Source organism: Aegilops tauschii, chromosome 1, assembly GCF_002575655.3.
Source record: "Aegilops tauschii subsp. strangulata cultivar AL8/78 chromosome 1, Aet v6.0, whole genome shotgun sequence".
Classification (NCBI taxonomy): Eukaryota; Viridiplantae; Streptophyta; class Magnoliopsida; order Poales; family Poaceae; genus Aegilops; species Aegilops tauschii.
This window is the reverse complement of record NC_053035.3, coordinates 90,796,027-90,865,662: the sequence shown is the minus strand read 5'-3', so window position 1 is coordinate 90,865,662 and position 69,636 is coordinate 90,796,027. Positions and strand designations below refer to the sequence as shown.

The following is a 69,636-nucleotide window of genomic DNA, read 5'->3' as shown; positions in this document are numbered from 1 at the left end:
TCATTATCATTCAATTTGCATGAAAAGGGAAGGTGTGGAGCCTTCATCCTAGAGCAACAAGTATAATCATATCTCAAGCATACTTGCCGAGCATACCACTTCAATATATAAATTTGATCCCATAATAGTTTCACTTTTTGAGTCAAGCGATAATCCCTAAAGTATTCACATTGGTCCAACGTGTCTCCCATTACATAATTGAATGAGGTTTTCTCAGGATTATCGAAGTGGCACATAATATTTTTCACATATTGATCATCGAGGGTTTTAGGAGGTTCCCCATCTCCATGAGTAGCAAGTACACCTAATTTTTTTGGTATTTCGTGTTCCATATCCATAACTAAAGACAAAGAACAACTAAGAACAGCAAATAAAAATTACTTAGTGATAAAGCAAACAAGCACACACGAGAATATTCACCCCACGCTATAACTCCCCGGCAACGGCGCCAGAAAAAGGTCTTGATAACCCACAAGTATAGGGGATCAATTGTAGCCTCTTTCGATAAGTAAGAGTCTCGAACCCAACGAGGAGCTAAAGGTAGAACAAATATTCCCTCAAGTTCTATCGACCACCGATACAACTCTACGCACGCTTAACGTTCGCTTTACCTAGAACAAGTATCAAACTAGAAGTACTTTGTAGGTGTTTTCGGATAGGCTTGCAAGATAATAAAGAGCGCGTAAATAAAAAGTAGGGGCTGTTTAGATAAAAACACACTAAAGTAAATATAGCGAGTGTGGAAAAGTGGTGGTAGGAGATGCGAAATTGTCCCTAAGCAATTGACTACTTTACTAGACCGATAGCAAGTTTTATGTGGGAGAGGCCACTGCTAGCATGTCATCCCTGACTTGGAATTCTATGCACTTATGATTGGAACTATTAGCAAGCGTCCGCAACTACTAACATTCATTAAGGTAAAACCCAACCATAGCATTAAGATATATTGGTCCCCCTTCAATCCTGTATGCATCAATTTCTATGCTAGGTTGAAGCTTCTGTCACTCTTGCCCTCCAATGCATAGTCCTATCAACATACAATTAACCCTATGGTGTGATCCACGCATGCGCTCATATGATGGGCACCAAAGGACAACAACATAACCACAAGCAAATTAAATCAATCATAGCAATTCATCAACCACCGATAGGACAACGAAAATCTACTCAGACATCATAGGATGGCAACACATCATAGGATAATAATATGAAGCATAAAGCACCATGTTCAAGTAGAGGGTACAGCGGGTTGTGGGAGAGTGGACCACTGTAGATAGAGGGGGGAAGGTGATGGAGATGTTGGTGAAGATGGCGGAGGTGTTGGTGAAGATCGCGGTGATGATGATGGTGGCCACGGCAGCGTTCCGGCGCCACCGGAAGAGAGGGGGAGAGGGGGCCCCTTCTTCTTCTTCCTTGATCTTCTCCCTAGGTGGGAGAAGGGTTTCCCCTATGGTCCTTGGCCTCCATGGCATGGGAGGGGCGAGAGCCCCTCCGAGATTGGATTTGTCTCTCTGTCTCTCTCTGTTTCTGCGTTCTCGTGTTCTGCCCTTTCACCGTTTCGTATATATATAGAGAGAGATCCGTAACTCCGATTGGATTGAAACCTTCGCCGAGATTTTTTCTGAAAATTAGTTTTCTTGCGGCCAAAGAAGAGCAGCAACCGCCTTACGGGGGGCCCACGAGGGGGCAGGCGCGCCCCCTGCCTCGTGGCCCCCTCGGGCACCGTCTCGCGTTGATTCTTCTTCCCATATTCTCCAAATATTTCAAAAATATTCTCCGTCCTTTTTATCCCGTTTGGATTCCGTTCGATATGGGGTTTCTGCGAAACATAAAACATGCAACAAACAGGAACTGGCACTGGGCACTGGATCAATATGTTAGTCCCGAAAATAGTATAAAAAGTTGCCAAAAAGTATATGAAAGTTGTATAATATTGGCATGGAACAATCAAAAATTATAGATACGACAGAGACGTATCACGGACCTGCCAGCGGTCGTACTCCATGGCCGCGAGCTTGGCCGTGTGGAAGCTACCGAGCCACCGGCGGGTGTGGGTCTCTCGATCTGTAATCTCGGCGACCCACGCCCCCCACCGCCGCTGCCGAACCCCGAGGTAGGACTTCGTGAGCTGCCGGGTCCGGGGGACGTAGAGGCGCGGAGGCGGGCGGATCGGGGGACCGGTGACGGCGGATCGGGCCCGCGGAGGACGAGGGGACACCTCGGCGGCCACCTCGCCGGCGTCGGGCGAAAAGGCCGCGATAAACCTCTTTTTGGCCATTGGCTACTCGATCTCCCCGGCACACAGGCAGAGGTTGAGGATGGAGGTGCCGGCGATGGCGGCGACCTACCAATGGTTTCGAGGGTTGTGTGTGTCTGTGTGAGCGGAGGTTGTGTTTGAGGAAATACTGCGGCAACTGAAAATTTTACTAGGCAGGAGTAACAAGGCGGGGCTACTGAAAATTTGGATCAAGGGCGAGCAGATATTTTTGAGATTGCGAGGGATGCAGAGGCGGGAGTAAAATGCCGGGGCTACTGAAAATTTGAATCAAGGGACTGAAGCAGAGAGGGATGCACAGGCGGGTGTTTTGGGGGAGCGAGCTAGTGTGCTTGACACGCCGGCTGTGGACTGTAGCCGACGCACCTTCTCGCGTAAGCCATAGGCGTACTATACACAGACGGTGCTCCAAGATATTTTGTACTACATCTCACACGGTTGGTGAGAATAAACTGTGTGGGATCTACTTGATTTGAATTACAAAATGGTGCATACAAATTGGTTGAAAAATCAAATTTGTGTCCTTCAGTGCATGCTTAGGTCCCATGGAAGAAATGGGAATGAATTTTTCGGAGTTCATTTGGCCTTTTTTATACATTAACTGGGTTTTCTAGGCATTTTATGTGCATAATTCAAATTTGAACTACAAGCACATGCTCCAATGCACTAAAGTTGGTTGAAAAATCACATGTGTGTCCTTGGGTGAATTTCTAGGTCCCATGCAAGAGATGGGAATGAATTTCAAACACTAGGGCACTGTTGATTGCCGGCAAAACGTTGAGATACCTGGTTTTTAAATTCTAGTAAATCCAAAAGTCGTCTGAAATTCATGAAACTTGGCATGCTATCATGGAGAGGCATCAACATGCCGTGGTGAAAATTTTGTCCCATTTGGGCCAGGTTTGGGTATGAGCTTCTCACAAACCAGAGCTTCTCACAACAAGCATGATGGTTTCGATAGGGAACGTACCACCTTTGGGGACGAGACGATATCCGTTGCCTCTTATTGCTTTCAAAAAAATTCTAGTGTCAACATAGAACAACATGAGTTTTCTGTTCAATCTTGGAATTTTTCGGGGTTCGTTTGGCCTTTTTATACATTAACTGGGTTTTCTAGGCATTTTATGTGCATAATTCAAATTTGAACTACAAGCACATGCTCCAATGCACCAAAGTTGGTTGAAAAATCACATGTGTGTCCTTGGGTGAATTTCTAGGTCCCATGCAAGAGATGGGAATGAATTTCAAACACCAGGGCACCGTTGATTGCCGGCAAAACGTTGAGATGCCTGGTTTTTAAATTCTAGTAAATCCAAAACTCGTCTGAAATTCATGAAACTTGGCATGCTATCATGGAGTGGCATCAACATGCCGTGGTGAAAATTTTGTCCCATTTGGGGCAGGTTTGGGTATAAGCTTCTCACAACAAGCATGATGGTTTCGATAGGGAACGTACCACCTCTGGGGACGAGACGATATCCGTTGCCTCTTATTGCTTTCAAAAAAATTCTAGTGTCAGCATAGAACAACAAGAGTGTTGTGTTCAATCTTGGAATTTTCTGGGGTCCGTTTGGCCTTTTTCATACATTAACTGGTTTTTTTAGGCATTTTATGTGCATAATTCAAATTTGAACTACAAGCACATGCTCCAATGCACCCAAGTTGGTTAAAAAATCACATGTGTGTCCTTGGGTGAATTTCTAGGTCCCATGCAAGAGATGGGAATGAAATTCAAACACCATGGCACTGTTGATTGCTGACAAAACGTTGAGATGACTGGTTTTTAAATTCTAGTAAATCCAAAACTCGTCTGAAATTCATGAAACTTGGCATGCTATCATGGAGCGGCATCAACATGCCGTGGTGAAAATTTTGTCCCATTTGAGGCAGGTTCGTTTATAAGCTTCTCACAAACCAGAGCTTCTCACAACAAGCATGATGATTTCGATAGGGAAAGTACCAACTTTGGTGACGGGACGATATCCGTTGCCTCTTATTGCTTTCAAATATTTTCTAGTGTCAACATAGAACAACAGGAGTGTTGTGTCATTTTTTTATTTTCGGGGTTCGTTTGGACATTTTTATGCATTAACTGGTTTTCTAGGCACTTTATGTGCATAATTCAAATTTGAACTACAAGCACATGCTCCAATGCACTAAGGTTGGTTGAAAAATCTAATATGTGTCCTTGGGTGAATTTCTAGGTCCCATGCAAGACTTAGGAATGAAATTCAAACACCAGGGCACTGTTGATTGCCGGCAAAACATTGAGATGCCTGGTTTTTAAATTCTAGTAAATCCAAAACTCGTCTGAAATTCATGAAACTTGGCATGCTATCATGGAGCGGCATCAACATGACGTGTTAAAAAATTTGTCCCATTTGGGGCAGGTTCGGGTATATGCTTCTCACAAACAAGAGCTTCTCACAACAAGCATGATGGTTTCGGTAGGGAACGTCCCACCTTTGGGGACGAAACGATATCCATTGCCTCTTATTGCTTTCAAATATTTTCTAGTGTCAACATAGAACAACAGGAGTGTTGTGTCATTTTTTGTGATTTTTCGGGGTTAGTTTGGACATTTTTATGCATTAACTGGGTTTTCTAGGCATTTTATGTGCATAATTCAAATTTGAACTACAAGCACATGCTCCAATGCACTAAGGTTGGTTGAAAAATCTAATATGTGTCCTTGGGTGAATTTTCTAGGTCCCATGCAAGAGATGGGAATGAAATTCAAACACCGGGGCATTGTTGATTGCCGGCAAAACATTGAGATGCCTGGTTTTTAAATTCTAGTAAATCCAAAACTCGTCTGAAATTCATGAACTTGGCATGCTATCATGGAGCAGCATCAACATGCCGTGTTAAAAAATTCGTCCCATTTGGGGCAGGTTCGGGTATATGCTTCTCACAAACCAGAGCTTCTCACAACAAGCATGATGGTTTCGGTAAGGAACGTCCCACCTTTGGGGACGAAACGATATCCATTCCCTCTTATTGCATTTCAAAAAAATTCCCGTGTCAGCATAGAACAACAGGAGTGTTGTGTCAATTTTTGGGATTTTTCGGGGTTCGTTTGGACATTTTTATGCATTAACTGAGTTTTCAATGCATTTATGTGCATAATTCAAATTTGAACTACATGCACATGCTCCAGTGCATATAAATTGGTTGAAAAATCAAATCTGTGTCCTTGGGTGCATGCTTAGGTCCCATGCAAGAAATGGGAATGAATTTCAAACACCAGGGCACCGTTGATTGCCGGCAAAACATTGAGATGCCTCGTTTTTAAATTCTAGTAAATCCAAAACTCGTCTGAAATTCATGAAACTTGGCATGCTTCCATGGAGCGGCATCAACATGACGTGGTAAATTTTTTGTCCCGTTTGGGGCAGGTTTGGGTATGTGCTTCTCACAAACCAGAGCTTCTCACAACAAGCATCATGGTTTCGGTAGGGAACGTCCCACCTTTGGGGACGAAACGATATCCACTGTTTCTTATTGCTTCCAAAAAAATTCTCGTGTCAACATAGAACAACAGGAGTGTTGTGTCAATTTTTGTGATTTTTTGGGGTTCTTTTGGACATTTTTATGCATTAACTGAGTTTTCAATGCATTTATGTGCATAATTCAAATTTGAACTACATGCACATGCTTCAGTGCATATAAATTGGTTGAAAAATCAAATATGTGTCCTTGGGTCCATGCTTAGGTCCCACGCAATAAATGGGAATGAATTTCAAACACCAGGGCACCGTTGATTGCCGACAAAACATTGAGATGCATGGTTTTTAAATTCTAGTAAATCCAAAACTCGTCTGAAATTCATGAAACTTGGCATTCTATCATGGAATGGCGCCCGACATGATGTGGTATTTTTCGTGTCCATTTTGAGAGAAGGCGCACTCAATAATGACAGCCAACAAAGGCATTTTGAAAAAATAGCTGCCACTTAATATCTCAAACGTTTGTATAATTCAAAACGTGTGCGTTCTGTTAACCATTCATGTGACGCCATGTGTCTGGCTTTTAATGGTTGTAGGAGGTGCCGTGCAGACAGCTGCTTGACCTTGACTGAACGGGAGGCGTGCGAGCGCAGTCCGGTGCGCAGGCTGACCGAAAGGCGTGCAAGCTGTCCTCCATTGCGCAGGCTCACCGGAAAGCGTGCAAGCTTTACGCTGCGCAGGCTCACTACGAAGCGAGCCCTTTGACTTCCATGGCCGCCCTCCTTCCTCTCCATTAATGGCGCCCGAGCCGCTGTTTAATACGGGCGGCCTTACTATTCGCCTCACATTCCCCTCCCCCCCCCCCCCCCCCGCAGACCTCCATCGCCATGGCGCAGAATGATCATCTGCCACTAGTCTTCAAGTTTGGTGAAGTCGACTCCAAGCCGGAGGAGATAGAAAATAAGGAGGAATGGGGCCTCATGGACATGGCCCAAAACGAGCTGGCCGCGGCGGTTGCTGCCCCCACTCCCGTCCCAGCTCCCATCCACGCGCCCGCGCCAGCGACCATCCCCGTAGCATTGACGGGCTGGTCGCCGAGCACTATCGCAAAGCTGGAAGCCGCGGGCGTCAGCGAGGTCTCCGCGGACCCGCGCGATCTCGTGTACATGCCAGCGCCAGCGCCCGTGCCCATGCCCGTGCGTGCCCCTCCACCCACCGTGTCGCCGGCCCCCGTGCGTTTGGCTGCATCTGCCACGCCCATGCGCGCCCCTCCACCCACCGCGGCGCTGGTCCCCGTGCGTTTGGCTGCACCCGCCACGCCCGTGCCCGTGTGTGCCCCCCCCCTCAGCGGCATGGGACGCCGCCGTCGGCCGCTACCTCTCGGCGGTGCCAGTTGCCGTCCTCCCGCGCCCCGCTCGTCGATCGCGCGATGACATGATGTTTGATTTACAAGTGAAGAACATTTTGTGCTGCCTTGAAGACTTCAACAACGGCATCCCGGAGGACGACAACAAAAACGACGGCGCGGCACGCCGCCTCCGCTGCCGCCGGAAATATTTTTTTGGGGTTTAATACTGTATCTCGAATTCTCGATCATATGAATATAAATTCGCAATGTGACTGATGAAAGATATGGTTTGAATGAACTTGCTTTTTCACTCTTAATGTACAGACTTATCAAACGATTTTCTTTTGAAAAAAATGTCAATGGTTTTTAAATATAAAACACTCATCGCAAACGTTTTAGTTAGAACACCCGTATGCAAACCAACAGCTTCCCAGGAAGCCAAGGGAAAATGTGCCGAGCAGGATTTCTGCATCCCTTCAACGCAAACGGTTGTTTTGCATGACCCGTGTGCAACCACGTACAAACAATTGGGTAAGATGTGCATATCTGTCATTTTGGGTATGTTGCCATTTCTCAAACTGGAAAGATTGACATTTGTTTATCTAGTAACATTGCCATTTGTCAACCTTGTAACACTGCGATTTGTCAAAATATGCAGCTACAAATCACTAGCACTATCTAATTTTTGCAACTAAAATCACTAGCAGTGGACACCACTAGCAGGCGTGAGTTCATGGACGCATATGCAAATGACCATTGATTACATACAACAAGTCATCAACCCACAACGACAACGAGGATATACGTTGGATTATAGATCATTTCCAACAAAACATTCTAGTAAAGTTTTTCTCACACAACAAATAACAAAGCGATGAAATGAACTTCAGCTCAACCACTCGTCAGCGTTGCAAACGCTTGCTTTGAACCAGAAGTGATTCTCTAGGAAGGGCCAGCTACTATCAATCTCGAGACCAACGCAGGACTGATCATCCAGGCTGAAGTGGCCTATTTCAATACCCATATTGGGACGCTAGGGAAGCATAGTAATGTCCGAGGTATAGATACAGTTGCTTCTCATAAGTGGTAGTAATGTTGTGTCAACAGCAGCTGGATCGCCTTCCACCATCATTGGATAGTTTTGTCCAAGGAAGAGCGAGTTTCCTCCAAGACTTTCAATACTGAACCAGGAAGAAGGTGTTGGCGCTAGTACACCAGTATCCATCCCGAATACCCTGCAACGGATGTTGGAATAGGTCCGGAGAGTGCGACCATACGAGACAACACCTGCTTCCTTAGTAACATCAGCAGTGCCCCGTATACAGACAAGAAGAGGTGATCCATCGGAATAAGTTGCTAGGCACCACTGAGTATATGGGTCCTGCTCGTCCTCATGCTCGTGAATAAAATTTTCAAGTATAGGTGGTGGAATGTTCACAGGACCTTGGAAACACAAGAAGGTTAATTAGTAAAGGGAAACTAGCTAACCCGCATGCATGTGGATGAAACAATTATAATTACGATGGAAGACAAACGTACCGAAATCATGAGGATTCCATGCAAAAACAGTGCCACGAGTGTTGGCAGCAAACACAAGACCCTCGTATTGAATTGCATCACAGTACTCATCCGTGTATAGAAACTGATTTTTGAGCAATATCCATCGAGTCGAACCATGAAGGACGGCAACAAGCTTGTCGAAGATAGCGACAACATAAGCATTCCTATAACCCCAAGAGCGGCTGGGAACTCGACAAATTGCTATCTTCCATAGATGACAGTCAGCATGATCGTATTTGAACTCACGTAGAATACCGGTGTACTCAACCTCTGGGCAGTCGTCTGAGATTTTTCAAAGTGGAACCCGATGACGAGTGTACACATTCACAAGTTCCCACTCGCAGTTGTACCCAATATAAACAACCCAATCTCCATTTGCGCCTGCCCAAGCCTTTCCCTCAAGCGATGGCATCTTAACATCATACGTATTATTATCAAGCGGCATCAACTTACACAAGGCGATGCTTCCCTCGTCCCCGCGCCAGTCAGCAGGGTCACGACGAAGAAGATAGGGGAGATCAAACCGCTCCTGAACCCTTGGGTTCCTTGTAATGATGTTATTAGTTGAGTCGAGAATGGTCTTGAACGAACCTGCCATGCTAGCCAAGGTGATGACGTCGCACCGATCAATGAGTTCCTCCACCGCGTCATCATTCAGATCGGGGCAAGAATAACGGGGTCGTTTTCGGCTTGTTCCCTCCATGGAGAAGACGATCAAACAATGGCAGAAGGAAGGGTGAAGGCAAATGGAGGAGGGAGGAAGAGCTAGCGTGCGACAGCAGTTCCAAATCGAGAGGGAAAGGCGAAGAGTCGGTGGACTGTTGCCACGGTACACAAAGAGGCGCCTGGGGAGCGAACAGTTGCCACAGAGGTCACACACTGACGAAAAGGGCCGAGTGAACCGCATGCAATCCCATCGCACAACACACACGTCTTGTTAAGTTGAACCGTTTCTGTACTCTTGTGTCAACGCAAACAGTTCATCCGAGTGAACCGCATGCCGTATATCCCACACACCTTGATCTGGCTGACCGTTTCTTTTGTGTTGCCTAATCATAAACAGTTCATCCAAGTGAACAGTATGTTGTATATCGCACACACCTTCATCTGGCTGCCCGTTTCTTTTGTGTTTCCTAATCACACACAGTTCATCCCAGTGAACCGTATGCTGTGTATCGCACACGCCTTCATCTGGCTGCCCGTTTCTTTTGTTCCTCCTCATAGCAAAAGGTTAATTGAACTGAACCGTATGCCCTTCATCGCACACGCAACTAAAACCTGAACCGTGTTTTATGCATCCGTCATTGCAAACGTTTTATACATTTCTGACGGTTTTCATACAGCACTGTTTGCGATTATGGCATCGCATATAGTTTCTCGAAGGGTCTCTAATTGTAGTGTCACGTTAGCAGCATCCTGCAGTAGTGTATGCTGATCAAAAGAGGGTGGAAAGAGAGTTTACTGTTGGAGAATTGGTCTATTTGAAGATGACTCCCTACAGACTAGCAACATTTGGTTTTAGAGGATCTTCGAAATTATAGCACAAATACTATGGACCTTTTCTTATCACTCAAAAGGTAGGAAGAGCAGCTTAAAATTGCAAGTCCCATAACATGTCAAGATCCACCCAGTCTTCCATGTGAGTCAACTCAAGAAACACATTGGGGCAAAATCTATACCTAGTCAAAATCTTCCATGGTCAATGCAGATGGTTCAATTAAGACAGGCCCAGCTTGAGTTCTCCAAGTTAGACAAGTATCTCGCAAAAACTTACCACTGGTACAGTGGCACATTCAATGGGAAAATCTCTCACCTGAAGAAGCTACATGGGAAGATACCGATTTCATTAAACTTTTCCTGGATTCTTCAAGACAACTAAACGGGCTTGGAAAGCAGCAAGTGAATCGCCATGAGGACATGTCGAGGGCACTGTCAAGTTACTAAAGGTATATCTTTAGTTAACACTGTCGACAGGTTCAGTTAACTGTAACTTGAACTACAATACCGCTTCGGGTGATCCAACGGTTCACATTGACTCATGTGTCTTCAACTAGTAGTCACCACTAGATCTTCTTTATCATTTTACTATAGCTCATCTCGTTTTTACTTTCACTGTTGGGTTAAACCCCTCTCCTATATAACAGCCAGGATGTGGTTGGGAAGACCATTTTTATGCATTTCTGGATTCATTCCTATCACCGTCATGGCTCATAGACAATACATACATCCTTACTTGCTCCCCAATTATACTCATATTTGAACCGATTCATACTTTTCCCCAATAATTCTACACTCTCATAGCTAGTAGATCATCTGGGACCTAGCAGAGGGCATCGTCAGGGGAGGCCGCTGCATGGTGTGACGGCTGGAAAAACCTCTTTGCCCCGGAGCTGCTCGACGACGGACGCGTGCTCGCACGGCTGGAGGCCGGCGTCGCCATGGTGGATCGAGAAAGAGAAGCCTTCAACCATCTTGTTTGTCATACATAGTTGATACTAGTCTACTACAACAGCTTGTAAGGTTGTACTGGTGACTTGTGACTAGAAATGTAATGGTAATTGCTATTATCAATTTGACAATGTAGGATGCCAAGCATACACCAAGTTGTTGCATTGTGACGAAATCCGCGGCCCTTCTGTATTATATGGTTCAACCCAGTCTCGTGCAAGGGAAGGGGGGAGCCCGGCAAGGGTCTCCCGACAAGGTCATCTTTGGGAAGGAGTATCCCGGGAAGGAAGCCCGTGCCAGGCCCCACGTGCACCGCACACGTGGGGTAGCCCCGGTTGGGCCCTGTGTTGACTATACATGGGCGGGCCATACCGTGCGCCTATGTCACAATCATGACACATGCGGCATGTAAGGAATAGTGGTCTTCAATCACTATTCCAACCACTCCATGGTGATATTATGGAGTGGTCTTGTCTAGGGTAGATATGTAGTTTTTCTGGTCCCATGTACTCTGTATAAATAGCAATGGAACGCTCTCAGTGGAGAGTAGCGAAAATGGAGAAAGACTCCAAGACCAAATATCTCATACATCGCTCCTCAAATTCCATTACTCGGACACCGAGGTTCTTCCACGAGCTCACTCCGGCAGCCGGCAGAAAGATTGGGTTGGGCTAACAATTTGGTATCAAAGCCCCAGGTTGCCATGCCGAAGCATATGCCGCGTTGACGACGACGTCTCCAAGACCACCAAGCAGAGCTCGATTGAGGAGGCGCGCACGGCGGCCAACGCGCTCACGCTGCGGGCCGGACTGGGAGGCGAGTTGGGTACGCTGCACTCCGTGCGCGACGTGGGCATGTCCAGCTCCTCATTCTGTCTCCTTGGGCGGACCAACTATTCCAGTTGGTCGCTCCTGATGAAGGTCATCATCAAGGTGTGGCATATGTGGAAAGATGTGAAAACCGGCGATGTCGAGTACGAAATGGACCTGCTGTCGATGGAGGCAATCCCGCGCGTCGCCCCACCGGAGATGGTGCCACCCTTGGCACCAAGAAGACGGCCAAGGAAGCGTAGGACACCATCAAGGCTATGCACATTGGCGTAGAGCACGTATAGGAGCCGAAGGCTCAGTCCTTGTGCTTCCAGTACGAGGAGATCTGGTTCAAGGCTGGTGAACAAGTCGACGACTTCGCCGTGCGGTGGCAGGGCCTTGTCAACGAGCTCGCAACGCTCGGAGATCCCATCGATGACAAGAGGATGCTTCTCAAGTTCCTCCGCCTCATCCCCAGGCAGTACAAGCGACTGGCCTGGTGCATCGAGAGCCTGGTGGACCTCTCCACCATGACAATCAAGGAGCTCGTAGGCCGGCTCAAGGTCATCGAGGAACGCGGCGACAAAGCCAACGAACGCACTGACGGCCAACTGCTACTCACTAGGGAGCGGTGGGACGCACGCTTTCGATAGTGCGGCCACGACAACCCTTCCGGTAGTGGGGGAGGCATCACCACGGAAACAGAGCTCACGGCAGAGGCGAAGGTCGTGCCCAGAGCGGCGGTGGCAACCGCGACGGCAAGCCAGCCAGTCCCAGTAGGGTGGGCCTGGGTGAGGTTCCGGCGACAATGGCGACCGGAACAAGTCTCGCTACTGTAGCAACCAGGGTCACTAGATCTGGGATTGCCGTACAAGGATAGCCGACGAGGCAGCCGCGACAGCGGCAAACCTCGTCCAGGATGACGTGGTTTATATGGCGAGGTTTATGGCCGGGTTTATATGGCGAGGCAAGGGCATCCTAGGAACCGGAGATGGATAAAAGACTAGAGACCCAATGCTAGTTGTTGAAGAGATCCATATGTGTTATGTTCTTATTGGCTTTAAGCCTGAAACACCTCCTGAAGATAGCAAATCTTGTTGCTCTCAAGTGCATATTGCTTTGTCCATTGAGCAAACCAAGCATTTTGTAGAACTGTACATTTTTCCTGAGATATCCAAACTCTGCAGATGAAAACATATGATAAATTCATTGTCAAATATTTGCTCAGCCAGAATTTGCTTCTTCTAATTGATGTGGAGTGCATGAAATATGCTTAATCAGGCTTTGCGATCACTGGAATGATGTTCATCCAGTGCAGCAGTTCTATTGACGGGCGCTTGTTAGTGATGCTCCAGAGGGGCATATTGGGTGTGCTAGTGCCACCAAAAAAAGCTTTCGAAAGTTCTGAAAATTCTGAAAAAGAACCTATTTAAGAAATTTTAAAAGGGGTAAATTCAGAACCACTTCCTTGGCACAATAATGCGCAGCCAAGTTGGATACAAAGAGGAGGAATCCAAGTTGGATACAAGTTGTACTACTGAGCTCTTAATTCTGACAAAAAATATAGAAATAAAAAGGTAATTAGTTCACTAGAAAATACTCCCTTCATCCTAAAATAAGTGTCTCAACTTTAGTACTCCCTCCGTTCCATAATATAAGAGCGTTTTTGACACTAGTGTACAACTTTGTATTAAAGTTAGTACAAAGTTAAGACACTTATTTTGGGACAGAGGAAGTATATTACAACCGGAAGTCTTCATAATCATAGACATTGAAGTTGCAATGCAGGCGATCTGATTCTACAGGTCTCAAGATCTTGCAATTCAACAAGTCATAGACATATAAATGTATTCTTGTTACTGCATCTTGCAATTCAACAAGGCGAAAAACTTCGTACAGACATTACTTTTAGGATGGTAGTAAATTCTACTCCCTCAGTCCCATAATTTTAATTTAAGATGTTATGACAATCAATATACCCATAATATAAGATTTTACTACAACCTATATATACATATCTGGGACAGAGGGAGTATAACTCTTAAATTTCATGCATGTACCACAACCAGTTCCAGTAAAACTAGCATACATCAGACAGAAGAGTATAAGGCGCCCCTTTTCGGAAAAAAATCAGACAGAAGAGTCAGAATAGATACAATACTCGCTGGAACATATATTGTTTGAGCATGTACCATGACTGGCTCACATAATAAAGCTGCGTTACATAAAAAGGATCTAGAGAATCTGGCAGACTGCCACGACTAAATAGCTAAGAGTTACATAATCGCCCAAGTGACCTTCAGAAGCATCTTGTAGTCCCCGCAGGTGATACTCCCATCATCGTAACCATTGCGCCTTGGAGTAAACTCAATAGTGACGACAGATAACTCATCATCACCTACAGCAGCAGCAACAGTCAACACCAGAATCTCATCCACAGAAACTCCTACTACGCGCCGCGCCGTTTGTATGACTCCATTGTCACCTGCAGTTAGGGCACCACTCACTTTGCTATCATGTAGCACAATGTCGCATGGAATACTGGTAGTGGAAGCAACAATCTTCCCATGGAATTCATCAGGTCCCTCAAGGATCCTGATCTCAACAGTGGCCTCCACCGACCTCCTTACGAATGTATAGTTTAAATCCAATATGCTGTGCATGCTGACAAGTGTTTCCGTATCAACCACATATCTGGGACTATATTCCAGCCTGCTGATAGCATCCACCTCCATCAGGCCTTTACTGAGTCTATCATCATCACAGTCCTCCCATGCACATCCTTCACCTTCAGATTGATTTCGAAGAATATATCATCGCATACCATGAATCCTCTCTTGGGACCAGTCAAAATCAACGAATCATCCTGCAAGATCAATTTGAATAGATAAATTCAAGATGCTTGTTTCTGGGATTGATTGAATTACCCTTGCTTTGGGGTTCATTTTTAGCTATGTTTTGAATGATGAAACAAGGTAATTACACTCAGAAAAATTATGCTACATCTGTGCTGATGTATTTTTTGTACTCCTTTTCTTATTGTGCAGATTGCTCTAGAACCATAAACTGAGGCACGCAAGTGATAAACCCCTGGCTCCTAACACTATTCGCTATAAGGCAACTAACTGAAGTATCTTAAAATCAACATCATATGGAACAGATGCAAAACCAGACCCGTCATTCAAGTATAACATACAAAACCTAAATCAGAATTACTGACATACAACATTCAGAAATTTTTCTGTCAGGAAATCACCAATTATTTTATTTTGTAAATCAGAGGACTAATATGAGGAAATACCAGTACAAGAAATACACATTTATATGTTGTACTCCCTCCATTCCAAATTACTCGTCGTGGTTTTAGTTCAAATTTGAACTAAAACCACGACGAGTAATTTGGAACGGAGGGAGTATGTGTCTGTAGCTATGAGGCAAATGGCAGTAAAACCTTTGAGCTGATGAGCTGGCAATCATCCTGATCGCGCCGGAATATAGACACATTTTCTATCCAGACTGTCCCTGGCTATGATGGTACCATAGACATTGAGTGGGTAGCCATAGTCGGAGGACACAATATTGATGGAGACAACATTGACCGAGTTTTTGAGCCGGAACGCCTCTTTGAAGGTTTTACCAGTATGTTGCATGGGACCGGCAGGTGCTGTCAAACGAGAGGAAAATTCATCTCAATCAATCAAAGAGAGTAAAAAGAAGAGTATGTATGTAGGTGTAAATTGGACTTCCACATGATTGGATATAGTAGTTGAGTCAGGCTAACAGTGGTTTGTCATACAACACTAGATCAACGTCGCGGCCTGCAGATTTATCAGGAAGCAGTTCTCCGTCGACAACAGACTCATCTTAAGACAAGCTGTAGAGATACATCATACTGGTGTATCACCTGATCTGTGCAACCAATGCCAGAACCATACACATAGAAGAAGAAGCATTGTTTTGCAGCATTGCCCGTCAAGTGTCATCCCCATCCCTGGGCTTTTGCCGCTTTACCATTCTACCAAGATTCAATTCATCTCTTGAATCGTCAGCTACTAGCATATTGCTCCCAACAGCGTTGCATGACTACATGTATGTCTGTCTTAAATCTGTAATACAGCACCATTACTCTGTGTATGACCGTGTGATGAAGCCCAGCATGTTGCATTCCGGAGGAGTTGAATTCTGAGCTACTGTAATCCATGGGAATTGTTTGTACGCTGCTATTGTCAGGTCCCTGATTGTATCATCCTCCAACTTTGGGATAAGTTTATTAGACTTTTACACCAAATCTTTTGTGTGTGCTGTGTTGAACCTTGGCTTTCATCACTCTTCTAGTACAAACCATGGCCAGTTGGCTAAACCGTGCCTTACCTGCAACAGGTATGCATCCTGTATTCCCTCCGCGACAACAAAAATCATGCATCCCTCTCTTAAGTTGGAATTTTAAGGAGAAAGACATGCAGAATTTTAAGGAGAAAGACATACTAATGCTCCAGACGAGCAGTTCTTGATCCATGGCATGGGCTACTCCTCCAGGAAGGCGTATCAACTGCTCCTTCATGAAGACATCGAGGACGACCATGCTGCCCTAATTTGGAGGTCCAGAGCCCCTCACAAGCTCAAAATCTTTGCTTGGTTGCTTTTCCGTGGACGGCTGAACACCAAGTGCAACTTGTTTCACAAAACAATCGTCCCCGATGCCTCCTGCCCACGCTGTGGCGGCCCCTCTGAAGATACTGCCCACCTGTTCCTCCTCTGTCCGCATGCGATTCGGACCTGGGAACGGCTGGGCCTCTCCCCGACTGCAAGATTTCAAGACCTGTGGCTACTACCAATCCCCGATAATCTGAATGGTCGTGTATGGCCTGAAGTGTTGCTCATGATACTATCAAAAATATGGGACTCCAGAAACGCTGCCGCTTTCCGTAGCGAAATGCACTCTGCTCTCCTCACTGTGAGGAACATTTGTAACGACCTAGAGGTTTGTAATAACCGATTCAGAGACCCGGCTGACAAGGCAGCTGCTAACTCCTGGCAGCTGCTAACTCCTGGCTGCTGTTCCTTACCTCACGGCTTGCCGTGACCTTGTAATCTCCCATGGCTACATACAGGTGGGGATCCTCTCCCCCCCCCCCCCCCCCCCCCCGGTGATTCCTCAAAAAAAAAAAAAAAGAGGGTGCTCTCAAGGTGAAGGTGAAAGGGTGACGATTCACTTGAGTGATGATACGCATCAGTTTCTGTCCATGTCCAAAATTGAAATCTAAGTCCTCAAGAACTGGGTAGGATGTCATTCAAGGATAGAGGATAGAATGTGATATGTTAGGATCTGATGAGACTGCCCACGTACTATTAGACTTGGATGATATTGGTTCTTGTCAGGGTTTCAGGTAATCAACAAATTAGCTAGGCTTATCAAACAATAAAGAGCCAAAGAATAAGACCCTCTTCAGTGTCGTCACCTCAATGCTGGTATCAATGTACAGTAGGTAGGTTAGGTCTTTGTGATCTACAACCTTTGAACTAAAATCACGTCAAGTATTTCCGAATGGAGGGAGTACATGTCAATTTGCCAAAGGTTTTTTTTTATTTTGTAAATCAGAGGACTGATATGAGGAAGTACCAGTACAAGAAAATACACATTGACATGTTGTACTATGTGTCTGTAGCAATGAGGCAAATGGCAGTAAAACCTTTGAGCTGATGAGCTGGCAATCATCCTGGTCGCGCCGGAATACATAGACACATTTTCGATCAAGATTGTCCCTGGCTATGATGGTACCATAGACATTGAGTGGGTAGCCATAGTCGGAGGAAACAATCTTGATGGAGACAACATTGACCGAGTTTGCGAGCGGGAACCCCTCTCTGAAGATTTTACCAGTATGTCGCATGGGGCCAGCAGGTGCTGTCAAACGAGAGGAAAGCTCATCTCAATCAACCAAAGAGAGTAAAAGCAAGAGTATGTATGTAGGTGTAAATTGGTTGGAACAGATCCATAGAAAACCAATCCAGGCAGGTTGTGCTGTCATCTTTTGCATAGTAATACAGTAGATAGTAATTAAAAGGAGTGGGTGTCCAAACAGTGAAACAGAGGCTAATTGAGGAATGAATTTGAAAGTGGCAGCCTTTGCTTCCGAATAAATCTAGTAGGAAGTGAAAGTAACCTTCAGACGATTGATTTTGAGGAATGAAGTGATACTGACTGGCTGGTGTTTGAATTGAAATAGCAAAAGAAAAAGCATGAACTAAACAGGCATAACGATTAAAGAAGGCAACAAGTATCGATAGGCTTGTTTGGTTGCAAGGGGGGATTTGAGTGGATTGGGGAGGATTAAATCCGCTATAAATCAAAATCCACCTCAATCTGCTCCAAAAGAGGTTTAACCGAACATAATCATGAACTAAATAAGGGGGAATTGGATTGGATTGGATTGGATGGGAACGTACACTCCTCGTCCAGGTCGAGTTTGCCGTCGAAGAAGTAGCGGACGCATATGAAACAGCCCTGCTTGGGGTCGTACTCGCTGTATCGCGGGTCCACGGAATACTCCGCCGGCTCGCACCGATACTCTTCCTGGTCCCACTCCCACTTTCTCGCCGCAGCCGCCACTGGAGAAGAACCGCCGTCGGCCATGGAAGAGGAGCCCCTCTCTCTCTCTAGGGTTGGATCGATCGAAGAGTCTTTTTTCTTTTCTATTTTTCGAGTTGGTCCAAGAAGATGGGTTGATCGACGGTCAAATACTCCCTCAGTTTTTATATTACTCCGCATATTAGGTTTGGTCAAAGTCAGGTTTTATAAATTTTGACAAAATTTATAGATAAAGATATTAACATATACAATAACAAATCAATATCAGTAGATTCATTATTGAATGTACTTCCACTTCATATAGATTTGTTATGGTAAAATGTTTATATTCTTTTCTATAAATTTGGTCAAAGTTTAGTAAGTTTGATTTCAGTCAACTCTAATATGCAAACTAAATAAAAACAACAGGAGTACATGTTTGTTCAAATAATGGTCCTGTTTTCTCATCATGCGCATGAGTTAGTTCATCTTAGAACACCAGTTGAAGGTTGATGGGCGAATCAACTTGTGTCTTTGTTAAAAAAAAAAACTTATGTATGAGTGCTTGTGTTTGCATAGTGTTAAAAAAACTTGTGTTTGTGTTTGGATAGTTAGATCGACCGTCAGATACATGTTTGCATATTAGACAGGGGATGGTGTGGATGTTCTTTTTAGTCCGGACTAGCAAAAGGGCCCGTGCGTCGCGATGGAAAAAAAATCATAATCTCCAATGACGATGATCACATTTCGTTCACATCTCATCGCATGATTTTGAAAATTTATTCACAAATGCAAGAAAATGTTTCTTCTTTTAGAATTTATTCATGAATTGAAGCAATGTTCACATTTTTAAACAATATCGCGGTTGTCAAAAAACTTGGTAATTCAAAGAATTATTCTGAATTTCAAGAAGCGTTTTTATAAAAAAAAACATACTACAATATTCCGATACACCTCAACAGTTAATTCTTCAAAATTCACGCGGGTATATAGTCACAAAGACTCATAAGCATTACTGTTTAACTACATACCTTCGATCATTCATGAACATTTTTAAAAATCATGAACATTTTTTACTATTTAAAAAATAAATTTGTGAACATTTTCTATATTGCGAACGGTTTTTAAGCATTTTCTTTTGAATCGGCGAACAATTCTAGAATAGACGCACATTTTTCAAAATTGGTGGATGTTTTTTAAAATTCACAAACATTTTTTGAATGCATGAACATTTTCTGAATCAGCAAACATTTTATGAATCAATAAACTCTTTTGTAATTCAAGATCTGTTTTTAAAATGCAGGAAATTTTTGTGAATTAGCAAACATTTTGTTCAATTTCATCAATAATTTTTAATACACGGACTTCTTTTCAAAATAATGAACTTGTTTTGATTTTATGAACATTTGTTTCAAAATTTCGGAATATTTTTTATATGCGAACATAATCCCGAGCATTTTTTGAATTCACAAACATTGTATGTTTTCTTGAACATTTTATTTCAAAATACTAAGTTTTTTAAATTTTTGATTTTTTTGAAGTTCCAAATATAGAAAAAACATAAACATAAAAATAAAAATCAAAATCAAAACTAGAAAAATACACGCCTGCACATGGGCCGGCCCAAACGGGCGCGTTGTGTCTTCTCCAGCGCGCAGAGCACAGTATAGTATGTCCCTATGCTTGGGCCAACCCAGGCGGGGATTCCCTGCAAACCAGCTTTTGTCACTTATAGGTGGCATTAATGAGTAATATTTTGTATTTTTTGGGGCAGTTTTAATGAGGTATCACGAGAAGCAATAGCCCCTTTATTATAGAATGGTATGGATGGTGGATCGTCGTCTCATGCATGCCTCTCTCATGGACTTTGAGCACCCGGCCCCTACGTCGTTGGCCCACCAGCAAACCTCAAGGCCCCATCTTAGCCCAAAGTAGCATATTGGTCTAGTCCAGACGTTCTTACATTTATCTTTTTCCAATTTCCGGTGCACTAGTTGTACCGTGTAAAAAGATTGGCATACATTCTCTTTTGAAAACATGTCCGAGAACTGCATGTGAAAGTATTAGGAGAGAAAGGGTGAGCTCCCATTGGGACTAAATGACAGTGTTATTACTCTAATCCCAAAGGTTCCTAACCCAGAATTGATTTGTCAACATCGCCCTATTGCACTATGTCCTGATCTCTACAGGTTCGGAGATTCGCTCGATGAGGTGATCGGAGAAGAACACACTACGTTCGTTCCGGGTCCGCTTAATCACAAATAACACTCTCGTTGCATATGAGAGTATCCATGCCCTAAAAAAGAAAAAGTATAAAGGAGCCTTTTGTGATGTGAAGCTTTTTCCTTTTTGCCAGCAAACTTTTGTAATCCCTTAATTCACTAAGCTCCCTAGGGGCTGGAGCACTGAGAATCGATTGAGGTCGTCGATTTCGATTTGGTGCTCAATTCTGACTTGGCCGTCTCCCGGGTAGGCCGAATGGCTATAGGTTGTGGGCCTTGTTGTTGGTGGTGGAGGGTCTTCAGATTGGTAGGCGGAGCCTACGGGGCGCACCACCACAAGCCTCTCTCCCCTGAACCCACCATGATGTTGCTGCAGGGCCTCTAGATTGGGATGGAGTGGCGGCGCTGGGGGCGGTCATCAGGGAGAATGACAAGGAGGAAGGAGCTTGCATCGAGATGCGCTGTCGCTGCGATAAGGGGATGCTGCTCTCCGACGACATCGCGGCCTGGGACGGGCTGCTGCAGCTAGACCCCCCTAACCTCCTACCGCCACCACCAGCCGGCAAGGACGAGCTCGGACACACCCATTTGTTTCCTTGTTGCTGCTGCTTCTTTTTCTTTCGTGAAAACCCTAGCTTACCCCCGATGTGTGTTTATGGGTACAGAACCCAAGGCAACACCTGCAGCATACATGATGGTCGGCGGGTTCAGGAGGGCGCCCGACGGAGCTGACGAATTCATCCACTCTGATGTAGGGGATAAAAGGGACTATGACTGGTAGGTGCCCCCACTACCTTTTGCTCACAAACTTGTGAGTCGCATGTACATATCCAACAACGACCAAGAATCCAAGGAGGCTAATACAGAATGATAACTGTCGGTGTCAAAACCGGCGGATCTCGGGTAGGGGGTCCCGAACTGTGCGTCTAAGGTGGATGGTAACAGGAGGCGGGGGACACAATGTTTACCCAGGTTCGGGCCCTCTCGATGGAGGTAATACCCTACTTCCTGCTTGATTGATCTTGATGATATGAGTATTACAAGAGTTGATCTACCACGAGATCATAGAGGCTAAAACCCTAGAAGCTAGCCTATGGTATGATTGTTGTTGTCCTACGGACTAAACCCTCCGGTTTATATAGACACCGGAGGGGGCTAGGGTTACACAGAGTCGGTTACAAGGGAGGAGATCTACATATCTGTATTGCCAAGCTTGCCTTCCACGCCAAGGAGAGTCCCATCCGGACACGGGACGAAGTCTTCGATCTTGTATCTTCATAGTCCACCAGTCCGGCCAAAGGATATAGTCCGGCTGTCCGAGGACCCCCTAATCCAGGACTCCCTCAGTAGCCCCTGAACCAGGCTTCAATGACGATGAGTCCGGCGCGCAGATTTGTCTTCGGCATTGCAAGGCGGGTTCTTCCTCCGAATACTCCATAGAAGATCTTGAACACAAGGATAGTGTCCGGCTCTGCAAAACAAGTTCCACATACCGCCGTAGAGAGAATAATATTTCCACAAATCTAATCTGCTGACACGTTTGGCAGCATGACATCATACCACGGCCCGGTCATTATTCGAACCGTTTTTCTCAACCAGCTACTGCACATATTGCGAGGCGGTTTTCTTGGCACGTCTTGTCGAAGCAGAGATCGTGTCCCCTTATCATGGGATTCTCATCAATACGGATGTGGGTAACCCAACCGCACCATCAATTACGGCGCTTGGGGAATAAGCAAGTTTTACTAGGAAGGTGGGGAGGCGTATAGTTTCCTCCGCTCCTATAAAGGGACAAGGATTCCTCTTTTTACCCACGCCTTCTTCCTCCTTGCTCATCCATTCTTGCGCACTCGAGCTCCAGCACCCAAGTTCGCGTTTTTTCCCTCAAACCACTCCAAGCATGTCCGGAGCGGGAGGCAAGTGGATGGTCTCCTCCGTCACGAAGGAGAACATCACAAAGCTACGGGGAGCCGGATATCTGGCCGCGGACATTGCACACCGGCTGCGAGATGCGGGGCAGATCATCCCTACGCCTGAACCCCATGAGAGGGTGGTTTTCCTTACCCACTTTGTCCGCGGACTGGGATTTCCCCTCCACCCATTTGTTCGCGGGCTCATGTTCTACTATGGGCTGGATTTTCACGATCTGGCCCCCAATTTCATCCTCAACATCTCGGCGTTTATCGTCGTGTGCGAGGCCTTCCTCCGCATCAGGCCCCACTTCCGGCCTGTGGCTGAAGACCTTCAATGTTAAACCGAAGGTGGTGGTCGACCAGCAAGCGGAGTGCAGAGGCGCCATGGTGGGCAAAATGCCTAATGTCACCTGGCTCGAAGGCTCCTATGTGGAGACCATAAAGGGGTGGCAATCGGGGTGGTTCTACATCACCGAGCCGCGCGACACCAACTGGGTGGCGGCCCCCGAATTCCGATCCGGAATCCCCACGCGGCTCACCTCCTGGAAAGAGAAGGGCCTGTCCTGGGGTTCATCGGTGGAGCTGACCGGACTCCAGAAATGCATCAGAAACATGATGAGCAAGAAAATCAAGCTTGTCAACATGGTCCAGGTCATGCTCTTCCGCCGGATCCTCCCGTGTCAACGACGGGCATTCAATTTGTGGGAGTTCGACCTGGCCGAGCACCAGACGCCGCGAGAGCTCTTCGACACGACGCACAAGGACGTCTGGAAGGTGTTGTGTCGGGGTAAATGGCCACGGGTAGCCTAACCGACTACCCCTGGCTCTTCAGAAAATTTATCAGGCCTTTGGGCCTTCAAGCACTCCAAGCATTTGGGCCGCCTTCCCCGGCCGGCTACCACTAAAGCCGACTCCCGGAAGGCGACCCAGCCGCACCGACTCCAAGAAGCCGGCCAAGAAGGACGCCGACTCCTAGAAGCCGGCCAAGATCACAACCACTCCTACATAACGACGACTTGACGGGGCATGGCCACAGTGCGGCCCACGACCCCCGAAGCCCGAGGCGGGCATGGCTACAGGAGGCCGTACGGGGGGGGTGTCTCCCATGCGGCCCGGCACTGTAGCCACGCCAGCTACGACGTCATCCACGACCCACTCCTGTACGGCCCAAGGACTGCGGGCCCCTTCAGCCAGAGAGAGGCGTGAAGGCGGCCCGGCCCTTCCTAGTCGGCCAAGAGTATAGCCGGCCTCCAGAAGCCGGCCACTCCCTTCCTCGAAGCAGGAGCCCCATTAAGGAGACAAGACGAGGTGAGGCTACAGTGATAGCCCCCGGGGCGGCCCACTGTAGCCACGCTCACCTCGACAAAGCCCTCATCATCAGAGGCGCGGCTACAGTAAGCAGCCGCCGACAAAGCCCTAGGCGGTGGGGCCGGCCTGTCGACCAGGTAGCCGGCAGCTGGCGGGACCCAATAGCCGGCGGAGAAGCCGGCGAGCGTAGACACTGACGGCTGGGACCAGATCCCAGTCGGATTACCATTGTACCCCCGGGGGTAGGCCTATATAAACCCCCCGGAGCACCCATGCAAAGGGTTCGCACCTCTGCATGTTTGGCTTCCAAGCATAGCACACACACACACACCATAGATAGAGAGAAGCAAGATCTAGCCTTGTTCTTCTTCTCCCTTGATCCCAACAGCTCTAGGAGCGATTGTAGCTACCCTTTATCGATCTAGTGATCATGCGGAGACCCCGCAGAGCAGGACTAGGGGTGTTATCTCCTCGGAGAGCCCCGAACCTGGGTAAGATTCGCCGGCGTGCATGTCTTCGCCTCATCCCGTTTCCAGGCACCGGCGACGTTTTATTGGCTCCCACAATGATAAGCCATCCCTTGGCATATGTCGCACCAACCACCCGACATTTGGCGCCCACCGTGGGGCCAGGTGCACCGTTGTCCGGAGACCTGTTCTGGACGGGAACCCTCTTCCTTCCCCGCGAGCGCAGCCAGCCTGCTGCGCCCGATGGCGTTTGCCCCGACGCGCTGCAAAGCGTCGACGACGCCTGCGCAGCGAGCCGCCTCGCCGATCTGCTCGGCGAGACTCGCATCTCCGACGAGCCTGCGTCCGACGCAGGCACCGACTACCCTGAGAGCCGCCTCGTCAGCCTCCTCGACCAACTTCACGTCTCCGGCGAGCCTGCTGCGGACATGGAGTCGGTCGGCTCCACCGACCCGATGCTCATCGACTCCGACACCGCGTCGCTCGACGCCTACCCCTCCGACGTGGTGGTCTTCGACGACCCCCTCCCTCGAGCTGACAGCGGCAGCAGCGCTGTCACCGAAGTGCTGGTCATCAGCCACGTCTCCAACTCGGGCGAGAACGCCCGCGACGCTCAACAAGCGGCGATGCACGACCTCTCCGTCCCCATCCCGGCCGACGCCGACGCCGAGACCCTGGAGGCACGTCGCCTTGCCCTCATCGCGGAGAGCAAGAAGATAGCCTCGATGAGACGCCTCACCGAGGCCCACCAGCGCGAAGTCGACCGCGCCGCCTTCGGGACGCCGCCGCCTAGCGGCCCGAGCCGAGCCGGCTTCGTCCAGAAGCGCGGCGCAGCCGTTGCCAGCATGCTGGGCGCAGATCGCCCCGTCTACGCCACCCCGCTCGAGAATCTGCGAGCCGCTCAGGCAGCTGCAGAGGAGCTCAATGGGTTGGGAGCCGATGAGCTCCCCTACATGACAAGACGGATCCAGCAGCTGATCGACGCGGCTGCAGAACGGCACGAAGCCGGCGCCCGTGCTGATAGTCATCCCCCGCGCCGGGAGCACGCCGCGACGTCCCGCTCGCCGACTGCAAGCGGCACGCGCCAGAAGAAAGACAAGGAGCTGGCTGCCAGCCGCAGCCGGACTCGCATTACCATCGAGCGCGACGCGGATGGCCGCCCTCGAGCTGTAGAGCACCAAGGAAACCTGCCTCCTCCCCCGCCTCGAAGAGAAAGACGCCTCACTCCACCGCCTGTCACCCATCCGACTCTTGGCGACCGACTTGGCCGCCGAGAAGGAGTCGGCGAGAATGACGCCCGCCACAGGATCGACCGCCTTGCTCGGTCCTTGGCGTTAGAAGAAGAAGACGATGTCGGCCCGCCATGCTTTGGCCCCCGCATCCGCGACGAGCCCTTCCCCAAAGGGTTCTCGCTCCCCAGAGACACACCCAAGGACAACGGCTCGGTGAAGCCGGAAGATTGGCTCATCGACTACTCCACAGCCGTCAGCATCGCCAACGGCAATCGGCGCGTCGCCGTGAAGTACGTCCCCTTGATGCTGCAAGGCACGGCGCGCACGTGGCTCAACAGCCTCAAGCCCTACAGCATCAACAGCTGGCTGGACTTCACCGAAGTTTTCGTCCGCAACTTCACCAGCACCTACAAGCGGCCTCCCAAGCCTCGCCAGCTCTCCCTCTGCGTCCAAGGGCCCAACGAGTCGACCCGCGACTACCTCACGCGATGGGCCGAGCTCCGCAACTCCTGCGAGGGAGTGCACGAGGTCCAGGCCATCGAATATTTCACCGCCGGGTGCCGAGAGGGCACCCTCCTCAAGCACCGACTCCTCTGCGATGAGCCGGCTACCCTCGATGAGTTGCTGATCACCGCCGACAAGTACGCCACTGCCGACTCCTCCATGAAGACCGAGCTCCGAGTGGACGCCTCGGGGAAAGTAGTTGCTCCGGCTCCCAAGACGCCGGCTGGCGACCCTAACCGGCGCCCCTACCAGAACGACCACAAGCGCAAGGGCCCCATGCCGACTTCCTCCAGTCGGCAGGTGGCCACCATTGAAGATGAGCAGCCCGAGGAGCGGCCCGCTCCCAAGAAGAAGGGTGGTCGGCCGCCCTGGCAGCCGTCCTTCTCCTACGAACAAGCACTCGATGCTCCCTGCAAGTTCCATAGCGGCGCGAAGCCGTCCAACCATACAACGCGGAAATGCCACTGGCTCACCCGCATCACCAAGGGTGAAGGGATGGTGCCGCCTCCGCCTCCCGGCCCGCCGCCTCCAGCTCCCCAGCAGCCGGCGGCCCGGCCGGCAGTCGGCGCCATCCAAGACGATTTCCCCGAAGCGCACGACGCCTACGTCGTCTTCACAAGCCAAGTCGACGACAAGCGCAGCCGACGCCGGCAACACCAAGAAGTAAACGCAGTCGCCCCTAGCACCGCCGAATTCATGCACTGGTCGAAAAAGCCCATCAGCTGGAGCCAGGCCGACCACCCAGAGGTGATGCCTTCGCCTGGCTCCTATGCTATGGTCTTGGACGTCACCCTTGCGACGGAGAGGCGAGCTGCCAGATTTTCCCGCGTCCTGATAGACGGCGGAAGCAGTATCAACATACTGTACCGCGACACCATGGACAAGCTGAACATCAAAGCAAAGCAGCTCATGCCGAGCCGCACTGTCTTCCATGGTATCGTACCCGGCCTATCTTGCTCCCAATCGGCAAGATCAAAATGGATGTTCTCTTCGGAGACAAAGATCACTTCCGCCGGGAAGCGATATGGTTCGAGGTGGTGGACCTGGAGAGCCCCTATCATGCGCTGCTTGGCCGACCTGCGTTGGCCAAGTTCATGGCTGTGCCCCACTATGCCTACCTGAAGATGAAGATGCCGAGCTCGAAGGGGATCATCACGGTAGCCGGCGACTACAAGAAGTCCATCGAGTGTGCTATGGCCAGCAGCCGGCTGGCCGAGTCCCTCGTGGTGGCCGAAGAGAAGAAGATGTTGGAGCGGGTTGTGGCCATGGCCGGCAAGCAGCCGGCCTTGTCCCCCAACCCCAAGGACTGTGATGCGCAGGGCTCCTTCCAGCCTGCGAAAGAGACAAAGAAGATACCTCTAGACCCGGAGCACCCGGAGAGGTTCGCCGTGATTGGGGCGAACTTGGACAGCAAATAGGAAGGCGAGCTCGCCGACTTCCTCCATGAGAATCGAGACATCTTTGCATGGTCCCCAAAGGACATGCCGGGTCTCCCGAAGGATTTCGCCGAGCACAAATTACATGTCCGAGCTGATGCGAGGCCGGTTAAGCAACCCCTCCGCCGACTATCAGAAGAGAAGCGAAGAATCGTGGGAGAAGAGATAGCCCGGCTCCTTGCAGCCGGCTTCATCATGGAAGTGTTCTTTCCAGAATGGCTTGCCAATCCAGTTCTGGTTCTGAAGAAGAATAACAAGTGGCGCATGTGCATAGACTACACAAGCTTAAACAAGGCCTGCCCAAAGGATCCGTTTGCTTTGCCACGGATTGACCAAGTGATAGACTCCACAGCCGGATGCGAGCTGTTAAGTTTTTTGGATGCATACTCAGGGTATCATCAGATCAAGTTGGACCCGGCTGACCGCCTGAAGACTGCCTTCATCACACCCTTTGGAGCTTTCTGCTACCTGGCAATGACATTCGGCTTGAGAAACGCCGGTGCCACTTTTCAGCGTTGCATGCAGAAATGTCTCTTGAAACAACTCGGCAGAAATGCCCACGTCTATGTAGACGACATTGTGGTGAAGACAGAGAAGCGCGGTACCCTGCTGGAAGACCTGAAGGAAACATTTGCCAACTTGCGCCGATTCCAGATCAAGCTCAACCCCGAGAAGTGCGTGTTCGAAGTGCCAGCCGGCCAGCTGCTAGGTTTCCTGGTCTCCGAACGCGGCATTGAGTGCAACCCTGTCAAGATCAAAGCCATCGAGAGGATGGAGATTCCCACCAAGCTGCGAGATGTGCAGAAGTTCACTGGCTGCTTAGCCTCCCTGAACCGATTTATCAGCCGACTAGGAGAGAAGGCCCTCCCCCTGTACCGACTCATGAAGAAGTCCACTCACTTTGAGTGGAATGATCAAGCCGACCAAGCCTTCCATGAGTTGAAGAAAATGTTGACCACTCCGCCTGTCTTGGCTGCGCCGACTGAGAAGGAGCCCATGCTCCTCTACATCGCCGCGACAAGCCGAGTCGTCAGCACTGTTGTTGTGGTCCAGCGCCAGGAGGAAGGCCGAGCCCAACTGGTCCAGAGGCCGGTCTACTATCTTAGCGAAGTACTGTCCAGCTCAAAGCAAAATTACCCGCACTACCAGAAGATGTGCTATGGGGTGTACTTCGCTGCCAAGAAATTGAAGCCCTACTTCCAAGAGCACCCCATCACGGTCGTGTGCACTGCCCCGCTCGCCGAGATCATAGGCAGCCGGGATGCATCCAGCCGGGTGGCCAAATGGGCCATTGCCATGGCGCCCTACACGATCTTCTATCAACCCCGCACCGCCATCAAGTCGCAAGCATTGGCCGACTTCCTCGTCTACTGGGCCGAGACCCAATACTTACCGCCGGCTCCCGACTCCACCCATTGGCGGATGCACTTTGACGGGTCCAAGATGCGCACCGGCTTGGGATCCGACATCGTCCTCACCTCTCCCAAAGGCGACAAGCTCAAGTACACGCTGCAGATCCACTTCGCCGCCTCCAACAACGTGGCCGAGTACGAGGCGCTCGTACATGGGCTCCGGCTAGCCAAAGAACTCGGCATACGCCGGATCCTGTGCTACGGCGACTCAGACTTAGTGATCCAGCAATCATCTGGCGACTGGGACGCCAAGGACGCAAACATGGCAAGCTACCGTTTCCTCGTCCAGCAGATGAGCGGATACTTCGAAGGGTGCGAGTTCCTTCACGTGCCAAGGGCCGACAACGACCAAGCAGATGCCCTAGCACGGATCGGCTCCACCCGACAAGCCATACCGACTGGCGTCTCCCTCCAGCGCCTCCTCAAGCCGTCCATCAAGCCCTCTCCAGAGTCGGATTCCATCTTCGTACCGCCTGCGCTAGAAACAGCCGGATCCGGCTCAAGAAATCCCGCAGGCGGCACGGGGACTTCGACGACTGCCCCGGGGACTGACGTAGTCGCACCCGGCCCAGGGACTTCAGAGCCCGGCCCGGGGACTGCAGCAGTCGGCCCGGGGACTGCTACGACACAAGAAGCGGTGGTCGACTCTAATGCAACACCCAACCCACCCACCCGAGTCATGGTGGCCACATTAACAGCAGAAGAAGTCACAGCTCCCTCATGGGCCCAGCCCATCCTCAAGTTCCTAGTCAGCAGAGAGCTGCCGGCTGACGAGATCGCAGCAAGACTAGTGCAACGACGAGCCGCGGGCTACACAATAATCAACAGGGAGCTTGTGAAGCGCAGCGTCACTGGAGTCTTCCAGCGTTGCGTCGAGCCAGAAAAAGGAGTGGCAATCCTCAAAGACATCCACCAAGGCGAATGCGGCCATCACGCCGCCTCAAGATCCCTCGTGGCCAAGGCTTGCCGCCATGGGTTCTTCTGGCCGACTGCCTTGGAGGATGCTAAAGAAATAGTCAAGACCTGCAGAGGATGTCAAGTCTTCAGTTCCAAACAACACCTGCCGGCTTCTGCCCTCAAAACCATTCCCCTCACCTGGCCTTTTGCCGTCTGGGGACTGGACATGGTGGGCCCTTTCAAGACAGTCCGCGGCGGCTTGACACGTCTACTCGTCGCTGTGGACAAGTTCACAAAGTGGATTGAAGCCAAGCCAATTAAGAAGCTGAACGGGCCGACTGCCGTGACATTCATCACCGACATCACTACTCGGTACGGCGTGCCGCACAACATCATCACCGACAACGGCACGAACTTCGCCAAAGGCCCACTGGCACGTTTCTGCGCGACACAGGGCATCCGACTGGACTTAGCGTCCGTTGCCCACCCGCAGTCAAACGGCCAGGTCGAGCGAGCAAATGGACTTATCCTCTCCGGCATCAAGCCCCGATTGGTTGTACCACTGGAGCGATCGGCCGGCTGCTGGCTCGAAGAGCTGCCGGCTGTCCTCTGGAGTCTGCGCACTACACCCAACAAGTCAACCGGCTTCACTCCATTCTTCCTTGTGTACGGTGCCGAGGCTGTCATCCCAACAGACATCGAGTTCGACTCGCCTCGGATCACCATGTACACGGAGGAGGAAGCCAAAGAAGCAAGAGAAGACGGCGTCGACCTACTGGAAGAAGGCCGGCTGTTGGCCCTCAGCCGGTCCGCCATCTACCAGCAAGGCCTGCGCCGCTACTACAACCGCAAGGTCAAGCCAAGATCCTTCCAAGAGGGCGACCTTGTGCTCCGGCCGATCCAGCGAACAGCCGGCCAGCACAAGCTCTCGGCCCCTTGGGAAGGCCCCTTCGTCGTCAGCAAGGCACTCGGCAACGACTCCTACTACTTGATCGACGCGCAAAAGCCAAGAGCACGCAAGAGAGACGACTCCGGCAAGGAGTCGGAGCGACCATGGAACGCAAATGTCCTAAGACGATTTTACAGCTGAAAAGCAGTATGTACCATGCTACCCCTTTTGTATTAAGTTACAAACCAACAGGCCCCCCGAACAGTACTCGGGGACTGCCTTTTATTTATCTATGAATGACGAGTGTCATATCCATGAATGTATTATTACATTTTGAATTCTTGTCCGGCACCGGGTCCGACTAGTCGGCCCGGGGACTGGCCGCCTTGAGCTATATTCTAAGTTCTTCCCGAAGTCAGCAAAGTAGTGTGCCGGCTCCCAAGTCCCCCCTTGTTGAAAGTCGCAGCTCAAAGAACTGACTGTCCGACTAGCAAGAGGAAAGACAGAAAGGACGCCCACATGAAAAACGGCTAAGGAACAACTAACCTATATAGCAAAGAGACGGCCTCCATATACGCCTGCCGGCTGTCACAGCAGCCGGCTGGCCGGCTTCCCAAAAAACTTAGCTTAAGTCCAGCAGAGCTAAAAGTACTCCCCCCCCCAATCGGCCAGGCACTCCCCGGCTACAGATTGCAGAGCAACTGTTTGACTAGGGAGGCGGCAACCAAGGGAGGGCGGCAAAGGAAAAAAAGCAGAAGGACAAAAAGCGAAAGTACAAGGAAAAATCGATTGCATAACTTATATACATAAAGCCGCCCACAGGACGGCAACAGACTTAAGTTTGAATACACCCAGTGGGTGGAATTGTGCAGACTTAACCAAACATTGTTCAAAAGTAACAAGACAGGAAAACAAAAGAAAGAAGACTAAGGCGTGACTTGGAGGCCGAGCTGATCGGTGAAGGCAGCTCGCCGGCTGAAGGAGTGGCCGCCTAGTTGGTCCCGGCTTGACCACCTCCCGCGGCAGGAGACGCACTCGCACGCGACGTAGTGCTGGAGGCGCGGTCAGGCTGGCCGGCTTCTCCACCAGCCGGCTCGGCGTCTTCACCCTCCTCCTCCTCCTCCTCCTCGCCCTCGTCGCTGGAGTCGATCTCCTCCGCCGAGTCCTCGCCATGCGCCGGATCCAGCCCGAACCAATCTTCCGGCTGGGCGACTCCATCGCCGTCCACCTCGGGGGCGAAGACACTGGTGTCGGTGTAGTCGGCGATCGCCGAAGCCCGCCGAATGATGGCCGGCCACGCCGGCTCCAGCTCCACGTCGGCTTGCTGCCGCCAGGTCGCCAGCTGGTCCAGGTTCAGGCCGGGATACCAGGCCTTGACGAACTCCAGCGCCCGCCTGGCGCCGGAGCGAGCCGCTGACGCCTTCCAAGCCTCGAAGCGGCCGACGGCCACCTCCAGCCAGTCGGCGGTCCGACTGGGAGTGCGCGGGACCACTTGGCCGGGCCAGAGGGCGGCCAAGACCTGCGACCCGGCACGCTGAAGCCGGCGGAGCAGCCTGTGAGCCGGCTGGATACGAGCCTGGATCGCCAGGAGCTGCTCCTCCAGCGAGCGGCCGGCGGTGGGCGAGATCTCGAAGCCGGCTTGCCTCTTCGCCTGGCGACGAGCTTCGATGGCCTGGTTGGCAGCAGTTGAGTAGCCAGGGAAGTACTCTACGCGAAGGAGAAAAGGAAAGAAGAACACCAAAATCAGAAAAACAAGCCGAAGTGGCAGATGGCTAGAAAGGATGAAGGGGTAGACGACTTACCGTCAACCAGGTCCTCAATCTGGCCATAGCCGGAGACCAGAGTCTGCCTGGCCTCTGCCCAGCCGGCCGCCTCTATCTCGAACTCGGCCTGGAGGGTGGCTTCGCGATCCTGCGCAGCCTTCAGCGCCGCCTGGTGGCTTTCCTCCTGGTCGGCCAGCTTCTTGACCAGGCGGTCGCGCTCCTGCACCAAGGCGGCGAGCTCCGCGTCCTTGGCACGAAGAGCAGTCTGGGACTCTCCCAGCTGTGCCCTCAGACCGGCGTTGGCCGCTGCAGAGATAGAAGAAGAAGAAGAATAATGAGAAATCATCAAGGAAGATCCGAGCCGACTGCTCAGCAGTCGGCCCGAATCTCGGGGACTACACCCAGTGGGTGCGCTGACGCGCCCCCACATGAGATAAAGATCAAGTTACATACCTCGGCTTTCAGTGAGATCGGCGGTCTTCTGAGTCAGCTCCCGAGCCTGGGAGTTGAAGGCGGCCGCTCGGAGGTTGTGGTAGTCCCGCAAGACGGACACAAGACCGAAGTGAGAACAAAGCAGCAAAAACAAAGTCTCCAAGAAGTTCCAAGCCGCCTGCTCAGCAGCCGACTCGGAACTCGGGGACTACACCCAGTGGGTGCGCTGACGCGCCCCCACGAGAGAAATCAAGATCAAGAAAGAACAAGATGAGAATACTAACCCGGATGGCTGCCCGCGTGGCGAGGAATTCGTCGGTGAACTGCCTCAGCGCCGCGGCTTGGCCTTGCAGCCGGGTCCGGACGTCTTGTGCAGCGACGTTCACCACGGCTGTCCCTCCGCCCGGCGTCCACCCCGAGGTAGCGCTGGCCGCCTCCGCGTCTCGGGCCGACGAACTGGAGCCCACGGCCGGCTGTGGCTCCGACGCAGCCCTCTGCGGTTCAGACGCGGCCTTCCCCGCGCGCCGGCTTGGCGGAACCCGGACCGCCACCTCAGCCCCCGCGGCCGGCTCGCCCCCCGCCGACTGTGCGGGCGCAGGCTCAGGCTGGCGGCCTTGGGTCGTCCTAGTCGGAGGAGTCGGCCCCGGCGCCTCCCCCAAGATGACGACGTCATCGCCGCTTCCTCCCAGCCCCGGCTGGGAACCGCTGGCTCCCCCCGGCGAGGGATCCACGTCCCCGGGCGCCATGGTGCGCAGGGGGGTGACCATCAAGGCCTCCCCTGCCACCGCTTCGGCCTCGGCCTTTGCCTGGGCCTTGGCTGCGGCCTCGGCAAGCGCCTTCGCCGCCTCCTCCTCCCGAGCTGCCTGGGCGGCGGCTGCCCTCCGTGCCTCCGCCTCCCGCGCTTCCTGCTCCTCCCGCGCCTCCCGCGCGTTCCTTTCCGTCGCCTCCAGGAGGGCGGCGCAGGGATCTACGCGGCGGGTGGTGCTCCCAGAGCCCCCTGGCGACTCGATGACGGAGCCGGCGTCCGCCCGCTCAAGTGATAGCGGAGCTCTGACCATTGAAAAAGAAGACGAAGACTCAAGAACCACCAAAGGAAAGAAAGATGGACAGTACATAGAAGAGAAAACTTACGCCGACACAGTCTGCGGCTGCTTCACCACTTTGCGGAAGCGAGCCGCCTTCGCGGCCGCCTCCTCCCGCCTGGTGGCCGCCGCCCCACCCCTGGGCTTCTTCGTCCGGCTGCCGAACATGCCCTGGGTGGCGCGACGCTTCTGGCCTCTACCCCGAGCAGGCTGTGCGCCGGAGGAGCCCGCGCCGCGTCCGGAGGTCGGCTAGCGGGGCGGGACGGCTTCGGCTTCGCCCTCGTCCGGCCAGTCGTCGAAGGTCGCGGTGAACCCGGAGCCGCCTGCTTCGCCGCCGGCTTGGCCGCCGGCCGGCTCGGCGGCATCCTCCATATGGACCGCCCCCAGGTCGGGGTCCTCCTGGTCGTGTTCGGTCCGGTCGGGGACGAAGCGGCGCTCCACGTCTGCCCCACCGGCCGGCCGAAGCAGAGGACTCTGTCAAAAATGCAAGCCGACTGAGTTAGAATCGGCCCAGAGGAACTCGACGACAAGGCTGAGAGAGAGAAAGAGAAAAAGTGACGAGGGGAGCGTACCGTAGGCGGAGGATTGGCGCGGCTGTAGGGCTCCTTGCCGAATTGCCAGTCTTCGGAAAGCTGGCAGTTGGCGAGGTAGTTCACCATGTCGGCGGCGTCAGGCTGCGGCATCTCCTTGGTGCACATCCGGCTCGGATCGAGCTGGCCGCTCATCTGACAGATCAGATGAGGCCGGCTCTGGAGCGGAAGGACCCGGCGCGTGACAAACGCGGCCAGGAGGTCGGACCCCGTCAGGCCCTCCGACTGGACCATCACCGCAGGCGGGCGATGGCGGCGTTTCCCCCCGGCGACAGCGTCACGGCCCGGAAGGACCACTGGGGGAGCCTGCCCGCCGGCGGGCCGGCCACGTAGGCCGGCAGGTTGAGGTAGTCGCCCCGGGGAGCGATGCTCCGCACGTAGAAATATGACTTCTGCCACTTCTTCACCGATTGGATCAGGGTGATGATGGGGAAGGGGTTGTCGGCGCCTGATCTCCGCGACGCGATGAAGGCGCCGGTCTGAGCCGGCACGCCCCGCACGCGCGTGCCCAGCTTCGACTGGAAGAACTCCCCCCAAAGCTCGAGGGTGGGGAGGACGCCAAGATAGCCCTCGCACAGGGTGACGAAGGCCGACAGCAGCACCACCGCGTTGGGGGTGAGGTGGTGCGGCTGGAGTTGATAGAAGTCCAGCCAGGAGCGGAAGAAGGCGCTCACTGGCAGGCCGAAGCCGCGCAGGAAGTGCGAGCGGAAGACCACCCGCTCGCCCTCCCGCGGTGCCGGCCTGACCTCCTTCTCCGGCGCGAGGCGGACCTCCACTTTGTCCGCGCTGGGCAGACGTCGGGTGTCGCGGAGGAAGTCGATGTGGTCGTTGTGAACGATGGAGCCATCCCAATCCCCACCGAGCTGCTCTACGTGGGGAGGCATGGCGGAAGCTAGCACGGCGGCGGAGGAGCGTGCAGAGGAAGAGCGCGGCGGCGAGGCGCTGTCGCGAGAACGAGCAAGGCCAGAAGATGGTGGAAGTAGGAGGAGCGTGCGAGGGCCTGCCGCCCTCCACCTCCCCCTACTTATAGCCTCACGCGGCCGAAGAGGCCGGACGTGGGGGGGAGACGTGGGATTAACTGCGCCCACTCCCCCCACGTCTCGCGTTTATTACGCATAAGTGCGAGCCGAAACTGCCGCACGGAACGTGCGGGCGGTTTCGGGATGCAAAGGATCCGCACCTGGGCCGGGGCGCGGACGTGGCGGGCCCCCTCTCTGAGGCGACGTCCCGTCACGCGCGTGGGCTGGCAGGCTTTCCGGCCACGTGGCGCGCCAACGGCCCATAGCCGGCCCGCGACCCGGTGCGCGTCCCTGCGGGTTCCCGCCCCCCGACTCCAGAAGAATTCGACTAAGGCGGCGCGCCTGATCGAGGCCGGCTCCCAGCTGCCGGCTCGTCACGATAGGAAGCTGATCGAGCTTCTTGAACCCCACTCCACCTCGAAGCTCAACCAACTTCGGGGACTACTGTCGGGGTAAATGGCCACGGGTAGCCTAACCGACTACCCCTGGCTCTTCAGAAAATTTATCAGGCCTTTGGGCCTTCAAGCACTCCAAGCATTTGGGCCGCCTTCCTCGGCCGGCTGCCACTAAAGCCGACTCCCGGAAGGCGACCCAGCCGCACCGACTCCAAGAAGCCGGCCAAGAAGGACGCTGACTCCTAGAAGCCGGCCAAGATCACAACCACTCCTACATAACGACGACTTGACGGGGCATGGCCACAGTGCGGCCCACGACCCCCGAAGCCCGAGGCGGGCATGGCTACAGGAGGCCGTACGGGGGGTGTCTCCCGTGCGGCCCGGCACTGTAGCCACGCCAGCTACGACGTCATCCACGACCCACTCCTATACGGCCCAAGGACTGCGGGCCCCTTCAGCCAGAGAGAGGCGTGAAGGCGGCCCGGCCCTTCCTAGTCGGCCAAGAGTATAGCCGGCCTCCAGAAACCGGCCACTCCCTTCCTCGAAGCAGGAGCCCCATTAAGGAGACAAGACGAGGTGAGGCTACAGTGATAGCCCCCGGGGCGGCCCACTGTAGCCACGCTCACCTCGACAAAGCCCTCATCATCAGAGGCGCGGCTACAGTAAGCAGCCGCCGACAAAGCCCTAGGCGGTGGGGCCGGCCTGTCGACCAGGTAGCCGGCAGCTGGCGGGACCCAATAGCCGGCGGAGAAGCCGGCGAGCGTAGACACTGATGGCTGGGACCAGATCCCAGTCGGATTACCATTGTACCCCCGGGGGTAGGCCTATATAAACCCCCCGGAGCACCCATGCAAAGGGTTCGCACCTCTGCATGTTTGGCTTCCAAGCATAGCACACACACACACACCATAGATAGAGAGAAGCAAGATCTAGCCTTGTTCTTCTTCTCCCTTGATCCCAACAGCTCTAGGAGCGATTGTAGCTACCCTTTATCGATCTAGTGATCATGCGGAGACCCCGCAGAGCAGGACTAGGGGTGTTATCTCCTCGGAGAGCCCCGAACCTGGGTAAGATTCGCCGGCGTGCATGTCTTCGCCTCATCCCGTTTCCAGGCACCGGCGACGTTTTATTGGCTCCCACAATGATAAGCCATCCCTTGGCATATGTCGCACCAACCACCCGACATGTTGTTCAAGGGCGCCGAGGTACCTCCTCCCCTTACCGAGGACCGCGGACTCAGTGCAAAGCGCCATGCCAATCCGGTAAGTTTTTTATATCTCACAGGATGTTTTATTTTCCCCGGTTTAATCATGTGTGGGATCTAAGCCTCCATGCCATTAACAGGACTGGGTAGAGACAGCGGAGCAGATCGATTGCCCAGCCCCCCTGCCTGAGGATCCAGCAGATGCTCTCTTAACGAAGATGCTGGTTCCGGCGCCTTACGAGGTGCCGGTGAAGAAGGCCAAGAAGAAGGCCACGGGGACCCGGAAGGGTCTCCGGCGCAAGGTTATATCGGACTCATCGTCCGAAAACTCCGAGGCACACTCCTCCCACAAAAATGAGGAGGAGGAAGTGGAAAGTTCTGCCCCCCCTCCAGCCGGGGGAGACAAGAAAAAGAAGGCCGCCCCATCCGGGGAGGCCGAAGGGTCCAAGAAGGGAAGGACCCTCCTCCCGGACTGCTCCACGACGGCCGCCTACAGCGACGATGAGTGGTTGCCCAGGGACAAGCCCCTGGCGAAGTCGTAAGTATCCGGATACCATAGCAATTCATGGTATGTTTTATTGCACTGCTTCTCATCACGCCGAACATGATTATGCAGTCCGTCCCGAGCCCGTATCGACGTATCTTCGTCGGATGGTTCTTTGGACCCATCGGATATGAATAGCGATTCACTTCCGACCACCTCCACCCCTCGCCCTACGGACAACGTCGAGGTGTTGTCTCAAAGGGCACCGAGCCGAGGGGAGGTAGTCCTGGAGGCGCCTCGAGGCGACATTCCGGACCCTGGGCGCAAAGGGAGCAAGACTCCCCTGGGCTCCGAATTCGGCCTACAGCCGAACACTGCGCCGGAACCTCCAGTGGTTCCGGACTCTGTCAGGGGACCCCCCGTTAAGAGGGGCAAGCCGCCCGTGCCGGCGGCCTCTGTCCATCTAGAGGCACCGGACAACTTGCTGGAAGCGCTTCGCGGCGCTTCCATCGATGAAGAGCACCGCACTATCATGAGTGCGGTGATCGAGAAGGTTCAATCCGCCAAAAGTGGACTAACTGAAGCTTGTGCCAGCCTCCTAACAGGCTTTCAGGTAAGTAATCAAATTATAGGAAAATATTACCGCATAGACAGTAGCCCCTGATGCTCTGTTTGGCGTTCGCGAAGAAAGGCCGAATAGAGGATCAAATAATGACTCAGGAGTTTAATCAGAATATGTCTATGTGCATATGCAGGCTTCACTGCTGGCCGCTGCCGCACGTACTGCGGAGGTCGCTGCACTGAAGCAGGACCTTGAGCGGTCCAAGGAAGAGCTCGGCCTTACCAAGAGGCAGCTCGAAGAGAACAAAGGTAAGCGATACCCTGTCTATATATTAAAAAGAAATTTGGTTGTAAAATAATAGGATCATCATGAATTTGCCAGGGGCCACGACCAAAGTGGCGACCCTGAAGAAGGCGTTGTCCGAGGCCGAAGACAAAGCGGCCAAGGAGCGCATCGAGCGAGAAAAGCAAGAAGCCCGGGTAGGCGAGGTGCAGCAAGAGCTCCAGGCTCTCGCCGAAAAACACGAGTCCCTGGAGCTTGACTCTAAGACGCGAGAGTCCGAGCTTGCGAAGGCCCTCGAAAGTGCACAAAACGCCAAGGCTGAAGCCCACAAGGCCCGCCAGGAGATTGAGGCGGTTAAGAAGATAGCAGCGGATAAGGCATTCATTATGCAAAGCAAGCATGTGAAGGAAACTTTCCTTTTACTTACCCGAGTTCGGAGCTCTCCAGGAGCGTTCGCAGATCTTCCCCGTAGTGTGTTGGTGGCCGCAGAGTTTTACCGGGCTGAGGAGGGGAGCTCGACGGAGAAGTTGTTCTGGTCTCAGTATACTGGGACCGAACACCCAATGCCCTTGAGCGACCAGCTGAAGCAACTGGTCGAGCTCCACATGGCGGCCGAACAGGCCATGAAGGGTCTTATAGTCCGGATGTGGCCTGGCGATCCCCTGCCTGACAGCTACTTCGGTCTGGTGAGGCGGCTTGTGAATGCCTGCCCACGGCTTGAAGTCATAAAGTGGTCCGTCTGCATCGAGGGTGCGCGCAGGGCTTTTGCCCGGGCGAGGGTGCACTGGGCGAAGCTGGACACCATAAAGCTGGTGAAGGAGGGGCCGCCGGAAGGCAAGGAGCATCGCCACCCCGAAATGTATTATGACAGTGTCCTGAAGGGTTCCCGCCTTGTGGCGGAGGAATGTGCTAAAGATGTAATATTTGAATGAACGTACTCATGTGATCCTGTAGTATGAAACGAGTTCATTTGTGCTATGCAACGCTTTTGAATTTAAAATATTACCTTCTGTGCGGTCGTTTATAAAATCTGAGAGTTGGCCAGTCGTCGGCTTCTGCCCCCATGTAACTAGTACTGGGGTGTTCTGGATAAACCTGAGCACTCTTTATCCCAATTTTGGGTCCTTCGATGGATGTGTTCAGCACAACGAACCAGGCAATCGGACTATAAGGCTTTATCACTCTCACTTAGCCATAGAAGTCTATAATTTTAAATTTTGGCGAAGCCCCTAGTATTCGAAAGGCCGAATTTGGGGCGCTATATACGCCTAAGTCGGGCAAGGCCGACTCCTCGCCCGAAGCGGAAAAAGTTTTGAAGGACTTGAGACCTCTCGAACAGCGACCAGCTCTCGCCTTATCATGACAGTCAGTTTTCGGCTTCCTCTACTGAGGTGCTCGTCCGGAAGAACCGGGACACAATCGCAGTAGTTCTCCCACCGCTACCTTAGCCGATATTGCGGAACGTAAGGTACCAAAACATGGGAGCCGGGCAAACCCAACTATTGACCCAAGACATGATTCGGAGCTGATGCATATAATGCTATAAGTTCGGGGTGCCGCACTGTCGAAAGTGTTCGAACTTCTCACGCCGTATTATGGGGTATACTGAAGCCCTTGGCGTACTGGTCGTACCAGAATGTACGGGTGCAAGTTGTCGTAAATAAACAGACAAGAAAAAGTAAGGGTAATGCAATAATAGACTAATGCTATGCATTACTATTTAAATAATACGTCGAAGCGTACTGATACAAGTACTGCAATAAGCAAAAAATATGACTATTTGACATGTCCTGTCCAAGGGTAAGCTGCGTATGGGTATTAAAAATGGGTACTTCGATTGTTATCAGAGACCACCTGGGGATTCCCTTGTACGTCTTAGCTTCTTGCCTCCTTGGGTGTTCCTTCCCGTAATGTGTCCAGCAATCAGACTGCTGGAAAGGGCTTCCAGAGAGTAAGGTCCTGAAAGAGAGGAAATGATAAAGGTATACGGCCCCTGGGGCGGTTGAGCCGCATTGTGGGACGTGCCCTGGTCGTGCCCCCGCCTATGCCCATGGTATTTTTAGTGTGTAATTATGTACGCGCGGCGTAAATTTCGTCGCTTGATTGGGACTAGGACGGAGGCCGAATTGCTAGGCGAGCTCTGAACGTGCTAGGCGATCCTGTTGCAGGTTACTCCGGACTCGCTTAAAGGTGTCCGGGGGCTTTATCGCCGAATTGGCGGTTTGCCTTAAAATGCTGCTTTGTGCTTCTGCTGCGAGGGCCGCAGTGTGCTCCTCCGTGCGGAGCGAGCGTTCTGTGTTTCCATTGACTGTTATAACCCCGCTAGGTCCTGGCATCTTGAGGTTGAGGTATGCGTAATGCGGTATCGCATTGAATCTTGCAAATGCGGTTCGCCCGAGCAATGCGTGATAGCCACTACGGAACGGGACGATATCGAAGATTAACTGCTCGCTTCGGAAGTTGTCCGGAGATCCGAAGACCACTTCCAGTGTGATTGAGCCCGTGCAATGGGCCTCTACACATGGGATGACGCCTTTAAAGGTGGTTTTGGTGGGTTTGATCCTCGAGGGGTCTATACCAATTTTGCGCATTGTATCCTGATAGAGCAGGTTCAGGCTGCTGTCGTCGTCCATAAGGACTCGAGTGAGGTGAAATCCGTCAATGATGGGGTCTAGGACCAATGCGGTAGATCCGCCATGACGGATACTAGTGGGGTGGTCCCTGCGATCGAAGGTGATCAGACAAGAGGACCATGGGTTGAACTTTGGGGCAACAGGCTCCATCGCATAGACGTCCCTTAGTGCATGCTTCCGTTCCCTCTTGGGAATGTGGGTTGCATATATCATGTCCACCGTCTTCACTTGTGGGGGGAACCTCTTCTGTCCTCCCATGTTCGGCGGCCGGGGCTCCTCCTCATCGTCGCTATGCAGCCCCTTGTCCCTGTTTTCGGCATTCAACTTGCCGGCCTGCTTGAACACCCAGCATTCTTAGTTGGTGTGATTGGCTGGCTTATCGGGGGTGTCGTGAATTTGACACGAGCGATCGAGTATGCGGTCCAAACTGGACGGGCCCGGATTGCTTCTTTTGAACGGCTTCTTCCGCTGACCGGATTTAGAGTCGCTGAATCCGGCATTGACTGCCGTGTCCTCGGCATTGTCCCCGTTGTTGTGGCGCTTGTGTCTATTACGACGTGGTCAGCCGTTAGTATCCTTTGTATCTGAAGTGCCATGACTTCTTGATGTGTTGTTGCTGTGAGCCAGCCAGCTGTCTTCGCCCGCGCAAAAGCGGGTCATGAGCGTCGTGAGGGCTGCCATAGACTTCGGCTTCTCCTGGCCGAGGTGCCGGGCGAGCCACTCGTCACGGATGTTATGCTTAAATGCCGCTATGGCCTCTGCATCCGGACAGTCGACAATTTGGTTTTTCTTAGTTAAGAACCGGGTCCAGAATTGCCTGGCCGATTCCCCTGGCTGCTGAGTTATATGGCTCAAGTCATCAGCATCCGGTGGTCGCACATAAGTGCTCTGGAAGTATTCAAGGAATGCATCTTCCAAATCCTCCCAACTGCCAACGGAGTCTGCTGGCAAGCTATTCAGCCAATGCCAAGCTGGTCCTTTGAGTTTTAGTGGGAGGTACTTGATGGCATGTAGATCATCACCGCGAGCCATGTGGATGTGGAGGAGGAAATCCTCGATCCATACCGCGGGATCTGTTGTACCGTCATATGATTCAATATTTACGGGTTTAAAACCCTCTGGGAATTCGTGATCCATTACTTCATCAGTGAAGCATAGGGGGTGTGCGGCGCCTCTGTGCCGGGCTAGCTATGTCACAACACAGTTCATATGAGTCTTGTCTGCTGTATTCTGCCCGGCCGGATTTGCTTTTAGTGTATCCGGCATGACGGTCATCGTCCCGCGTTGGTGCGCACCCCCGTGATCCGTAGATCGATCTTGCATGTTTTGCCTTGTTTTCCAATACGTCTCGCAGGTCCTGCGTGTTGCCCCGGGCCTTGGTATTTTTTTTGATTGGCGGCAGGGCGCGGGCTGGACTTCAGGCTGAAATGCCTCTCTGTCTCGGCCACGAGGTGGCCGATCAGCCGCATCATACACTGGTGATGTAGGTTTCAATGCTTCCTCCTCGAGTTGAGGTAGCAACCTGCGCTTTGGATAACTCTTGGTTGGGCGCTCGAGTTCATATTCCTCGGCTGCCAGGACTTCGGTCCATCTATCCGCTAGCAGATCTTGATCAGCTCGAAGCTGTTGTTGCTTTTTCTTCAAGCTGTCTGCTGTGGCTATAAGCCGGCGCTTGGAGCGTTCTTGCTCGACGGGATCCTCAGGCACGACAAATTCTTCGTCGCCGAGGCTCACTTCGTCTTCGGAGAGAGGCATGTAATTGTCATCCTCTGATTCTCCGTTTGTTGCCTGTTTCAGAGGGCTAGCTTGTCCATCCTCCCGCTCGAGGTCTGGCTGGAGGGCATTATCGTCGTCTTCGGCACTATCCGGGGTGTTATTGTCTCTTGTGCCGGTATCGCTGCTTTTGCTATGGTGAGACTTAGAGCGGCGCCGCTGACGTCGGTGCTTGGGTTGCTTCTTGGAGGGATTATCCTCCGTTGTCTTGTCGCCATCCCCTTCTTTGGGGGTATCCACCATGTATATATCATATGATGAGGTGGCGGTCCAGCGCCCTGTGGGCGGTGGTTCCTGTTCGTCTCCTGCATCGTCGTCCATACCGTCGATGTCTTCGGAGTCGAAGTCGAGCATGTCGGTTAAATCGTCGACAGTGGCTACTAAGTGGGTGGTGGGTGGGGAGCGAATTTCTTCGTCGTCCGCATCCCATTCTAGCTGGACATAGTTCGGCCAAGGTTCTCCTGACAAGGAGAGAGACCTTAATGAATTTAGCACATCGCGAAAAGGCGAGTGCTGAAAGATATCCGCGGAGGTAAACTCCATGATCGGTGCCCAATCGGGTTCGATAGGCACGGACGCAGGCGGCTCGGAGCCCGTGGCCGGGGACGAATCCAATGGTTCGGCAACACGGCTCTCGTAAGGGGTGAAGTCAGTATTCGGCTCTATCGCCACTGAGAGTGCGGCCTCCATGGCGGGGTCTATCCACCCGTCCTCGGATGGCCCAATTTGTTCCAGATTGAGGGCCGGAGTAGTTGCAGGTGTGATCTCCCGAACACTGCGGCAGAGTTACGTCATGCTCGTCGTGATTGTGCGGCGCACCCGACATGGGTTCGAATCCGTCGAAGATCAAGTCTCCGCGGGTGTCGGCAGTATAGTTCAAGTTTTCGAACCTGACCTGATGGCCGGGGGCGTAGCTCTCGATCTGCTCCAGATGGCCAAGCGAGTTGGCCCGCAGTGCGAAGCCGCCGAATACGAAGATCTGTCCGAGGAGGAAAACCTCACCCTGGATCGCATCGTTGCCGATGATTGGAGGAGCCATCAAGCCTTACGGTGATGGCATAGTGGAACTCTCAATGAAAGCACCAATGTCGGTGTCAAAACCGGCGGATCTCGGGTAGGGGGTCCCGAACTGTGCGTCTAAGGCGGATGGTAACAGGAGGCGGGGGACACAATGTTTACCCAGGTTCGGGCCCTCTCGATGGAGGTAATACCCTACTTCCTGCTTGATTGATCTTGATGATATGAGTATTACAAGAGTTGATCTACCACGAGATCGTAGAGGCTAAAACCCTAGAAGCTAGCCTATGGTATGATTGTTGTTGTCCTACGGACTAAACCCTCCGGTTTATATAGACACCGGAGGGGGCTAGGGTTGCACAGAGTCGGTTACAAGGGAGGAGATCTACATATCCGTATTGCCAAGCTTGCATTCCACGCCAAGGAGAGTCCCATCCGGACACGGGATGAAGTCTTCAATTTTGTATCTTCATAGTCCAACAGTCCGGCCAAAGGATATAGTCCGGCTGTCCGAGGACCCCCTAATCCAGGACTCCCTCAATAACCTCCATACCATGGACCCCCCTCGGGATGGTCCTGCGTCGGGTGCCGATTAGGTTTATACGAAGCAGAAGAACACATCTTCATGATAGATTGTGAAGTTTGTGATTATCTTCTTCGAGACACCTGCATCTATTTCTGTTGTATGAACAAATACTATAATTGTAGAGCAATACACGATGACGAGATAGAGGTACATTACCTACCAGTACCTTCATGCATTTCGGTCTGGAATGGTCCGTCAGGTTACAGAGAAGCATCAAGATGAACAACACTAGGTTACAATTGACCCATCCTTATGTACAAGTGAAGGCGCAAGTAGATATAAGTTGTAAATTGCATATTAAGTTTGAGTTGCTGACTGGTTGATGTTGGTACCCTAAAGTTTGAGCTTCTACACTTTGGGCAATGTAGGGGTAGGGGGTTTTGAACCTTACTAATTGAGGGGTTCTGTTCCATATGGTCTGCTTCAAATGGGAGCTATACTACGGACTATAGTGTATATTTTGAATTAATGTGTAGTTTCATGTGCAGTGATCTATAAATTTTGGGTTGCAAAGCAAAATGTGTCTGGTGGTGGTTTTTATGTGGACTGCTCCATCTTCCTCCCATCGTTTGACTGGCATGGTGCGTCCTTCACATTCTCTTCTTTTCTTGTCCGCATGTGGATTTTGTCTCTTTTTTTCAATTGGTGTCGCGGACAACTGTAATATAGGGATTGTATGAGCGGGGTCGCTTTGGTGGTGGTCCAGGGCGCTCTCTCCTTCTGATGGTAATTTATTTTCTTATGTGGGACGAAAACTGACACGAAGGCTAAATATATTTGTTATTGATGGTAATTGTCAGATACTTATCTAGAATAAAGATATATTTTCCTTGTACTAAGAGTTGGCTAATGGGATTCAACATACATTTAAACCACATGTGGTTAACATCACAGTTAGCTTGGTACATGTTGGCACAACTGTTTCCTGTTTTTATTGACACAATGATCAACGCATCTCACTAGTATAGCGCTAATGATTCTGAAGCATCATCTTTAGAATAATAGTATGTGGAGTGAGATGTCAAGAAAAGATTCTTGCATCCCTACTAATATTCTGGCCATCTCAGTTGATATTGACACATTTGTTTCCTACTTATCTATGCATACGGACATATTAGTGAAAGACTTTTCTACTGGTAATCCTTCTTAATGCATTTGCCTCGGTCTGTCAAAAAGGAAGTTAGATCACTGTCTAAAAGGATTGTGGTCACTGTCCATCTAAGAAAATGTAATCCTACAAACTTTAGATTATGGAAGGTGTGTACTGTTTTGCTTGTAAATGTTTGGGATATTTGAAATCTATATTAGATATTGTTTTTCTTTACAAAATTGCATCTTTTGTTCAGTTCATGGACGACAACAATCACTCTAGGGAAGCCCATTTGATATTATACTAGTAGGGCAGTGCGCGCTTTGCTGCGCCGTTTTTTGAGTTGTACATGTTTTTTTTACGTGATAAATTTTTTAATTTGTGAAAATTATTTACGTGATAGTTGGTTTGGCGTGTGCGGGATACAATAGAGTGTGTGTTTTTTATCAGAGATGCTACACCTATGGACAGACTTTACAAAATCATGGTTACAGATGAATGTGTCAATTTATGGTTGGAAATTAGGGAAAGAGTGGCCCAACAGATGAATTGGTGGGAGAGTGTTTGCTATGATCAATTCATAGTGAATCGTCCGTGAGTGTATCATTTTTCATTTTTTTTCTGGTGTTGGGTGGATCTTTCTAACTGTGTGACTGGAGGACGTCATTTAATTAATACAAATACATTAGAAAATTACCTATGTTGTTGGCAGCATGTGATGTGCTATGCTAAACGTGTCATAGTTGATATTTTCTTTTTGTCAAGAAGGCCCACATCACCTAAGCACTTACCAAGGGGCCCATTCATTGAGAGATCACACCATAAAGCCCAGGCCAACGACACAATTAACTGTGTATCCAATCCAAATTGAAGATCTCAGTTCAATGGGGTTCTTGAAAATTAGAGAGCTTAATGAAGTTAGAGATTTTATTGGGTCACAACTAAGGATTGACCAAGTCAAGTCAAGGATTAAAATGGTATACCTCAAACGAATGGGAGAGCTCCAAAATTGGAAACCATAGTGTATTAAAAAAATTGAATTGAGAGCTCCTTGTGAAATTGTTGACCCGGTCAAAATTGGATAGCCAATTCCAAATTGGAGACTTCAATTAATTGTGGGGCCTTTAAAATTAGGGAGCTTAGTGGTATAGAGGATGGTGCGATGAGCTTCTGTTTGTCACACCGAATGTTTGATAATATTATCATCGAGATAAATATCTCATTGTTGTTATCATGAGGATGTCAGTTTGAGCAAAACATATTGTGCGTGGATGAATGTATATTGTGTACTCATTGTATATTGATTTATATCAAAATTAGAGAAATTTATAAATGTATCTCAGATTTCAAATACTACATTTTTTCCCTGGTTTACGTCTGAATAAATTCGGGTGCGGCAAAGCGCGCCTTTTTCTTCTAGTACTCATTATTTGTCGGGTTTACATTCGGCATTACAGAGTTTGACTGTTTTGGAAAGACCATATCTAAACCAAACAACAGTTCTACCGTGCACATGAGCAAGAATTGCTAAAGGGTGACTAATTGTGTTATGACTACGGCTAACATGAGTAATACAAGTTTGACGTAAAACCATTATAGATTTCATCTCAAGCATCGCGAAAGAATGAATAGACCTATCATTGTCCGTTTTAGACGTGTGGTCGCAAGGCGGCAGAAAAGAATGCACATGGCTTGTTGAGTATAATGTTTATTAGGAAAGACGAGATAGACTAGGATTTGTTCTGGCTTGTCTTGTACTTTAAATAGATGATTGTACTCCTATATATATGCCCATGAGGCTCAAGCAATACAACGAACTATTCCACCAAACCTCTCTCTTCCTTTTAACATGGTATCAGTTTTCGGGTTCTAAACCCTAGCCGTCACCGCTTCCGCACCCGCGCGCCGCCCCCGGGGCGGTCGGCCTCCATGACCACCGTCGGGGGCCGCGCCGCCCGTACCTAGGGTTCGTCCGCCGGCCGTGTTGGGCGGCTGCCCTAATGAGTCTTTTTCCCGAGCCCTTGCTCCGGGTCTTTTCGCTCTCTCGCCTGTCATTTTTGATCGGCGTTTTTCTTTTTGGTTTTCCGATCTAATCTTGATCGGTTTGCGTCACCCGGCGCCGTCATCGACCCTCGTGCGCCTCTACTCCAACCCCGGCGCAACCAGCCGACCTCTCTTCCGACCCGGCGTCCACGCGCGCCAAGGCGGCCCGTCAAGGCCAGCCGCCGTCCGCGCGTCGGTCCGTCCGTCGCCATGCGCCAGCCGTCACCGCCCTGCTCCGACCGAGAAACCTGCATCGCCCCGACCCGGCGGCCTCGCGCCATGCGACGGCCAATCATAGTCGTCGCTCGCGCGCCGGCCGGCCCGTCGATCCACGTCACCCGCCTCCACCGCGTCTGTACGGCGGCCCGACGGTCTACCTCGCCGGCCTCGTCTTCGGTTGCGTCGGGACGGCTGCGTCAGGCTCGCCGGCTGCCTCAACTCGGGCGCCGCTGCTCTGTTGGTCGCTCGGGCCTCGTTGCCCGGGCGCCGGCGCTGCTTTGGTAGCCCGGGTGCCGGTGCTGACAAGCTCGTCTGCACGGCGTCCCACGCCATTCACCGTCATCGGCCTCATCTCGGACTCCGCCGCCACCCCGCCTCAACCGAGCGGCATCCCCGACCTCGCGCGCGATCGGCTTGATCACCCGCTCGCCGTCGGGATCCGCCTCATCTACGCCGCGCGACCGACCTGGCCCGTCGGTTACGCGCGCCTCCGCAGGTCCCGTGAAGATCGTCTAGAGTACCGCCCGCCTCTCCGCCGATCGAGTAACGGGCTGCCGCTGCGTCGCCCCGTCGGGCGGCAGCGCCGCCGCCCCGTTGTTCTCCACGCGGCTGCATCGACTCGTGCGTCGGCGATGTGTCACCCCTTCGGGACGAAGTGCCGCGATACGCGGTCCGTGCCGCCGCCCCAAGGCCATCCCCGCGGTCGCACCGACTCGCGAACCGCCGTTGTGTCGCCCCTTCGTCCGCAGCGTCGTGGCCCGCGGTCCCCGCTGCCGCCTCGAGGACTTCCCGCCGTCGCTCTGACCCGCCTGCCGCCGCTGCGTCGCCCCTTCGGGCCGTAGCGCCGCGGTCCGCGGTCCACTCCACAGTTGAGGGAGTCCTGGATTAGGGGGTCCTCGGACAACCGGACTATATCCTTTGGCCGGACTGTTGGACTATGAAGATACAAGATTGAAGACTTCGTCATGTGTCCGGATGAGACTCTCCTTGGCGTGGAAGGCAAGCTTGGCAATATGGATATGTAGATCTCCTCCCTTGTAACCGACTCTGTGTAACCCTAGCTGTTGGGGAACGTAGTAATTCAAAATTTTCTACGCACACGCAAGATCATGGTGATGCATCGCAACGAGAGGGGAGAGTGTTGTCCACGTACCCTCGTAGACCGAAAGCGGAAGCGTTAGCAACGCGGTTGATGTAGTCGTACGTCTTCACGATCCGACCGATCCAAGTACCGAACGTACGGCACCTCCGAGTTCAGCACACGTTCAGCTCGATGACGTCCCTCGAACTCCGATCCAGCCGAGCTTTGAGGGAGAGTTTCGTCAGCACGACGGCGTGGTGACGATGATGATGTTCTACCGATGCAGGGCTTCGCCTAAGCACCGCTATGATATTATCGAGGTGGATTATGGAGGAGGGGGGCACCGCACACGGCTAAGAGATCAATAGATCAATTGTTGTGTCTTTGGGTTGCCCCCGTATATAATGGAGCAAGGGGGAGGCGGCCGACCTAGGAGGAGGGCGCGCCAAGGGGGGAGTCCTACTCCCACCGGGAGTAGGACTCCTCCTTTCCTTGTTGGAGTAGGAGAAGGGAAGGGAGAAGGAGAAGGAAGGAAGGGGGCGCCCCCCCTCCCTAGTCCAATTCAGACTAGTCCATGGGGAGGGGTGCGGCTACCCTTTGGGGCCTTTCTCTCCTTTCCCGTATGGCCCATTAAGGCCCAATACGAATTCCGGTAACTCTCCAGTACTCCGAAAAATACCCGAATTACTCGGAACCTTTCCGATGTTCGAATATAGTCGTCCAATATATCGATCTTTACGTCTCGACCATTTCGAGACTCCTCGTCAAGTCCCTGATCTCATCCGGGACTCTGAACTCCTTCGGTACATCAAAATACATAAACTCATAATATAACCGTCATCTAACTTTAAGCGTGCCGACCCTACGGGTTCGAGAACAATGTAGACATGACCGAGACACGTCTCCGGTCAATAACTAATAGCGGAACCTGGATGCTCATATTGGCTCCCACATATTCTACGAAGATCTTTATCGGTCAAACCGCATAACAACATACCTTGTTCCCTTTGTCATCGGTATGTTACTTGCCCGAGATTCCATCGTCGGTATCTCAATACCTAGTTCAATCTCGTTACCGGCAAGTCTCTTTACTCGTTCTGTAATACATCATCCCGCAACCAACTCATTAGTTGCAATGCTTGCAAGGCTTATAGTGATGTGCATTACCGAGTGGGCCAAGAGATACCTCTCCGACAATCGGAGTGACAAATCCTAATCTCAAAATACGCCAACCCAACAAGTACCTTCGGAGACACCTGTAGAGCACCTTTATAATCACCCAGTTACGTTGTGACGTTTGGTAGCACACAAAGTGTTCCTCCAGTAAACGGGAGTTGCATAATCTCATAGGCATAGGAACATGTATAAGTCATGAAGAAAGCAATAGGAACATACTAAACGATCAAGTGCTAAGCTAACGGAATGGGTCAAGTCAATCACATCATTCTCCTAATGATGTGATCCCGTTAATCAAATGACAACTCATGTCTATGGTTAGGAAACATAACCATCTTCGATTAACGAGCTAGTCAAGTAGAGGCATACTAGTGACACTCTGTTTGTCTATGTATTCACACATGTATTATGTTTCTGGTTAATACAATTCTAGCATGAATAATAAACATTTATCATGATATAAGGAAATAAATAATAACTTTATTATTGCCTCTAGGGCATATTTCCTTCAGTCTCCCACTTGCACTAGAGTCAATAATCTAGTTCACATCGCCATGTGATTTAACATCAATAGTTCACATCTTTATGTGGTTAACACCCATAGTTCACATCGATATGTGACCAACACCCAAAGGGTTTACTAGAGTCAGTAATCTAGTTCATATCGCTATGCGATTAACACCCAAAGAGTACTAAGGTGTGATCATGTTTTGCTTGTGAGATAATTTTAGTCAACGGGTCTGTCACATTCAGATCCGTAAGTATTTTGCAAATTCTATGTCTACAATGCTCTGCACGGAGCTACTCTAGCTAATAGCTCCCACTTTCAATATGTATCCAGATTGAGACTTAGAGTCATCTAGATCAGTGTCAAAAACTTGCATCGATGTACCCTTTACGATGAACCTTTTTTCACCTCCATAATCGAGAAACATATCCTTATTCCACTAAGGATAATTTTGACCGCTATCCAGTGATCTACTCCTAGATCACTATTGTACTCCCTTGCCAAACTCAGTGGTAGGGTATACAATAGATCTGGTACATAGCATGGCATACTTTATAGAACCTATGGCTGAGGCATAGGGAATGACTTTCATTCTCTTTCTATCTTCTGCCATGGTCGGGCTTTGAGTCTTACTCAATTTCACACCTTGTAACACAGGCAAGAACTCTTTCTTTGACTGTTCCATTTTAAACTACTTCAAAATCTTTTCAAGGTATGTACTCATTGAAAAAACTTATCAAGCGTTTTGATCTATCTCTATAGATCTTGATGCTCAATATGTAAGCAGCTTCACCGAGGTCTTTCTTTGAAAAACTCCTTTCAAACACTCCTTTATGCTTTGCAGAATAATTCTACATTATTTCCGATCAACAATATGTCATTCACATATACTTATCAAAAATGTTGTAGTGCTCCCACTCACTTTCTTGTAAATACAGGCTTCACCGCAAGTCTGTATAAAACTATATCCTTTGATCAACTTATCAAAGCGTATATTCCAACTCCGAGATGCTTGCACCAGTCCATAGATGGATCGCTGGAGCTTGCATATTTTGTTAGCACCTTTAGGATTGACAAAACCTTCTGGTTGCATCATATACAACTCTTCTTTAATAAATCCATTAAGGAATGCAGTTTTGTTTATCCATTTGCCAGATTTCATAAAATGCGGCAATTGCTAACATGATTCGAACAGACTTAAGCATAGATATGAGTGAGAAACTCTCATCGTAGTCAACACCTTGAACTTGTCGAAAAACCTTTTTGCGACAATTCTAGCTTTGTAGATAGTAACACTACTATCAGCGTCCGTCTTCCTCTTGAAGATCCATTTAATCTCAATGGTTCGCCGATCATTGGGCAAGTCAATCAAAGTCCATACTTTGTTCTCATACATGGATCCCATCTCAGATTTCATGGCCTCAAGCCATTTCGTGGAATCTGGGCTCATCATCGCTTCGTCATAGTTCGTAGGTTCATCATGGTCAAGTAACATGACCTCCAGAACAGGATTACCGTACCACTCTGGTGTGGATCTCACTCCGGTTGACCTACGAGGTTCGGTAGTAACTTGATCTGAAGTTACATGATCATCATCATTAGCTTCCTCACTAATTGGTCTAGTAGTCACAGGAACAGATTTCTGTGATGAACTACTTTCCAATAAGGGAGCAGGTATAGTTACCTGATCAAGTTCTACTTTCCTCCCACTCACTTCTTTCGAGAGAAACTCCTTCTCTAGAAAGGATCTATTCTTAGCAACGAATGTCTTGCCTTCGGATTTGTGATAGAAGGTGTACCCAATTGTCTCCTTTGGGTATCCTATGAAGACACATTTCTCCGATTTGGGTTCGAGCTTATCAGGTTGAAGCTTTTTCACATAAGCATCGCAGCCCCAAACTTTAAGAAACGACAACTTTGGTTTCTTGCCAAACCACAGTTCATAAGGCGTCGTCTCAACGGATTTTGATGGTGCCCTATTTAACGTGAATGCGGCCGTCTCTAAAGCATAACCCCAAAATGATAGCAGTAAATCAGTAAGAGACATCATAGGTCGCACCATATCTAGTAGAGTACGATTACGACGTTCGGACACACCATTACGCTGTGGTGTTCCGGGTGGCGTGAGTTGCGAAACTATTCCGCATTGTTTCAAATGAAGACCAAACTCATAACTCAAATATTCTCCTCCACGATCAGATCATAGAAACTTTATTTTCTTGTTACGATGATTTTCAACTTCACTCTGAAATTCTTTGAACTTTTCAAATGTTTCAGACTTATGTTTCATTAAGTAGATATACCCATATCTGCTCAAATCATCTGCGAAGGTGAGAAAATAACGATATCCGCCACGAGCCTCAATATTCATCGAACCACATACATCTGTATGTATGACTTCCAACAAATCTGTTGCTCTCTCCATAGTTCCGGAGAACGGCGTTTTAGTCATCTTGCCCATGAGGCACGGTTTGCAAGTACCAAGTGATTCATAATCAAGTGGTTCCAAAAGTCCATCAGTATGGAGTTTCTTCATGCGCTTTACACCGATATGACCTAAACGGCAGTGCCACAAATAAGTTGCACTATCATTATCAACTCTGCATCTTTTGACTTCAATATTATGAATATGTGTATCACTACTATCGATATTCAACAAAAATAGACCACTCTTCAAGGGTGCATGACCATAAAAGATATTACTCATATAAATAGAACAACCATTATTCTCTGATTTAAATGAATAACCGTCTCGCATCAAACAAGATCTAGATATAATGTTCATGCTTAACGCTGGCACCAAATAACAATTATTTAGGTCTAAAACTAATCCCGAAGGTAGATGTAGAGGTAGCGTGCCGACTGCGATCACATCGACTTTGGAACCATTTCCCACGCGCATCGTCACCTCGTCCTTAGCCAATCTTCGCTTAATCCGTAGCCCCAGTTTCGAGTTGTAAATATTAGCAACAGAACCAGTATCAAATACCAAGGTGCTACTGCGAGCATTAGTAAGGTGTATATCACATATACCTTTGTTCACCTTGCCATCCTTCTTATCCGCCAAATACTTGGGGCAGTTCCGCTTCCAGTGACCAGTCTGCTTGCAGTAGAAGCACTCAGTCTCAGGCTTAGGTACAGACTTGGGTTTCTTCTCCTAAGCAGCAACTTGCTTGCTGTTCTTCTTGAAGTTCCCCTGCTTCTTCCCTTTGCCCTTTTTCTTGAAACTGGTGGTCTTATTGACGATCAACACTTGATGCTCCTTTTTGATTTCTACCTCTGCAGCCTTTAGCATTGCGAAGAGCTCGGGAATTGTCTTATCCATCCCTTGCATGTTATAGTTCATCACGAAGCTCTTGTAGCTTGGTGGCAACGATTGGAGAATTCTGTCAATGACGCTATCATCCGGAAGATTAACTCCCAGTTGAATCATGTGATTATTATACCCAGACATTTTGAGTATATGCTCACTGACAAAACTATTCTCCTCCATCTTGCAGCTGTAGAACTTATTGGAGACTTCATATCTCTCAATATGGGCATTCTTTTGAAATATTAACTTCAACTCCTGGAACATCTCATATGCTCCATGACGTTCAAAACGTCGTTGCAGTCCCGGTTCTAAGCCGTAAAGCATGGCACATTGAACTATCGAGTAGTCATCAGATTTTCTCTGCCAGACGTTCTTAACGTCGTCAGTTGCATCAGCAGCAGGCCTGGCACCCAGCGGTGCTTCCAGGACGTAATTCTTCTGTGCAGCAATGAGGATAATCCTCAAGTTATGGACCCAGTCCGTGTAATTGCTACCATCATCTTTCAACTTTGCTTTCTCAAGGAACGCATTAAAATTCAACGGAACAACAGCACGGGCCATCTATCTACAATCAACATAGACAAGCAAGATACTATCAGGTACTAAGTTCATGATAAATTCAAGTTCAATTAATCATATTACTTAAGAACTCCCACTTAGATAGACATCCCTCTAATCCTCTAAGTGATCACGTGATCCATATCAACTAAACCATGTCCGATCATCATGTGAGATGGAGTAGTTTCAACGGTGAACATCACTATGTTGATCATATCTACTATATGATTCACGCTCGACCTTTCGGTCTCCGTGTTCCGAGGCCATATCTATTATATGCTAGGCTCGTCAAGCTTAACCTGAGTATTCCGCGTGTGCAACTGTTTTGCACCCGTTGTATTTGAACGTAGAGCCTATCACACCCGATCATCACGTGGTGTCTCAGCACGAAGAACTTTCGCAACGGTGCATACTCAGGGAGAACACTTATACTTTGATAATTTAGTGAGGGATCATCTTATAATGCTACCGTCAATCAAAGCAAGATAAGATGCATAAAAGATAAACATCACATGCAATCAATATAAGTGATATGATATGGCCATCATCATCTTGTGCTTGTGATCTCCATCTCCGAAGCTCCGTCATGATCACCATCGTCACCGGCGCGACACCTTGATCTCCATCGTAGCATCGTTGTCGTCTCGCCAATCTTATGCTTCTACGACTATCGCTACCGCTTAGTGATAGTAAAGCATTACAGGGCGATTGCATTGCATACAATAAAGCGACAACCATATGGCTCCTGCCAGTTGCCGATAACTCGGTTACAAAACATGGTCATCTCATACAATAAATTTAGCATCATGCTTTGACCATATCACATCACAACATGCCCTGCAAAAACAAGTTAGACGTTCTCTACTTTGTTGTTGCAAGTTTTACGTGGCTGCTACGGGCTTAGCAAGAACCGTTCTTACCTACGCATCAAAACCACAACGATAGTTTGTCAAGTTGGTGCTGTTTTAACCTTCGCAAGGACCGGGCGTAGCCACACTCGGTTCAACTAAAGTTGGAGAAACTGTCACCCGCCGGCCACCTATGTGCAAAGCACGTCGGTAGAACCAGTCTCGCGTAAGCGTACGCGTAATGTCGGTCCGGGCCGCTTCATCCAACAATACCGCTGAACCAAAGTATGACATGCTGGTAAGCAATATGACTTATATCGCCCACAACTCACTTGTGTTCTACTCGTGCATATGACATCTACGTATAAAACCAGGCTCGGATGCCACTATTGGGGAACGTAGTAATTTCAAAAATTTCTACGCACACGCAAGATCATGGTGATGCATAGCAACGAGAGGGGAGAGTGTTGTCCACGTACCCTCATAGACCGAAAGCGGAAGCGTTAGCACAACGCGGTTGATGTAGTCGTACGTCTTCACGATCCGGCCGATCCAAGTACCGAACGTACGGCACCTCCGAGTTCAGCACACGTTCAGCTCGATGACGTCCCTCGAACTCCGATCCAGCCGAGCTTTGAGTGAGAGTTCCGTCAGCACGACGGCGTGGTGACGATGATGATGTTCTACCGACGCAGGGCTTCGCCTAAGCACCGCTACGATATTATCGAGGTGGATTATGGAGGAGGGAGGCACCGCACACGGCTAAAAGATCAATAGATCAATTGTTGTGTCTTTGGGGTGCCCCCTACCCCCGTATATAAAGGAGCAAGGGGGGAGGCGGCCGACCTAGGAGGAGGGCGCGCCAACGGGGGAGTCCTACTCCCACCGGGAGTAGGACTCCTCCTTTCCTTGTTGGAGTAGGAGAAGGGAAGGGAGAAGGAGAAGGAAGGAAGGGGGCGCCCCCCTCCCTAGTCCAATTCGGACTAGTCCATGGGGAGGGGTGCGGCTACCCTTTGGGGCCTTTCTCTCCTTTTCCGTATGGCCCATTAAGGCCCAATACGAATTCCCGTAACTTTCCGGTACTCCGAAAAATACCTGAATTACTCGGAACCTTTCCGATGTCCGAATATAGTCGTCCAATATATCGATCTTTACGTATCGACCATTTCGAGACTCCTCGTCAAGTTCCTGATCTCATTCGGGACTCCGAACTCCTTCGGTACATCAAAATACATAAACTCATAATATAACCGTCATCTAACTTTAAGCATGCGGACCCTACGTGTTCGAGAACAATGTAGACATGACCGAGACACGTCTCCGGTCAATAACCAATAGCGGAACCTGGATGCTCATATTGGCTCCCACATATTCTACGAAGATCTTTAACATACGTTGTTCCCTTTGTCATCGGTATGTTACTTGCCCGAGATTCGATCGTCGGTATCTCAATACCTAGTTCAATCTCGTTACCGGCAAGTCTCTTTACTCGTTCTGTAATACATCATCCCGCAACTAACTCATTAGTTGCAATGCTTGCAAGGCTTATAGTGATGTGCATTACCGAGTGGGCCCAGAGATACCTCTCCGACAATCGGAGTGACAAATCCTAATCTCGAAATACGCCAAGCCAACAAGTACCTTCGGAGACACCTGTAGAGCACCTTTATAATCACCCAGTTACGTTGTGACGTTTGGTAGCACACAAAGTGTTCCTCCGGTAAACGGGAGTTGCATAATCTCATAGTCATAGGAACATGTATAAGTCATGAAGAAAGCAATAGCAACATACTAAACGATCAAGTGCTAAGCTAACGGAATGGGTCAAGTCAATCACATCATTCTCCTAAAGATGTGATCCCGTTAATCAAATGACAACTCATGTCTATGGTTAGGAAACATAACCATCTTCGATTAACGAGCTAGTCAAGTAGAGGCATACTAGTGACACTCTGTTTGTCTATGTATTCACACATGTATTATGTTTCCGGTTAATACAATTCTAGCATGAATAATAAACATTTATCATGATATAAGGAAATAAATAATAACTTTATTATTGCCTCTAGGGCATGTTTCCTTCAGTAGCCCCCTCCGGTGTCTATATAAACCGGAGGGTTTAGTCTGTAGGACAACAACAATCATACCATAGGCTAGCTTCTAGGGTTTTAGCCTCTACGATCTCGTGGTAGATCAACTCTTGTAATACTCATATCATCACGATCAATCAAGCAGGAAGTAGGGTATTACCTCCATCGAGAGGGCCCGAACCTGGGTAAACATTGTGTCCCCCGCCTCCTGTTACCATCCGCATTAGACGCACAGATCGGGACCCCCTACCTGAGATCCGCTGGTTTTGACACCGACATTGGTGCTTTCATTGAGAGTTCCACTGTGCCGTCACCGTAAGGCTTGATGGCTCCTCCAATCATCGGCAACGATGCGATCCAGGGTGAGGTTTTCCTCCCCGGACAGATCTTCGTATTCGGCGGCTTCGCACTACGGGACAACTCACTTGGCCATCTGGAGCAGATCGAGAGCTACGCCCCTGGCCATCAGGTCGGGTTCGGAAACTTGAACTATACTGCCGACACCCGCGGAGACTTGATCTTCGATGGATTCGAACCCATGTCGGGTGCGTCGCACAATCACGATGAGCATGACGTAACTCTGCCGTCGGACAGTGTTCGGGAGATCACACCTGCAACTACTCTGGCCCTCAATCCGGAACAAATTGCGCCATCCGAGGACGGGTGGATAGACCCCACCATGCAGGCCGCACTCTCAGTGGCGACAGATCCGAATACTGACTTCACCCCTTACGAGAGTCGTGTTGCCGAACCATTGGATTCGTCCCCGGCCACGGGCTCCGAGCCGCCTGTGTCCGTGCCTATCGAACCCGATTGGGCACCGATCATGGAGTTTACCTCCGCGGATATCTTTCAGCACTCGCCTTTTGGCGATGTGCTAAATTTATTAAGGTCTCTCTCCTTGTCAGGAGAACCTTGGCCAAACTGAAGGAAATATGCCCTAGAGGCAATAATAAAGTTATTATTTATTTCCTTATATCATGATAAATGTTTATTATTCATGCTAGAATTGTATTAACCGGAAACATAATACATGTGTGAATACATAGACAAACAGAGTGTCACTAGTATGCCTCTACTTGACTAGCTCGTTAATCGAAGATGGTTATGTTTCCTAACCATAGACATGAGTTGTCATTTGATTAACGGGATCACATCTTTAGGAGAATGATGTGATTGACTTGACCCATTCCGTTAGCTTAGCACTTGATCATTTAGTATGTTGCTATTGCTTTCTTCATGACTTATACATGTTCCTATGACTATGAGATTATGCAACTCCCGTTTACCGGAGGAACACTTTGTGTGCTACCAAACGTCACAACGTAAATGAGTGATTATAAAGGTGCTCTACAGGTGTCTCCAAAGGTACTTGTTGGGTTGGCGTATTTCGAGATTAGGATTTGTCACTCCGATTGTCGGAGAGGTATCTCTGGGCCCACTCGGTAATGCACATCACTATAAGCCTTGCAAGCATTGTGACTAATAAGTTAGTTGCGGGATGATGTGTTACGGAACGAGTAAAGAGACTTGCCGGTAACGAGATTGAACTAGGTATCGAGATACCGACGATCGAATCTCGGGCAAGTAACATACTGATGACAAAGGGAACAACGTATGTTGTTATGCGGTCTGACTGATAACGATCTTCGTAGAATATGTGGGAGCCAATATGGGCATCCAGGTCCCGCTATTGGTTATTGACCGGAGATGTGTCTCGGTCATGTCTACATAGTTCTCGAACCCGTAGGGTCCGCACGCTTAAAGTTACGATGACAGTTTTATTATGAGTTTATGTATGTTGATGTACCGAAGGAGTTCGGAGTCCCGGATGAGATCAGGGACATGACGAGGAGTCTCGAAATGGTCGAGACGTAAAGATCGATATATTGGACGACTATATTCGGACTTCGGAAAGGTTCCGAGTGATTCGGGTATTTTTTGGAGTACCGGAGAGTTACGGGAATACGTATTGGGCCTTATTGGGCCATACGGGAAAGAAGAAAAAGGGCCTGAAGGGTGGCCGCACCCCTCCCCTTGGTCTGGTCCGAATTGGACTAGGGAAGGGGGGCGCCCCCTTCCTTCTCTTTTTCCCTTCCTCTTTTCCTATTCCATATGGGAGGTGGAATCCTACTAGGACTAGGAAGTCCTAGTAGGACTCCACACTTGGTGCGCCCCCTCCTAGGGCCGGCCTCCTCCTCCCTTACTCCTTTATATACGGAGGCAGGGGGCACCCCAGAGACACAACAATTGATCCTTGAGATCTTTTAGCCGTGTGCGGTGCCCCCCTCCACCAAATTACACCTCGATAATATCATTGCGGAGCTTAGGCGAAGCCCTGCGTCGGTAGAACATCATCATCGTCACCACGCCGTCGTGCTGACGAAACTCTCCCTCAACACTCGGCTGGATCGGAGTTCGAGGGACGTCATCGAGCTGAACGTGTGTAGAACTCGGAGGTGCCGTGCGTTCGGTACTTGATCGGTCGGATCGTGAATACGTACGACTACATCAACCGCGTTGTGATAACGCTTCCGGTGTCGGTCTACGAGGGTACGTGGACAACACTCTCCCCTCTCGTTGCTATGCATCACCATGATCTTGCATGTGCGTAGGAAATTTTTTGAAATTACTACGTTCCCCAACAGTGGCATCCGAGCCTGGTTTTATGCGTTGATGCTATGCACGAGTAGAACACAAGTGAGTTGTGGGCGATATAAGTCATACTGCTTACCAGCATGTCATACTTTGGTTCAGCGGTATTGTGAGATGAAGCGGCCCGGACCGACATTACGCGTACGCTTACGCGAGACTGGTTTCACTGTTCGGAGCACTCGTTGCTTAAAGGTGACTGGCGGGTGTCTGTCTCTCTCACTTTAGTTGAACCGAGTGTGGCTACGCCCGGTCCTTGCGAAGGTTAAAACAGCACCAACTTGACAAACTATCGTTGTGGTTTTGATGCGTAGGTAAGAACGGTTCTTGCTAAGCCCGTAGCAGCCACGTAAAACTTGCAACAACAAAGTAGAGGACGTCTAACTTGTTTTTGCAGGGCATGTTGTGATGTGATATGGTCAAGACATGATGTGATATAATGTGTTGTATGAGATGATCATGTTTTGTAACCGAGTTATCGGCAACTGGCAGGAGCCATATGGTTGTCGCTTTATTGTATGAGATGCAATCGCCATGTAATAGTTTTACTTTATCACTAAGCGGTAGCGATAGTCGTAAAAGCAATAAGTTGGCGAGACGACAACGATGCTACGATGGAGATCAAGGTGTCGCGCCGGTGACGATGGTGATCATGACGGTGCTTCGGAGATGGAGATCACAAGCACGGTGCTTCGGAGATGGAGATCACAAGCACAAGATGATGATGGCCATATCATATCACTTATATTGATTGCATGTGATGTTAATCCTTTATGCATCTTATCTTGCTTTGATTGACGGTAGCATTATAAGATGATCTCTCACTAAAATTTCAAGATAAAAGTGTTCTCCCTGAGTATGCACCGTTGCAAAAGTTCTTCGTGCTGAGACACCACGTGTTAATCGGGTGTGATAGGCTCTACGTTCAAATACAACGGGTGCAAAACAGTTGCACACGCGGAATACTCAGGTTAAACTTGACGAGCCTAGCATACACAGATATGGCCTCGGAACACAGAGACCGAAAGGTCGAGCGTGAATCATATAGTAGATATGATCAACATAGTGATGTTCACCATTGAAACTACTCCATCTCACGTGTTAATCGGACATGGTTTAGTTGCTTTGGATCACGTAATCACTTAGATGATTAGAGAGATGTCTATCTAAGTGGGAGTTCTTAAGTAATATGATTAATTGAACTTAAATTTATCATGAACTTAGTCCTGATAGTATTTTGCAATTTATGTTGTAGATCAATAGCTCGCGTTGTTGCTTCCCTGTGTTTATTTTTTGTTCCTAGAGAAAAATTATGTTGAAAGATGTTAGTAGCAAAGATGCGGATTGGATCCGTGATCTGAGGATTATCCTCATTGCTGCACAGAAAAATTATGTCCTTGATGCACCGCTAGGTGACAGACCTATTGCAGGAGCAGATGCAGACGTTATGAACGTTTGGCTAGCTCAATATGATGACTACTTGATAGTTTAGTGCACCATGCTTAACGGCTTAGAATCGGGACTTCAAAGACGTTTTGAACGTCATGGACCATATGAGATGTTTCAGGAGTTGAAGTTAATATTTCAAGCAAATACCCGAGTTGAGAGATATGAAATCTCCAACAAGTTCTATAGCTAAAAGATGGAGGAGAATCGCTCAACTAGTGAGCATGTGCTCAGATTGTCTGGGTACTACAATCGCTTGAGTCAAGTGGGAGTTAATCTTCCAGATAAAATAGTGATTGACAGAATTCTCTAGTCACCATCACCAAGTTAGTAGAACTTCGTGATGAACTATAGTATGCAAGGGATGACGAAAGTAATTCCCGAGCTCTTCGTGATGCTGAAATCGACGAAGGTAGAAATCAAGAAAAACATCAAGTGTTGATGGTTGACGAGACCACTAGTTTCAAGAAAAGGGCAAAGGGATGAAGGGGAACTTCAAAAAGAACGGCAAGCAAGTTGCTACTCAAGTGAAGAAGCCCAAAGTCTGTACCTAAGCCTGAGACTAAGTGCTTCTACTGCAAAGGGACTGGTCACTGGAGGCGAAACTGCCCCAAGTATTTGGTGGATAAGAAGGATGGCAAAGTGAACAAAAGTATATTGGATATACATGTTATTGATGTGTACTTACTAGTGTTTATAGCAACCCCTCAGTATTTGATACTGGTTCAGTTGCTAAAGAGTAGTAACTCGAAAACGGGAGTTGCAGAATAAACAGAGACTAGTAAAAGGCGAGGTGACGATGTGTGTTGGAAGTAGTTCCAAGATTGATATGATCATCATCGCACACTCCCTATACTTTCGGGATTAGTGTTGAAACTAAATAAGTGTTATTTGGTGTTTGCGTTGAGCATGAATATGATTTGATCATGTTTATTGCAATACGGTTATTCATTTAAGTTAGAGAACAATTGTTGTTCTGTTTACATGAATAAAAAAAACCCTTCTATGGTCATACACACCAACGAAAATGGTTTGTTGGATCTCGATCGTAGTGATACACATATTCATAATAATGAAGCCAAAAGATGCAAAGTTAATAATGATAGTGCAACTTATTTGTGGCACTGCCGTTTAGGTCATATTGGTGTAAAGCGCATGAAGAAACTCCATACTGATGGGATTTTGGAATCACTTGATTATGAATCACTTGATGCTTGCGAACCGTGCCTCATGGGCAAGATGACTAAAACGCCGTTCTCCGGAACTATGGAGAGAGCAACAGATTTGTTGGAAATCATACATACAGATGTGTGTGGTCCGATGAATATTGAGGCTCATGGCGGATATCGTTATTTTCTCACCTTCACAGATGATTTGAGCAGATATGGGTATATCTACTTAATGAAACATAAGTCTGAAACATTTGAAAAGTTCAAAGAATTTCAGAGTGAAGTTGAAAATCATCGTAACAAGAAAATAAAATTCCTACGATCTGATCGTGGAGGAGAATATTTGAGTTACGAGTTTGGCCTTCAGTTAAAACAATGTGAAATAGTTTCACTACTCACGCCACCTGGAACACCACAGTGTAATGGTGTGTCCGAACGTCATAACCGTACTTTATTGGATATAGTGCAATCTATGATGTCTCTTACCAATTTACCACTATCGTTTTGGGGTTATGCATTAGAGACAGCTACATTCACGTTAAATAGGGCACCATCAAAATCCGTTGAGACGACGCCTTATGAACTGTGGTTTGGCAAGAAACCAAAGTTGTCGTTTCTTAAAGTTTGGGGTTGTGATGCTTATGTGAAAAAGTTTCATCCTGATAAGCTCAAACCCAAATCAGAGAAATGTGTCTTCATAGGATATCCAAAGGAGACAGTTGGGTACACCTTCTATCACAGATCCGAAGGCAAGACAGTCGTTGCTTAGTATGGATCCTTTCTAGAGAAGGAGTTTCTCTCGAAAGAAGTGAGTGGGAGGAAAGTAGAACTTGATGAGGTAACTGTACCTGCTCCCTTATTGGAAAGTAGTTCATCACAGAAATCTGTTCCTGTGACTCCTACACCAATTAGTGAGGAAGTTAATGATGATGATCATGTAACTTCAGATCAAGTTACTACCAAACCTCGTAGGTAAACCAGAGTGAGATCCACACCAGAGTGGTACGGTAATCCTGTTCTGGAGGTCATGTTATTTGACCATGACGAACCTACGAACTATGAGGAAGCGATGATGAGCCCAGATTCCGGGAAATGGCTTGAGGCCATGAAATCTGAGATGAGATCCATGTATGAAGAACAAAGTATGGACTTTGGTTGACTTGCCCAATGATCGGTGAGCCATTGAGATTAAATGGATCTTCAAGAGGAAGACAGACAGTGATAGTAGTGTTACTGTCTACAAAGCTAGAATTGTCGCAAAAAGGTTTTCGACAAGTTCAAGGTGTTGACTACGATGAGAGTTTCTCACTCGTATCTATGCTTAAGTCTGTCCGAATCATGTTAGCAATTGCCGCATTTTATGAAATCTGGCAAATGGATAAACAAACTGCATTCCTTAATGGATTTATTAAAGAAGAGTTGTATATGATGCAACCAGAAGGTTTTGTCAATCCTAAAGGTGCTCACAAAATATGCAAGCTCCAGCGATCCATCTATGGACTGGTCCAAGCATCTCGGAGTTGGAATATACACTTTGATAAGTTGATCAAAGGATATAGTTTTATACAGACTTGCGGTGAAGCCTGTATTTACAAGAAAGTGAGTGGGAGCACTACAGCATTTCTGATAAGTATATGTGAATGACATATTGTTGATCGGAAATAATGTAGAATTATTCTGCAAAGCATAAAGGAGTGTTTGAAAGGAGTTTTTCAAAGAAAGACCTCGGTGAAGCTGCTTACATATTGAGCATCAAGATCTATAGAGATAGATCAAGACGCTTGATAAGTTTTTTCAATGAGTACATACCTTAACAAGATTTTGAAGTAGTTCAAAATACAACAGTCAAAGAAAGAGTTCTTGCCTGTGTTACAAGGTATGAAATTGAGTAAGACTCAAAGCCTGACCACGGCAGAAGATAGAAAGAGAATGAAAGTCATTCCCTATGCCTTGGCCATAGGTTCTATAAAGTATGCCATGCTGTGTACCAAATCTATTGTATACCCTACACTGATTTTGGCAAGGGAGTACAATAGTGATCTAGGAGTAGATCACTGGACAGCGGTCAAAATTATCCTTAGTGGAATAAGGAAATGTTTCTCGATTATGGAAGTGACAAAAGGTTCGTCGTAAAGGGTTACGTCGATGCAAGTTTTGACACTAATCTAGATGACTCTAAAGTCTCGGTCTAGATACATATTGAAAGTGGGAGCAATTAGCTAGAGTAGCTCCGTGCAGAGCATTGTAGACATAGAGATTTGCAAAATACTTACGGATCTGAATGTGACAGACCCGTTGGCTAAAATTATCTCACAATCAAAACATGATCACACCTTAGTACTCTTTGGGTGTTAATCACATAGCGATGTGAACTAGATTATTGACTCTAGTAAACCCTTTGAGTGTTAGTCACATAGAGATGTGAACTATGGGTGTTAATCACATGGTGATATGAATTATTGATGTTAAATCACATGGCGATGTGAACTAGATTATTGACTCTAGTGCAAGTGGGAGACTGAAGGAAATATGCCCTAGAGGCAATAATAAAGTTATTATTTATTTCCTTATATCATGATAAATGTTTATTATTCATGCTAGAATTGTATTAACTGGAAACATAATACATGTGTGAATACATAGACAAACAGAGTGTCACTAGTATGCCTCTACTTGACTAGCTCGTTAATCAAAGATGGTTATGTTTCCTAGCCATAGACATAAGTTGTCATTTGATTAACGAGATCACCTCATTAGGAGAATGACGTGATTGACTTGACCCATTCCGTTAGCTTAGCACCCGATCGTTTAGTATGTTGCTATTGCTTTCTTCATGACTTATACATGTTCCTCTGACTATGAGTTTATGCAACTCCCGTTTACCGGAGGAACACTTTGTGTGCTACCAAACGTCACAACGTAAATGGGTGATTATAAAGGTGCTCTATAGGTGTCTCCAAAGGTACTTGTTGGGTTGGCGTATTTCAAGATTAGGATTTGTCACTCCGATTGTCGGAGAGGTATCTCTGGGCCCACTCGGTAATGCACATCACTATAAGCCTTGCAAGCATTGTGACTAATAAGTTAGTTGCGGGATGATGTGTTACGGAACGAGTAAAGAGACTTGCCGGTAACGAGATTGAACTAGGTATCGAGATACCGACGATCGAATCTCGGGCAAGTAACATACTGATGACAAAGGGAACAACGTATGTTGTTATGCGGTCTGACCGATAAAGATCTTCGTAGAATATGTGGGAGCCAATATGGGCATCCAGGTCCCGCTATTGGTTATTGACCGGAGACGTGTCTCGGTCATGTCTACATAGTTCTCGAACCCGTAGGGTCCGCACGCTTAAAGTTACGATGACAGTTTTATTATGAGTTTATGTATGTTGATGTACCGAAGGAGTTCGGAGTCCCGGATGAGATCGGGGACATGACGAGGAGTCTCAAAATGGTCGAGACGTAAAGATCGATATATTGGACGACTATATTCGGACTTCGGAAAGGTTCCGAGTGATTCGGGTATTTTTCGGAGTACCGGAGAGTTACGGGAATACGTATTGGGCCTTATTGGGCCATACGGGAAAGAAGAAAAAGGGCCTCAAGGGTGGCCGCACCCCTCCCCTTGGTCTGGTCCGAATTGGACTAGGGAAGGGGGGCGCCCCCTTCCTTCTCTTTTTCCCTTCCTCTTTTCCTATTCCATATGGGAGGTGGAATCCTACTAGGACTAGGGAGTCCTAGTAGGACTCCACACTTGGTGCGCCCCCTCCTAGGGCCGGCCTCCTCCTCCCTTGCTCCTTTATATACGGAGGTAGGGGGCACCCCAGAGACACAACAATTGATCCTTGAGATCTTTTAGCCGTGTGCGGTGCCCCCCTCCACCAAATTACACCTCGATAATATCATTGCGGAGCTTAGGCGAAGCCCTGCGTCGGTAGAACATCATCATCGTCACCGCGCCGTCGTGCTAACAAAACTCTCCCTCAACACTCGGCTGGATCGGAGTTCGAGGGACGTCATCGAGCTGAACGTGTGTAGAACTCGGAGGTGCCGTGCGTTCGGTACTTGATCGGTCGGATCGTGAAGACGTACGACTACATCAACCGCGTTGTGATAACGCTTCCAGTGTCGGTCTACGAGGGTACGTGGACAACACTCTCCCCTCTCGTTGCTATGCATCACCATGATCTTGCGTGTGCGTAGGAATTTTTTTGAAATTACTACGTTCCCCAACACGAACTATGTCCAGCTAGAATGGGATGCGGACGACGAAGAAATTCGCTCCCCACCCACCACCCACTTAGTAGCCAGTGTCGACGATTTAACCGACATGCTCGACTTCGACTCCGAAGACATCGACGGTATGGACGACGATGCAGGAGACGAACAGGAACCACCGCCCACAGGGCGCTGGACCGCCACCTCATCATATGATATATACATGGTGGATACCCCCAAAGAAGGGGATGGCGACAAGACAACAGAGGATAATCCCTCCAAGAAGCAACCCAAGCACCGACGTCAGCGGCGCCGCTCTAAGTCTCGCCATAGCAAAAGCAGCGATGCCGGCACAAGAGACAATAACGCCCCCGATAGTGCCGAAGACGACGATAATGCCCTGCAGCCAGACCTCGAGCGGGAGGATGAACAAGCTAGCCCTCCGAAACAGGCAGCAAACGGAGAATCAGAGGATGCCAATTACATGCCTCTCTCCGAAGACGAAGTGAGCCTCGGCGACGAAGAATTTGTCGTGCCTGAGGATCCCGTCGAGCAAGAACGCTTCAAGCGCCGGCTTATAGCCACAGGAAACAGCCTAAAGAAAAAGCAACAACAGCTTCGAGCTGATCAAGATCTGCTAGCGGATAGATGGACCGAAGTCCTGGCAGCCGAGGAATACGAACTCGAGCACCCAACCAAGAGTTATCCAAAGCGCAGGTTGCTACCTCAACTCGAGGAGGAAGCATTGAAACCTACTTCACTAGCGTATGATGCGGTTGATCGGCCACCTCGTGGCTGAGACAGAGAGGCATTTCAGCGCGAAGTCCAGCCCGCGCCCCGCCGCCAATCAACCAAAAATACCAAGGCCCGGGGCAACACGCAGAACCTGCGAGACGTATTGGAAAACAAGGCAAAACATGCAAGATCGATCTACGGATCACGGGGGCGCGCACCAACGCGGGACGATGACCGTCACACCAGATACACTAAAAGCAAATCTGGCCGGGCCGAATACAGCAGACAAGACTCATATGAACTGCGTCATGACATAGCCCGGCACAGAGGCGCCGCACACCCCCTATGCTTCACTAATGAAGTAATGGATCACGAATTCCCAGAGGGTTTTTAACCCGTAAATATTGAATCATATGACTGTACAACAGATCCCGCGGTATGGATCGAGGATTTCCTCCTCCACATCCACATGGCTCGCGGTGATGATCTACATGCCATCAAGTACCTCCCACTAAAACTCAAAGGACCAGCTCGGCATTGGCTGAATAGCTTGCCAGCAGACTCCGTTGGTAGTTGGGAGGATTTGGAACATGCATTCCTTGACAACTTCCAGGGCACTTATGTGCGACCACCGGATGTTGATGACTTGAGCCATATAACTCAGCAGCCAGGGGAATCGGCCAGGCAATTCTGGACCCGGTTCTTAACTAAGAAAAACCAAATTGTCGACTGTCCGGATGCAGAGGCCTTAGCGGCATTTAAGCATAACATCCGTGACGAGTGGCTCGCCCGGCACCTCGGCCAGGAGAAGTCGAAGTCTATGGCAGCCCTCACGACGCTCATGACCCGCTTTTGCGCGGGCGAAGACAGCTGGCTGGCTCGCAGCAACAACACATCAAGAAGTCATGGCACTTCAGATACAAAGGATACTAACGGCTGACCACGTCGTAACAGACACAAGCGCCGCAACAACGGCGACAATGCCGAGGACACGGCAGTCAATGCCGGATTCAGCGGCTCTAAATCCGGTCAGCGGAAGAAGCCATTCAAAAGAAGCAATCCGGGCCCGTCCAGTTTGGACCGCATACTCGATCGCTCGTGCCAAATTCACGGCACCCCCGATAAGCCAGCCAATCACACCAGCAGAGAATGCTGGGTGTTCAAGCAGGCCGGCAAGTTGAATGCCGAAAACAGGGACAAGGGGCTGCATAGCGACGGCGAGGAGGAGCCCCGGCCGCCGAACACGGGAGGACAGAAGAGGTTCCCCCCACAAGTGAAGACGGTGAACATGATATACGCAACCCACATTCCCAAGAGGGAACGGAAGCATGCACTAAGGGACGTCTATGCGATGGAGCCTGTCGCCCCAAAGTTCAACCCATGGTCCTCTTGTCCGATCACCTTCGATCGCAGGGACCACCCCACTAGTATCCGTCATGGCGGATCTGCCGCATTGGTCCTAGACCCCATCATTGACGGATTTCACCTCACTTGAGTCCTTATGGACGGCGGCAGCAGCCTAAACCTGCTCTATCAGGATACAGTGCGCAAAATGGGCATAGACCCCTCGAGGATCAAACCCACCAAACCCACCTTTAAAGGCGTCATCCCAGGTGTAGAGGCCCATTGCACGGGCTCAAACACACTGGAAGTGGTCTTCGGATCTCCGGACAACTTCCGAAGCGAGCAGTTAATCTTCGATATCGTCCCGTTCCGCAGTGGCTATCACGCACTGCTCGGGCGAACCGCATTTGCAAGATTCAATGCGGTACCGCATTATGCATACCTCAAGCTCAAGATGCCAGGACCTAGGGGGTTATAACAGTCAATGGAAACACAGAACGCTCGCTCCGCATGGAGGAGCACACCGCGGCCCTCGCAGCAAAAGCACAAAGCAGCCTTTTAAGGCAAACCGCCAATTCGGC

General features: G+C 49.7%; 1 pseudogene; it reads right to left on the bottom strand.

Moving 5' to 3' along the window:
* Positions 1 to 13,946: 13,946 nt before the first annotated feature.
* LOC109768728 (uncharacterized) lies at positions 13,947 to 18,612 on the bottom strand (annotated as a pseudogene).
* Positions 18,613 to 69,636: the final 51,024 nt, after the last annotated feature.